The sequence below is a fragment of the Sebastes fasciatus genome, chromosome 11 (genome assembly GCF_043250625.1).
Source record: "Sebastes fasciatus isolate fSebFas1 chromosome 11, fSebFas1.pri, whole genome shotgun sequence".
In the NCBI taxonomy this organism is placed as follows: Eukaryota; Metazoa; Chordata; class Actinopteri; order Perciformes; family Sebastidae; genus Sebastes; species Sebastes fasciatus.
This window is the reverse complement of record NC_133805.1, coordinates 35,662,815-35,734,903: the sequence shown is the minus strand read 5'-3', so window position 1 is coordinate 35,734,903 and position 72,089 is coordinate 35,662,815. Positions and strand designations below refer to the sequence as shown.

At 46.2% G+C, this 72,089-nt stretch overlaps 1 protein-coding gene across 1 annotated transcript; it reads left to right on the top strand.

The window, feature by feature from the left end:
- The first annotated feature begins 35,104 nt into the window (after positions 1-35,104).
- On the top strand, positions 35,105-57,001 carry cnpy1 (canopy FGF signaling regulator 1). Its single transcript, XM_074652362.1, has 6 exons — positions 35,105-35,414; positions 38,146-38,248; positions 40,118-40,233; positions 55,781-55,993; positions 56,212-56,308; positions 56,825-57,001. The coding sequence occupies exons 1-6, from the start codon at positions 35,337-35,339 to the stop codon at positions 56,863-56,865; spliced, it is 648 nt and encodes a 215-aa protein (XP_074508463.1). The 5' UTR covers positions 35,105-35,336; the 3' UTR covers positions 56,866-57,001.
- Positions 57,002-72,089: the final 15,088 nt, after the last annotated feature.

The window sequence follows — 72,089 nt, the reverse complement described above, 5'->3', positions numbered from 1 at the left end:
CCAGTCTGAGGGACTGCATTGAGGCCAGTCTGAGGGACTGCATTGAGGCCAGTTTAAGGGACTGCATTGAGGCCAGTCTGAGGGACTGTACTGAGGCCTGTCTGAGGGACCGCATTGAGGCCATTCTGAGGGACTGCATTGAGGCCAGTCTGAGGGACGGCATTGAGACCAGTCTGAGGGACTGCATTGAGGCCAGTTTGAGGGGCCACATTGAGGCCAGTTTGAGGGACCGCATTGAGGCCAGTCTGAGGGACTGCATTGAGACCAGTCTGAGGGACTGCATTGAGGCCAGTTTAAGGGACTGCATTGACGCCAGTCTGAGAGACTGCATTGAGGCCAGTTTGAGGGACCGCATTGAGGCCAGTCTGAGGGACTGCATTGAGGCCAGTTTGAGGGACTGCATTGAGGCCAGTCTGAGGGACTGTACTGAGGTCAGTCTGAGGGACCGCATTGAGTCTAGTCTGAGCGACTGCATTGAGGCCAGTCTGAGGGACCGCATTTAGTCCAGTCTGAGGGACTGTCCTGAGGCCAGTCTGAGGGACTGCATTGAGGCCATTTTGAGGGACTGCATTGAGGCCTGTCTGAGGGACCGCATTGAGACCAGTCTGAGGGACTGCATTGAGGCCAGTCTGAGGGACTGCATTGAGCACAGTTTGAGGTACCGCATTGAGGCCAGTCTGAGGGACTGCATTGAGACCAGTCTGAGGGACTGTATTGAGACTAGTCTGAGGGACTGCATTGAGGCCAGTTTATGGGACTGCATTGAGGCCAGTCTGAGGGACTGCATTGAGACCAGTCTGAGGGACTGTATTGAGACTAGTCTGAGGGACTGCATTGAGGCCAGTTTATGGGACTGCATTGAGGCCAGTCTGAGAGACTGTACTGAGGTCAGTCTGAGGGACCGCATTGAGGCCAGTCTGATGGACTGCATTGAGGCCAGTCTGAGAGACTGTACTGAGGTCAGTCTGAGGGACTGTCCTGAGGCCAGTCTGAGGGACTGCATTGAGGCCATTTTGAGGGACTGCATTGAGGCCTGTCTGAGGGACCGCATTGAGACCAGTCTGAGGGACTGTACTGAGGTCAGTCTGAGGGACCGCATTGAGTCTAGTCTGAGGGACTGCATTGAGGCCAGTCTGAGGGACTGCATTTAGTCCAGTCTGAGGGACTGTCCTGAGGCCGGTTTGATGGACTGCATTGAGGCTAGTCTGAGAGACGGCATTGAGGCCAGTTTGAGGGACTGTACTGAGGCCAGTCTGAGGGACTGTACTGAGGCCAGTCTGAGGGACTGCATTGAGGCCTGTCTGAGGGACCGCATTGAGGCCATTCTGAGTGACCGCATTGAGGCCAGTCTGAGGGACTGTACTGAGGCCAGTCTGAAGGACTACATTGAGGCCTGTCTGAGGGACCGCATTGAGGCCAGTCTGAGGGACTGCATTGACGCCAGTCTGAGAGACTGCATTGAGGCCAGTTTGAGGGACCGCATTGAGGCCAGTCTGAGGGACTGCATTGAGGCCAGTCTGAGGGACTGTACTGAGGCCAGTCTGAGGGACTGCATTGAGGCCAGTCTGAAGGACTGTACTGAGGCCAGTCTGAGGGACCGCATCGAGGCCAGTCTGAGGGACTGCATTGAGGCCAGTCTGAGGGACTGCATTGAGGCCAGTTTAAGGGACTGCATTGAGGCCAGTCTGAGGGACTGTATGAGGCCAGTCTGAGGGACTGCTTTGAGGCCTGTCTGAGGGACCGCATTGAGGCCATTCTGAGGGACTGCATTGAGGCCAGTCTGAGGGACGGCATTGAGACCAGTCTGAGGGACTGCATTGAGGCCAGTTTGAGGGGCCGCATTGAGGCCAGTTTGAGGGACCGCATTGAGGCCAGTCTGAGGGACTGCATTGAGATCAGTCTGAGGGACTGCATTGAGGCCAGTTTAAAGGACTGCATTGAGGCCAGTCAGAGGGACTGCATTGAGGCCAGTCTGAGGGACTGCATTGAGGCCAGTTTGAGGGACTGCATTGAGGCCAGTCTGAGGGACTGTACTGAGGCCAGTCTGAGGGACTGTCCTTAGGTCAGTCTGAGGGACCGCATTGAGGCCAGTCTGATGGACCGCATTGAGTCCAGTCTGAGGGACTGCATTGAGTCCAGTCTGAGGGACTGTCCTGAGGCCAGTCTGAGGGACTGCATTGAGGCTAGTCTGAGAGACCGCATTGAGGCCAGTTTGAGGGACTGTACTGAGGCCAGTCTGAGGCACTGTACTGAGGCCAGTCTGAGGGACTGTACTGAGGCCAGTCTGAGGGACTGCATTGAGGCCTGTCTGAGGGACCGCATTGAGGCCATTCTGAGGGACTGCACTGAGGCCAGTCTGAGGGACTGCATTGAGGCCAGTCTGAGGGACTGCATTGAGGCCAGTTTGAGAGACCGCATTGAGGCCAGTCTGAGGGACTGCATTGAGGCCAGTGTGAGGGACTGCATTGAGGCCAGTCTGAGAGACCGCATTGAGGCCAGTTTGAGGGACTGTACTGAGGCCAGTCTGAGGGACTGTACTGAGGCCAGTCTGAGGGACTGCTTTGAGGCCTGTCTGAGGGACCGCATTGAGGCCATTCTGAGGGACTGCATTGAGGCCAGTCTGAGGGACTGCATTGAGGCCAGTCTGAGAGACCGCATTGAGGCCAGTTTGAGGGACTGTACTGAGGCCAGTATGAGGGACTGTACTGAGGCTAGTCTGAGGGACTGCTTTGAGGCCTGTCTGAGGGACCGCATTGAGGCCATTCTGAGGGACTGCATTGAGGCCAGTCTGAGGGACTGCATTGAGGCCAGTCTGAGGGACCGCATTTAGTCCAGTCTGAGGGACTGTCCTGAGGCCAGTCTGAGGGACTGCTTTGAGGCCTGTCTGAGGGACCGCATTGAGGCCATTCGGAGGGACTGCATTGAGGCCAGTCTGAGGGACTGCATTGAGGCCAGTCTGAGGGACTGCATTGAAGCCAGTTTGAGGGACCGCATTGAGGCCAGTCTGAGGGACTGCATTGAGGCCAGTTTGAGGGACCGCATTGAGGCCAGTCTGAGGGACTGCATTGAGGCCAGTCTGAGGGACTGCATTGAGGCCAGTTTGAGGGACTGCATTGAGGCCAGTCTGAGGGACTGTACTGAGGCCAGTCTGAGGGACTGTCCTGAGGTCAGTCTGAGGGACCGCATTGAGTCTAGTCTGAGGGATTGCATTGAGGCCAGTCTGAGGGACCGCATTTAGTCCAGTCTGAGGGACTGTCCTGAGGCCAGTCTGAGGGACTGCATTGAGGCCAGTCTGAGGGACTGCATCGAGGCCAGTCTGAGGGACTGCATTGAGGCCAGTCTGAGGGACTGCATTGAGGCCAGTTTAAGGGACTGCATTGAGGCCAGTCTGAGGGACTGTACTAAGGCCAGTCTGAGGGACTGCTTTGAGGCCTGTCTGAGGGACCGCATTGAGGCCATTCTGAGGGACTGTCCTGAGGCCAGTCTGAGGGACTGCATTGACGCCAGTCTGAGAGACTGCATTGAGGCCAGTTTGAGGGACCGCATTGAGGCCAGTCTGAGGGACTGCATTGAGGCCAGTCTGAGGGACTGTACTGAGGCCAGTCTGAGGGACTGCATTGAGGCCAGTTTGAGGGACTGTACTGAGGCCAGTCTGAAGGACTGTACTGAGGCCAGTCTGAGGGACCGCATTGAGGCCAGTCTGAGGGACTGCATTGAGGCCAGTCTGAGGGACTGCATTGAGGCCAGTTTAAGGGACTGCATTGAGGCCAGTCTAAGGGACTGTACTGAGGCCAGTCTGAGGGACTGCTTTGAGGCCTGTCTGAGGGACCGCATTGAGGCCATTCTGAGGGACTACATTGAGGCCAGTCTGAGGGACGGCATTGAGACCAGTCTGAGGGACTGCATTGAGGCCAGTTTGAGGGGCCGCATTGAGGCCAGTTTGAGGGACCGCATTGAGGCCAGTCTGAGGGACAGCATTGAGACCAGTCTGAGGGACTGCATTGAGGCCAGTTTAAGGGACTGCATTGAGGCCAGTCAGAGGGACTGCATTGAGGCCAGTCTGAGGGACTGCATTGAGGCCAGTTTGAGGGACTGCATTGAGGCCAGTCTGAGGGACTGTACTGAGGCCAGTCTGAGGGACTGTCCTGAGGTCAGTCTGAGGGACCGCATTGAGTCTAGTCTGAGGGATTGCATTGAGGCCAGTCTGAGGGACCGCATTTAGTCCAGTCTGAGGGACTGTCCTGAGGCCAGTCTGAGGGACTGCATTGAGGCCAGTCTGAGGGACTGCATTGAGGCCTGTCTGAGGGACCGCATTGAGACCAGTCTGAGGGACTGCATTGAGGCCAGTCTGAGGGACTGCATTGAGCACAGTTTGAGGTACCGCATTGAGGCCAGTCTGAGGGACTGCATTGAGACCAGTCTGAGGGACTGTATTGAGACTAGTCTGAGGGACTGCATTGAGGCCAGTTTATGGGACTGCATTGAGGCCAGTCTGAGGGACTGCATTGAGACCAGTCTGAGGGACTGTATTGAGACTAGTCTGAGGGACTGCATTGAGGCCAGTTTATGGGACTGCATTGAGGCCAGTCTGAGAGACTGTACTGAGGTCAGTCTGAGGGACCGCATTGAGGCCAGTCTGATGGACTGCATTGAGGCCAGTCTGAGAGACTGTACTGAGGTCAGTCTGAGGGACTGTCCTGAGGCCAGTCTGAGGGACTGCATTGAGGCCATTTTGAGGGACTGCATTGAGGCCTGTCTGAGGGACCGCATTGAGACCAGTCTGAGGGACTGTACTGAGGTCAGTCTGAGGGACCGCATTGAGTCTAGTCTGAGGGACTGCATTGAGGCCAGTCTGAGGGACTGCATTTAGTCCAGTCTGAGGGACTGTCCTGAGGCCGGTTTGATGGACTGCATTGAGGCTAGTCTGAGAGACGGCATTGAGGCCAGTTTGAGGGACTGTACTGAGGCCAGTCTGAGGGACTGTACTGAGGCCAGTCTGAGGGACTGCATTGAGGCCTGTCTGAGGGACCGCATTGAGGCCATTCTGAGTGACCGCATTGAGGCCAGTCTGAGGGACTGTACTGAGGCCAGTCTGAAGGACTACATTGAGGCCTGTCTGAGGGACCGCATTGAGGCCAGTCTGAGGGACTGCATTGACGCCAGTCTGAGAGACTGCATTGAGGCCAGTTTGAGGGACCGCATTGAGGCCAGTCTGAGGGACTGCATTGAGGCCAGTCTGAGGGACTGTACTGAGGCCAGTCTGAGGGACTGCATTGAGGCCAGTCTGAAGGACTGTACTGAGGCCAGTCTGAGGGACCGCATCGAGGCCAGTCTGAGGGACTGCATTGAGGCCAGTCTGAGGGACTGCATTGAGGCCAGTTTAAGGGACTGCATTGAGGCCAGTCTGAGGGACTGTATGAGGCCAGTCTGAGGGACTGCTTTGAGGCCTGTCTGAGGGACCGCATTGAGGCCATTCTGAGGGACTGCATTGAGGCCAGTCTGAGGGACGGCATTGAGACCAGTCTGAGGGACTGCATTGAGGCCAGTTTGAGGGGCCGCATTGAGGCCAGTTTGAGGGACCGCATTGAGGCCAGTCTGAGGGACTGCATTGAGACCAGTCTGAGGGACTGCATTGAGGCCAGTTTAAGGGACTGCATTGAGGCCAGTCAGAGGGACTGCATTGAGGCCAGTCTGAGGGACTGCATTGAGGCCAGTTTGAGGGACTGCATTGAGGCCAGTCTGAGGGACTGTACTGAGGCCAGTCTGAGGGACTGTCCTTAGGTCAGTCTGAGGGACCGCATTGAGGCCAGTCTGATGGACCGCATTGAGTCCAGTCTGAGGGACTGCATTGAGTCCAGTCTGAGGGACTGTCCTGAGGCCAGTCTGAGGGACTGCATTGAGGCTAGTCTGAGAGACCGCATTGAGGCCAGTTTGAGGGACTGTACTGAGGCCAGTCTGAGGCACTGTACTGAGGCCAGTCTGAGGGACTGTACTGAGGCCAGTCTGAGGGACTGCATTGAGGCCTGTCTGAGGGACCGCATTGAGGCCATTCTGAGGGACTGCACTGAGGCCAGTCTGAGGGACTGCATTGAGGCCAGTCTGAGGGACTGCATTGAGGCCAGTTTGAGAGACCGCATTGAGGCCAGTCTGAGGGACTGCATTGAGGCCAGTGTGAGGGACTGCATTGAGGCCAGTCTGAGAGACCGCATTGAGGCCAGTTTGAGGGACTGTACTGAGGCCAGTCTGAGGGACTGTACTGAGGCCAGTCTGAGGGACTGCTTTGAGGCCTGTCTGAGGGACCGCATTGAGGCCATTCTGAGGGACTGCATTGAGGCCAGTCTGAGGGACTGCATTGAGGCCAGTCTGAGAGACCGCATTGAGGCCAGTTTGAGGGACTGTACTGAGGCCAGTATGAGGGACTGTACTGAGGCTAGTCTGAGGGACTGCTTTGAGGCCTGTCTGAGGGACCGCATTGAGGCCATTCTGAGGGACTGCATTGAGGCCAGTCTGAGGGACTGCATTGAGGCCAGTCTGAGGGACCGCATTTAGTCCAGTCTGAGGGACTGTCCTGAGGCCAGTCTGAGGGACTGCTTTGAGGCCTGTCTGAGGGACCGCATTGAGGCCATTCGGAGGGACTGCATTGAGGCCAGTCTGAGGGACTGCATTGAGGCCAGTCTGAGGGACTGCATTGAAGCCAGTTTGAGGGACCGCATTGAGGCCAGTCTGAGGGACTGCATTGAGGCCAGTTTGAGGGACCGCATTGAGGCCAGTCTGAGGGACTGCATTGAGGCCAGTCTGAGGGACTGCATTGAGGCCAGTTTGAGGGACTGCATTGAGGCCAGTCTGAGGGACTGTACTGAGGCCAGTCTGAGGGACTGTCCTGAGGTCAGTCTGAGGGACCGCATTGAGTCTAGTCTGAGGGATTGCATTGAGGCCAGTCTGAGGGACCGCATTTAGTCCAGTCTGAGGGACTGTCCTGAGGCCAGTCTGAGGGACTGCATTGAGGCCAGTCTGAGGGACTGCATCGAGGCCAGTCTGAGGGACTGCATTGAGGCCAGTCTGAGGGACTGCATTGAGGCCAGTTTAAGGGACTGCATTGAGGCCAGTCTGAGGGACTGTACTAAGGCCAGTCTGAGGGACTGCTTTGAGGCCTGTCTGAGGGACCGCATTGAGGCCATTCTGAGGGACTGTCCTGAGGCCAGTCTGAGGGACTGCATTGACGCCAGTCTGAGAGACTGCATTGAGGCCAGTTTGAGGGACCGCATTGAGGCCAGTCTGAGGGACTGCATTGAGGCCAGTCTGAGGGACTGTACTGAGGCCAGTCTGAGGGACTGCATTGAGGCCAGTTTGAGGGACTGTACTGAGGCCAGTCTGAAGGACTGTACTGAGGCCAGTCTGAGGGACCGCATTGAGGCCAGTCTGAGGGACTGCATTGAGGCCAGTCTGAGGGACTGCATTGAGGCCAGTTTAAGGGACTGCATTGAGGCCAGTCTAAGGGACTGTACTGAGGCCAGTCTGAGGGACTGCTTTGAGGCCTGTCTGAGGGACCGCATTGAGGCCATTCTGAGGGACTACATTGAGGCCAGTCTGAGGGACGGCATTGAGACCAGTCTGAGGGACTGCATTGAGGCCAGTTTGAGGGGCCGCATTGAGGCCAGTTTGAGGGACCGCATTGAGGCCAGTCTGAGGGACAGCATTGAGACCAGTCTGAGGGACTGCATTGAGGCCAGTTTAAGGGACTGCATTGAGGCCAGTCAGAGGGACTGCATTGAGGCCAGTCTGAGGGACTGCATTGAGGCCAGTTTGAGGGACTGCATTGAGGCCAGTCTGAGGGACTGTACTGAGGCCAGTCTGAGGGACTGTCCTGAGGTCTGTCTGAGGGACCGCATTGAGTCTAGTCTGAGGGATTGCATTGAGGCCAGTCTGAGGGACCGCATTTAGTCCAGTCTGAGGGACTGTCCTGAGGCCAGTCTGAGGGACTGCATTGAGGCCAGTCTGAGGGACCGCATTTAGTCCAGTCTGAGGGACTGTCCTGAGGCCAGTCTGAGGTACTGCATTGAGGCCAGTCTGAGGGACCGCATCGAGGCCAGTCTGAGGGACTGCATTGAGGCCAGTCTGAGGGACTGCATTGAGGCCAGTTTGAGGGACTGCATTGAGGCCAGTCTGAGGGACTGTACTGAGGCCAGTCTGAGGGACTGTCCTGAGGTCAGTCTGAGGGACCGCATTGAGTCTAGTCTGAGGGATTGCATTGAGGCCAGTCTGAGGGACCGCATTTAGTCCAGTCTGAGGGACTGTCCTGAGGCCAGTCTGAGGGACTGCATTGAGGCCAGTCTGAGGGACTGCATCGAGGCCAGTCTGAGGGACTGCATTGAGGCCAGTCTGAGGGACTGCATTGAGGCCAGTTTAAGGGACTGCATTGAGGCCAGTCTGAGGGACTGTACTGAGGCCAGTCTGAGGGACTGCTTTGAGGCCTGTCTGAGGGACCGCATTGAGGCCATTCTGAGGGACTGTCCTGAGGCCAGTCTGAGGGACTGCATTGACGCCAGTCTGAGAGACTGCATTGAGGCCAGTTTGAGGGACCGCATTGAGGCCAGTCTGAGGGACTGCATTGAGGCCAGTCTGAGGGACTGTACTGAGGCCAGTCTGAGGGACTGCATTGAGGCCAGTTTGAGGGACTGTACTGAGGCCAGTCTGAAGGACTGTACTGAGGCCAGTCTGAGGGACCGCATTGAGGCCAGTCTGAGGGACTGCATTGAGGCCAGTCTGAGGGACTGCATTGAGGCCAGTTTAAGGGACTGCATTGAGGCCAGTCTAAGGGACTGTACTGAGGCCAGTCTGAGGGACTGCTTTGAGGCCTGTCTGAGGGACCGCATTGAGGCCATTCTGAGGGACTACATTGAGGCCAGTCTGAGGGACGGCATTGAGACCAGTCTGAGGGACTGCATTGAGGCCAGTTTGAGGGGCCGCATTGAGGCCAGTTTGAGGGACCGCATTGAGGCCAGTCTGAGGGACAGCATTGAGACCAGTCTGAGGGACTGCATTGAGGCCAGTTTAAGGGACTGCATTGAGGCCAGTCAGAGGGACTGCATTGAGGCCAGTCTGAGGGACTGCATTGAGGCCAGTTTGAGGGACTGCATTGAGGCCAGTCTGAGGGACTGTACTGAGGCCAGTCTGAGGGACTGTCCTGAGGTCAGTCTGAGGGACCGCATTGAGTCTAGTCTGAGGGATTGCATTGAGGCCAGTCTGAGGGACCGCATTTAGTCCAGTCTGAGGGACTGTCCTGAGGCCAGTCTGAGGGACTGCATTGAGGCCAGTCTGAGGGACCGCATTTAGTCCAGTCTGAGGGACTGTCCTGAGGCCAGTCTGAGGTACTGCATTGAGGCCAGTCTGAGGGACCGCATCGAGGCCAGTCTGAGGGACTGCATTGAGGCCAGTCTGAGGGACTGCATTGAGGCCAGTTTAAGGGACTGCATTGAGGCCAGTCTGAGGGACTGTACTGAGGCCAGTCTGAGGGACTGCTTTGAGGCCTGTCTGAGGGACTGCATTGAGGCCATTCTGAGGGACTGCATTGAGGCCAGTCTGAGGGACGGCATTGAGACCAGTCTGAGGGACTGCATTGAGGCCAGTTTGAGGGGCCGCATTGAGGCCAGTTTGAGGGACCGCATTGAGGCCAGTCTGAGGGACTGCATTGAGACCAGTCTGAGGGACTGCATTGAGGCCAGTTTAAGGGACTGCATTGAGGCCAGTCAGAGGGACTGTACTGAGGTCAGTCTGAGGGACCGCATTGAGTCTAGTCTGAGGGACTGCATTGAGGCCAGTCTGAGGGACCGCATTTAGTCCAGTCTGAGGGACTGTCCTGAGGCCAGTCTGAGGGACTGCATTGACGCCAGTCTGAGAGACTGCATTGAGGCCAGTTTGAGGGACCGCATTGAGGCCAGTCTGAGGGACTGCATTGAGGCCAGTCTGAGGGACTGTACTGAGGCCAGTCTGAGGGACTGCATTAGGGCCAGTTTGAGGGACTGTACTGAGGCCAGTCTGAAGGACTGCATTGAGGCCAGTTTGAGGGACTGCATTGAGGCCAGTCTGAGGGACTGTACTGAGGCCAGTCTGAGGGACTGTCCTTAGGTCAGTCTGAGGGACCGCATTGAGTCTAGTCTGAGGGATTGCATTGAGGCCAGTCTGAGGTACCGCATTTAGTCCAGTCTGAGGGACTGTCCTGAGGCCAGTCTGAGGGACTGCATTGAGGCCAGTTTGAGGGACCGCATTGAGGCCAGTCTGAGGGACTGCATTGAGGCCAGTCTGAGGGACTGCATTGAGGCCAGTCTGAGGGACTGCATTGAGACCAGTCTGAGGGACTGTATTGAGACTAGTCTGAGGGACTGCATTGAGGCCAGTTTAAGGGACTGCATTGAGGCCAGTCTGAGGGACTGTACTGAGGTCAGTCTGAGGGACTGCATTGAGGCCAATCTGAGGGACTGCATTGAGGCCAGTCTGAGAGACTGTACTGAGGTCAGTCTGAGGGACCGCATTGAGTCCAGTCTGAGGGACTGCATTGAGTCCAGTCTGAGGGACTGTCCTGAGGCCAGTCTGAGGGACTGCATTGAGGCTAGTCTGAGAGACCGCATTGAGGCCAGTTTGAGGGACTGTACTGAGGCCAGTCTGAGGGACTGTACTGTGGCCAGTCTGAGGGACTGTACTGAGGCCAGTCTGAGGGACTGCATTAAGGCCTGTCTGAGGGACCGCATTGAGGCCATTCTGAGGGACTGCACTGAGGCCAGTCTGAGGGACTGCATTGAGGCCAGTCTGAGGGACTGCATTGAGGCCAGTTTGAGAGACCGCATTGAGGCCAGTCTGAGGGACTGCATTGATGCCAGTCTGAGGGACTGCATTGAGGCCAGTCTGAGAGACCGCATTGAGGCCAGTTTGAGGGACTGTACTGAGGCCAGTCTGAGGGACTGTACTGAGGCCAGTCTGACTGACTGCTTTGAGGCCTGTCTGAGGGACCGCATTGAGGCCATTCTGAGGGACTGCATTGAGGCCAGTCTGAGGGACTGCATTGAGGCCAGTCTGAGAGACCGCATTGAGGCCAGTTTGAGGGACTGTACTGAGGCCAGTATGAGGGACTGTACTGAGGCCAGTCTGAGGGACTGCTTTGAGGCCTGTCTGAGGGACCGCATTGAGGCCATTCTGAGGGACTGCATTGAGGCCAGTCTGAGGGACTGCATTGAGGCCAGTCTGAGGGACCGCATTTAGTCCAGTCTGAGGGACTGTCCTGAGGCCAGTCTGAGGGACTGCTTTGAGGCCTGTCTGAGGGACCACATTGAGGCCATTCGGAGGGACTGCATTGAGGCCAGTCTGAGGGACTGCATTGAGGCCAGTCTGATGGACTGCATTGAAGCCAGTTTGAGGGACCGCATTGAGGCCAGTCTGAGGGACTGCATTGAGGCCAGTTTGAGGGACCGCATTGAGGCCAGTCTGAGGGACTGCATTGAGGCCAGTCTGAGGGACTGCATTGAGGCCAGTTTGAGGGACTGCATTGAGGCCAGTCTGAGGGACTGTACTGAGGCCAGACTGAGGGACTGTCCTGAGGTCAGTCTGAGGGACCGCATTGAGTCTAGTCTGAGGGATTGCATTGAGGCCAGTCTGAGGGACCGCATTTAGTCCAGTCTGAGGGACTGTCCTGAGGCCAGTCTGAGGGACTGCATTGAGGCCAGTCTGAGGGACCGCATCGAGGCCAGTCTGAGGGACTGCATTGAGGCCAGTCTGAGGGACTGCATTGAGGCCAGTTTAAGGGACTGCATTGAGGCCAGTCTGAGGGACTGTACTGAGGCCTGTCTGAGGGACCGCATTGAGGCCATTCTGAGGGACTGCATTGAGGCCAGTCTGAGGGACGGCATTGAGACCAGTCTGAGGGACTGCATTGAGGCCAGTTTGAGGGGCCACATTGAGGCCAGTTTGAGGGACCGCATTGAGGCCAGTCTGAGGGACTGCATTGAGACCAGTCTGAGGGACTGCATTGAGGCCAGTTTAAGGGACTGCATTGACGCCAGTCTGAGAGACTGCATTGAGGCCAGTTTGAGGGACCGCATTGAGGCCAGTCTGAGGGACTGTACTGAGGTCAGTCTGAGGGACCGCATTGAGTCTAGTCTGAGCGACTGCATTGAGGCCAGTCTGAGGGACCGCATTTAGTCCAGTCTGAGGGACTGTCCTGAGGCCAGTCTGAGGGACTGCATTGAGGCCATTTTGAGGGACTGCATTGAGGCCTGTCTGAGGGACCGCATTGAGACCAGTCTGAGGGACTGCATTGAGGCCAGTCTGAGGGACTGCATTGAGCACAGTTTGAGGTACCGCATTGAGGCCAGTCTGAGGGACTGCATTGAGACCAGTCTGAGGGACTGTATTGAGACTAGTCTGAGGGACTGCATTGAGGCCAGTTTATGGGACTGCATTGAGGCCAGTCTGAGGGACTGCATTGAGACCAGTCTGAGGGACTGTATTGAGACTAGTCTGAGGGACTGCATTGAGGCCAGTTTATGGGACTGCATTGAGGCCAGTCTGAGAGACTGTACTGAGGTCAGTCTGAGGGACCGCATTGAGGCCAGTCTGATGGACTGCATTGAGGCCAGTCTGAGAGACTGTACTGAGGTCAGTCTGAGGGACTGTCCTGAGGCCAGTCTGAGGGACTGCATTGAGGCCATTTTGAGGGACTGCATTGAGGCCTGTCTGAGGGACCGCATTGAGACCAGTCTGAGGGACTGTACTGAGGTCAGTCTGAGGGACCGCATTGAGTCTAGTCTGAGGGACTGCATTGAGGCCAGTCTGAGGGACTGCATTTAGTCCAGTCTGAGGGACTGTCCTGAGGCCGGTTTGATGGACTGCATTGAGGCTAGTCTGAGAGACGGCATTGAGGCCAGTTTGAGGGACTGTACTGAGGCCAGTCTGAGGGACTGTACTGAGGCCAGTCTGAGGGACTGCATTGAGGCCTGTCTGAGGGACCGCATTGAGGCCATTCTGAGTGACCGCATTGAGGCCAGTCTGAGGGACTGTACTGAGGCCAGTCTGAAGGACTACATTGAGGCCTGTCTGAGGGACCGCATTGAGGCCAGTCTGAGGGACTGCATTGACGCCAGTCTGAGAGACTGCATTGAGGCCAGTTTGAGGGACCGCATTGAGGCCAGTCTGAGGGACTGCATTGAGGCCAGTCTGAGGGACTGTACTGAGGCCAGTCTGAGGGACTGCATTGAGGCCAGTCTGAAGGACTGTACTGAGGCCAGTCTGAGGGACCGCATTGAGGCCAGTTTAAGGGACTGCATTGAGGCCAGTCTGAGGGACTGTATGAGGCCAGTCTGAGGGACTGCTTTGAGGCCTGTCTGAGGGACCGCATTGAGGCCATTCTGAGGGACTGCATTGAGGCCAGTCTGAGGGACGGCATTGAGACCAGTCTGAGGGACTGCATTGAGGCCAGTTTGAGGGGCCGCATTGAGGCCAGTTTGAGGGACCGCATTGAGGCCAGTCTGAGGGACTGCATTGAGACCAGTCTGAGGGACTGCATTGAGGCCAGTTTAAGGGACTGCATTGAGGCCAGTCAGAGGGACTGCATTGAGGCCAGTCTGAGGGACTGCATTGAGGCCAGTTTGAGGGACTGCATTGAGGCCAGTCTGAGGGACTGTACTGAGGCCAGTCTGAGGGACTGTCCTTAGGTCAGTCTGAGGGACCGCATTGAGTCTAGTCTGAGGGATTGCATTGAGGCCAGTCTGAGGGACCGCATTTAGTCCAGTCTGAGGGACTGTCCTGAGGCCAGTCTGAGGGACTGCATTGAGGCCAGTCTGAGGGACCGCATCGAGGCCAGTCTGAGGGACTGCATTGAGGCCAGTCTGAGGGACTGCATTGAGGCCAATTTAAGGGACTGCATTGAGGCCAGTCTGAGGGACTGTACTGAGGCCTGTCTGAGGGACCGCATTGAGGCCATTCTGAGGGACTGCATTGAGGCCAGTCTGAGGGACGGCATTGAGACCAGTCTGAGGGACTGCATTGAGGCCAGTTTGAGGGGCCACATTGAGGCCAGTTTGAGGGACCGCATTGAGGCCAGTCTGAGGGACTGCATTGAGACCAGTCTGAGGGACTGCATTGAGGCCAGTTTAAGGGACTGCATTGACGCCAGTCTGAGAGACTGCATTGAGGCCAGTTTGAGGGACCGCATTGAGGCCAGTCTGAGGGACTGCATTGAGGCCAGTTTGAGGGACTGCATTGAGGCCAGTCTGAGGGACTGTACTGAGGTCAGTCTGAGGGACCGCATTGAGTCTAGTCTGAGCGACTGCATTGAGGCCAGTCTGAGGGACCGCATTTAGTCCAGTCTGAGGGACTGTCCTGAGGCCAGTCTGAGGGACTGCATTGAGGCCATTTTGAGGGACTGCATTGAGGCCTGTCTGAGGGACCGCATTGAGACCAGTCTGAGGGACTGCATTGAGGCCAGTCTGAGGGACTGCATTGAGCACAGTTTGAGGTACCGCATTGAGGCCAGTCTGAGGGACTGCATTGAGACCAGTCTGAGGGACTGTATTGAGACTAGTCTGAGGGACTGCATTGAGGCCAGTTTATGGGACTGCATTGAGGCCAGTCTGAGGGACTGCATTGAGACCAGTCTGAGGGACTGTATTGAGACTAGTCTGAGGGACTGCATTGAGGCCAGTTTATGGGACTGCATTGAGGCCAGTCTGAGAGACTGTACTGAGGTCAGTCTGAGGGACCGCATTGAGGCCAGTCTGATGGACTGCATTGAGGCCAGTCTGAGAGACTGTACTGAGGTCAGTCTGAGGGACTGTCCTGAGGCCAGTCTGAGGGACTGCATTGAGGCCATTTTGAGGGACTGCATTGAGGCCTGTCTGAGGGACCGCATTGAGACCAGTCTGAGGGACTGTACTGAGGTCAGTCTGAGGGACCGCATTGAGTCTAGTCTGAGGGACTGCATTGAGGCCAGTCTGAGGGACTGCATTTAGTCCAGTCTGAGGGACTGTCCTGAGGCCAGTTTGATGGACTGCATTGAGGCTAGTCTGAGAGACTGCATTGAGGCCAGTTTGAGGGACTGTACTGAGGCCAGTCTGAGGGACTGTACTGAGGCCAGTCTGAGGGACTGCATTGAGGCCTGTCTGAGGGACCGCATTGAGGCCATTCTGAGTGACCGCATTGAGGCCAGTCTGAGGGACTGTACTGAGGCCAGTCTGAAGGACTACATTGAGGCCTGTCTGAGGGACCGCATTGAGGCCAGTCTGAGGGACTGTACTGAGTCCAGTCTGAGGGACTGGCTATATTCACCAGAGTCATAACAAGTTCTAGTGAGCAAGACACACCAAATTGCTCCTGAAGGCATCATAGCCATCGGTGTGTGAATGAGCATTTAGATCAGATCCTGATGGGCAAAGTTGGCACCTTAGCAGCCTCAGCCATCAGTGTATGAATGTACGTGTGAATGGGTGAATGCTGACATGTAGTGGAAAGAGCTTTGAGTGGTCAGAAGACTAGGAAAGCGCTATATAAATGCAAGTCCATTTACCATAGTGAGGAACAGGAAATCTAGGAGGGTGGAGGAGATTAACTTCTTTAGAATAAAAGTCTTGTTAGAGAGAGACCTCACATTTAAGAAGGCCAGCTTACACATAGTAGCTGGAGATGGGACAGTGGTGCATTTAATGTAATGAAGATTGTTCTTGTGAACCTGTGGAAGCCCTAACTATGACAGGGAGATGAACTGGTCAAGGAGTTAATGCCATGAGAGGACAGTAGGGGGGCTAGCACTGGAAATGGTGTCCTGAGATGACACCAGAGAAGGAGAAGGGGTGTGTGGGGGGGGTCAAGTGTAAACAGTCAGTCACATATATACGTCTGTCCCAGTGTGATTGGGTGTTAAGAAGAGACAGATGATCCAGGAAAAGGTTCAGTGATTGCCATGTGTTTTTTTTTTATTATTGTAGTATTGTTGAGCCTGGAAGTTCAGCCCTAACCTTGGACATGGTAATTATACCTGGGCCTACAGACCTTTCACCCATATTTCGCAGTCTCTATCAGCAGTTTGCTCAGTTGTCATGGAGATGGCTCAGTTTGAGTCATCAACTGAGTGGATGGACCTTGAGTTGAGATTATTTTGTCAAATTAAGTAACCTATTGTTTGTTCACATTTAGGGCAAATAGGCTCTTCAATGGAAACTTTTTCAACCTTGTAGTAGATATTCGGAATCAGGGAAAAACGGGGAACCATTGGCAGAACTGTGTGGTTATCTGTCAATAATACACACCGTCTGGCCAATCAGAATGCAGTACTCACCACAGCTGTGATTTCATTATACTGTGTCTTTGTCTTCTGATTTTGTCTGTTGTGTCCTCTCTGTCTCTTTCTAACAGACACACACACACGCACACGTGCACGCATGCACGCACGCTCACACACACACACACACACACACACACACACACACACACACACACACACACACGCACGCACGCACGCACGCACGCACACACACACACACACACACACACACACACACAGATGTACTGTATGGTATAGCAGTTATCATGAAAAGATTAGCAGAAGCGTCGTGCACCTGCAGGACTGAAAGCAAATTGATGACCGTGACAGGATACTGTCCTCAGGCCATATGCAGCACACTGCATCCTACACACACACACACACACACACACACACACACACACACACACACACACACACACACAGGCCTCAGTGAAAGATTCTGGTGTTGAGATGAAGGAGTGTGTCGGATTATTGCGACAGGCAGTGAATGAAGATGTTGGGCTGTTCAGCCATGGTACAGCTCCTCCTGCTGGCAGCAACACACACTAGGCACACTCAGCAGACTGCAGTGCTCTGACTGGATAGTGTGTGTAGTATATGCAGGCAGAACGTGGAGAATGTGTGGTATGTACAGGGACTGCATGTATCTTTAAATTGACCTACAGAGGGGAGAATTTATCTTTGAGCTAGAAATGATTATAGTGTCAGTAGCACTGATGGAGAGACTGACATGACATGGTCTGGTCCCATGCCAGTAAGTGATGCTACTGACACTGACTGAGCAACAGGTCTCCCCTTAAAATACCTGTCTACACACTTTACTTCAGCTCTGGGAATCTCTGTTTATTTCAGTTCTGTACCACAGTCAAATGTCATTTGTTTTCATTGTATTATATAAGTTGCTATGTTCTCTCAGATAGTAAGTATCATGACATTATGTATGAATATATTTTCAAGACGTAAGTATTATAAAACAAAGAAACCAACACTGTAGAGTAACTGGTGGTGGTCATGGCACTGGGTCACTTCTTTTTGTCCATGCAGACTGTTTGATTCTAAAACTTCTGGCACCACCCGATACAATGGCCCTGAATAGTCTACACAGAACTCTCTCTGTCATTTGGTACAAAACTGTTCTTTAAGGGGTAATCTAGTGACATCACTGTGACATCATCAGGGTTATTTTCTACACAAGACATTAGACAATTGTAGTAGTAGTACTCATTATGTGCTCCTTTAATAAAACACGTATTCTCGCACTAAGTGCAGCACAGATAAGCAGCATAGAAAATGATTATATAGCCTGTTTCAAATCAAGTTCACAGATGATTAAATAAATTCCATGCCAAAGCATTGTTAATAAGTTAACATAGAAAAAAGTGAACTATTAATTTTTTTATAATGATATATATATATACGAGTACTTCCATGCAACTCCACTGATGCACTACACAGTAGAAGTCATCAACATCCAGTAGGATAAAGGTCTGTGGTAATATTTTCTCTATGGAAAATAATACATATCTTTATTGAACTTGTTTATAGGTGGATGTTACTTTGACATGGCATGGCGACTCTGGATCCTGACCAATCAGAGCTTGCAGTCTTTTGTGACCTGCTGTGTGACGTACAGAGTTGAGAGGTATCAGAGACCAAATTCACAGTTCCACCTGACAACACCAACGACTACTGTTTCTGTGTGTAATCAGACTTTTCTGGATGGAAGTGAAGCTGGAAGCGTTCATGAACACTGGGCGGTGAAGTTGACATTCATTTGCTATAATGCTGCTGACCTGAGGGTGAGGGGTCACATGGTTACAGGTTTACTGAATTGAAATCAAACATAAATTCTTGTTGTCTACTCAAGAGATCAAGATTCAAGATCCCTTTATTTGTCATTTTTATGCTCCACATAAAAACGAAATTGTGTTTCACACAGCCACCACTCAATTGGTGAAAACTATAAAGTAATTAGCTGATAATTACTTTAGCTAATTAGAGTTAGTGGAGCCGATAGTAGCAACAAATCGTGCAAATTATGATACAAGCATGATATTTGGCTTGGTTGTTCCCAAGGGCTTATTGATCAAGTATGCCAAATTGGCCGTTCAAAAATCCAATGGCGGCTATTTTTCAAGATGGCTGCCAAAGGTGTGCAGTTGATTTGAATGATTCTGGTGCAGATTCCTGTGTTTTAAAGCCCGCTGGGGTGGATTTTGATGATTTTATAGCCCTCTGACTTACACTTCTTCTTATTTACATAGAGGTGACCTCGGATAGTAAACTATTGGATGATTCAATCTAAGGAGCCAAATCTGACTGTCAATCTCACAGTTAAATTGTTGCACTGGAAACAAAGGATCATTCCATTCTGGCTACATGGGGGTGCTGAATGTCTGATTAATTAGTTAATTAAAATTTGAAAATAACTTATGTGCTTTATTCTCAATCTCCTTATTGTGCGTGAATAAATCACCGTGTGGACTAAGTTGCACCATTCAAATTTACCGGACCATCGGAGCAGCATCCTAGCGATGGCCTCTGTTACAACCCAGCTCGCTAGGGTAAACATCACCATAAAACCACATTTTCTTGGTAAATTAAAGTTATTTTATTTACAAGGACGTAGATTTTTTTTTTAACAACAAAATGAGGTGAGCCCCGCCTTCGCCCAATTTCAGCTGGGATCGGCTCCAGCCCCCCCGCGACCCCGAATGGGATAAGCGGTTATGGATAATGAATGAATGAATTAAAATGAGGTGAGGCAGACAAAAGGAAAAGGGGCTTGCGGGTGCTATTAAAGATCAAAGAAAGAAATAAAACAAAAAGAGGACCTAAAAAACACAGTCCAACAGCAGCCCTGCACACTAGTGACTGTAGACAAAAACACTCCCACGGTGTTGCAATCAGTTATTAAAAACAACTAACCTTGCCCACTTTCCCAATCTACTAATCAAGTAGTGATTTGGCCTCTTTGGGATTGGAGGACCGGGCCGTGTGCAGCTCCAATCCGTAACCTCCAGCTCATAGAAGGGCGGCGTCTCGGCGGTTGACATAAACACACCACCAGAGCAAATTAGACAAATGAAGAGGTTTCCAGGGTGCCTGGGTTAGCTCAGTTGGTAGAGCGGGCGTCCATGTATCAAGGCTTGGTCCTGACCGCGACGGCCCGGGTTCGAATCCGGCCTGTGGCCCTTTCCGCATCCACTCTCTCTCTCCCCCCTTTCCAAGACTCTATCCACTGTCCTCTCAATAAAAATGGAAAATGCCCCCAAAAAAATAACTTTAAAAAAAAAAAAGAAGAGGTTTCCAGCGGCGGCCGTAACGGCCTCAGAAAGTCTAAATGTCAACAACATAAGGCTACTGTTTCAAAATCAAAGAATACATTTATTAATCAGAGCATCCACTTAACGTAACACTAGCAGAACATTAAATATATTTGGAATTTATGAATGATTCTCTGTCAAATCAGCAGGGGAGGCGTGTAGAAACAGCTGTTTGCGGCTTGCAGCTCTCTCTCTCCTGTTGACTGTCCCTTCACTTCCCACTTGTACATTTACAGGGTGGTAAAAGGATCAACATTGGACCCAGAATGTCAGACTGGCCATGGACACAAGCTCTACTAGTGAATCAAGGAACACCAACTGGACAAGTGTTGCTTATATGTCAGCAGGATAAGAAGGAAGATCTAAGTTTCCCCTGGCCAATCCTACCAAAAGAGGAGATGACGGGTATGTGAACTTGGGAAGGACTATTCCTCTGTTTCACTCATTCCATGCACTACCAGTCAAGCTAGACCTGTGCCTTGTTTTATCTCAAGTATTCCTCTATCCCACAGCAGGATATCAAGAGAGTTGCAGGCTCCTGTTCAACAACACAAAGTTACACAGAGCTGAAAAAAGATGAACCCCAGCAGTTTCTGGAGATGAAGGCGGTAGAAGCAGGATCACACTAGACAATAAAATGTTTCCTATGCGAGACTAAAGGAGGTGATCTTAGAGAAGCAATGACAATGAAAGTGAATAAGTGAATTCAGTCTGCTTTCAGGGCCTGCCACTCCACCGAAACTGTGCTTACTAAAGTCGTAAATGATCTGCTCCTAAACATGGATTCAGATTCCACCTCGATACTTTTACTACTGGATCTCAGTGTAGCTTTTCACACTATCGATCATCGTATGCTCTTTGACCGATTAGAGAACATATTTGGCGTCTCTGGGCTGGCTCTAGCATGGTTACAATTGTATCTATCTGAAAGAACACAGCGTGTCTCTTTAATAATACGACATCAACATTCTCTGAGGGGAAATTTTGGCATACCTCAGGGCTCTGTTCTTGGCCCTCTGCTCTTCTCCCTATACATCGCACCTCTTGGCCACATTATACGTAATCATGGGGTTAACTTCCACTGTTACGCTGATAACACACAGCTGTATGTGTCTATAAAGGCGGAGGATCGATCCCAAATTATTAAATTAGAGGCCTGCCTGTCTGCGGTAATGGAAAACTATCTGCCAAACTGAGTGGTGGAGATGTCATAGCACAAGAACCTGCCTGCTTGTGGCTCTGCATAACCGAGCCTTCAAATGGGTCTACCTGTACCATCACTAGTAGCTTTTACCTCACTGAAGTAAGTGACCAGTTCAGAGAAGGCAATTTCTTCCAGTGCTCCTGTGCTTTCTCTTGCTCTTGGACGTTCAGGCAGTCTTGTTTTCGATTATGCAGAGCAACTTATTCACTTTCAATGTCTTCTCTTAGCTCACCTCCTTTAGTCTGACATAGAAAACACAAACTAGTGTTTTTGTCTCCCTTTCATCTTTCATGGGATCCTGCTTCTACCGCCCTCATCTCCAGTAGCTGCTGGGGTTCATCTTTTTTCAGCTCTGTGTAACTTTGTGTTGTTGAACAAGAGCTAACCAAATGGCCAAACGGGCAGATTTGATCAAGAAGTCCTGGACAACAACCGAGCCAAATTTCATGCTTGTATCATAATTTGTACGATTCCTCTCAAATATTGAAATATGTTGAAAAGTGCTCTGTTCTTCTATTGGTTAATATCATGGAACACGTCATTGAACTGGAGGGAACAGAAAAAAATCTTCTTTTTGTCGGGATGTTGTGAAGCACCCCAGTTGATGTGTGTGTTGTGTATCACTATGAGTCACTAAAGCCAGCAACTGTAACCCCCAACACTTGTTTTCATTCCTAACACCCAGTATCTGCCAGGTTAAGCCAATATCGGGCTGATGTTGTGTAGTCTGTGTTAGAAGTACTGTTTAAAGTCCTGATAGCAACACCACCCATAGGTTACACATGATATCTTTTGGCAATTATTCATATTTTTGTATTTTACAATGTTCTGTCCAAAATATTGGAAGACATGTGTCTGACTGCCTTCAGGCTTTTGGTCTTCGCCTGATGTAGATGCTGTGGAGGCAGCAGTTAAACACTAAATCTAACAGCATGTAAACATGGAGCGAGTGAACCAGGACAAGATTGATGAAAAACACACTCATCAGAGCTCTGTAGCATCTTGCCCTCAGTGGTGCTTTGTGCTGTAATCCATTATATTACATTGCAGTCAGGAGAAGCAAACCAACTCAATATCACTGGGGCAGATTTAAAATGTCATGTTGTAGACTTTGACAACAGGAACAGTGCCAAGTCATCTAGTGTGTAATCCCATATACCAACATGGAAGAGGTGAGCTGAGGATGGGGTTAATTGGTATTTTGTGGATAGTAAACACTTGCAGCATCACTGAGGACACACTGTAAACAGAAGAATAAGCGCTTGTTAAAACCAACAACTCCATGTATAAACAACAACTAACAATGGGTGCCTGTGATAAGACCAAGGTGGAATAGTTTCCTGCAGGATTCAAGCATTTCATAAACGATTGCAACTGTCACTTGGTTAAAAGGAAATGGTGTGCCAGGAGAAGATTTAATAGTTGAACAGAATTACAGAACCTACAGACCGCTGCTCTCTACAGGCAAACGTCTACCGTAAACTCTATTGATTCCCTGATGATTCCCTGAAACTGACGTACAAAGCAGATGCATGGTATAGATTAGTAAGTAATGGCCTGTGAACAACACACAATGCTTTAGGTAGACATGGAACATTTGTGATCTGACAGTAGATATATTTTAGGTGACTCTCTTTAAGCTCCTGGGCCATTATTTTCCCATTTGGGTATGGGTACCCACATACAAGAGGTCCAAGTACCAAATTGCTATGGAGTTAAATGTCCAGAAAGGCTGGATTAAGTAAGCAATATTATTAAGTAAATAATTCAAAAACCACAATCACAAACAGCAGTGATGCGAGACTATTTTCAAACATAGTGGATGGGCAGATTTGTAAATTTGATGGGTAAAAATTGAGGGAATTGAAACCTGAATATTTTTTCATTTATCAGAATCCCATCATTAATATCATATATGATATATAATTTATATACATTATAGTAGATTATCAGAGTAGTAGTGTAGTGTAGTGTTCAATCATGTTAGCATTCTTCTTTGCTGGTACAGGTGTGTTTTAATTGTGCAGTGCCAGAAGCAAGGAGGCCCTAAGGCTATGGACGTTTTGGAGGCCCTTCCCTCCCTTCCACCCCCTGCCAATGGACAGCGACAAATATTAAGTGCCCTCATAATCAGTAAATCAAATATGAAAGACAATACATCAACAATAAGTCAAGACAAAGCTAGGTCCAAGTAGGCCTGTGTGCACAGCGGCAAGATAAGTCTTTTCAATAAAGAACCCCCCGAACATCACAAGCTAAGGACCGGTGTATAATTTGGGGTGGGGTTTGGGGGTCCTCCTCCAATTTGAAGGTTTTTGACCTAAAACTATGGAATTTTCTGGGACCATTATAATTACTATAGATAACGCCCAAAAAGCTTAAAAACTAAATTTGCTATAGTTAAATAATAATGTTATTATGTACACATATCACAGCCTTTGAATATTGAATTCTTCTGGCAATGTTTGCAATGTAAAATCATATTCTGTAAATCAAATGAGCAGATTCAGAAAACTTTTAAATAATGTTTCATTAATTCTATTTATTCTAGCCGATAGCATAGACCCTGGGTTCCCAGCTCCAGACCCCCAGACCCCCAGACCTCCAGACCCCCAGGCCCCCAGACCCCCAGACCCCCAGACCTCCAGACCCCCAGGCCCCCAGACCCCCTACCTGCTCCAGTTTCCTCTGCTCCAGCACACCTGAACCAGCTGATGCTCAGCCCTGATCTGACAGAAAGGGCTGCTGAGTGGCATCTGGTGTGTTGAGAACATAATGTGATGAGTATGTTCTGAACTACTATTGTTGTTATTGATTTATTTTCTGCTCGGGGCCGATAAACTGATGACGATGACAGTGGTGCGTACGGCAGATGTGCTACCGCATGTTATTGATTCACAGTGTATAGAAAATGAATATTTAGCCTGTTAACACAGCGACAGTCTTATTGTTCTTATTCGCTAACAGCCTTTTTTACTTGGCACTCAGTTAGTGTGATGAGCATGGTTTTAGCAGTACTCATTATCGTGCATTAGTAAACAACCAGATCCACCATGACATTCTAACAGAAAGGCTGCTCCATGATTCGCTCTCATCGTCGATATTAGGTACTGATTTAGCAGGAAGTGAACACATCGATACATTACAGCACCCTCGTTCTCAACCCCCTCCCCATGCCGTGCATCGGCTCGTCCAGACGTTTAATGGCAGGCAAAACCCTGATATTAAATTTTTTAAGCCCCTGGTACTCCATTGCCGATGGGGGCGCAATCATTTTAACAGGAAGGAAACACTATTTGATGAGGGAACAGACTTAAACATAACACCTGCTTTGTTGATAGACTTTTCGAGCTCTTCAATTTCTCTCTCATTAATTTCAGCATGTCTCTTTTCTTTTTTATCTTCTTTCACTATCCTGTCCATATCTTCCAACCACGTATCCACCCTTAGCCCACCCAAAATTCACAACAAAATATAAAACATTTTAACAATTTGTTCAGCTCAGCCATAGTCATACTCAGTCATAATCAAGGACCGGACCTACACAGCCGTGTAATAATATGTAGTATGCAACTGGACATATCACAGTGTTCGGGCTAGTGCAAGCCGCCTTTATGTCACTGATGAAAAAGGGGAGGAGGGCCCAGGACAAGGCATTGTGGCACCCCTCAGGGAATGGGCCATGGCTCAGTGAGGTACCCACAAACCTCAACCCGTGGTCCCTTCTTTACTGATAATGTACCAAACATCTAAGAGCGGCATCATTCATTTCAAGTGCTTTTATTTTAGAAAGAAGAATTCTATTGTCAACTCTGAACTGCTTTTTGCAGATCTAGTCTGACCTGTTTATCAACTCTGATTCAGATATAAAAAGAAAAATGTTTTATTGGAACAAGATTTCCTAAAACCAGAACATAAAGGACATTGTGTTTGCCAGTGTACCAAATTTAACCTCATACAGCTCTCCAACACTTAATGGTAGATAGAAACCCTGGAGTATGTGAAGTAAAAAGCTGGCACTGGATCAAACCTGACAGGCAATCTTTAACGCTGTGAATCCTAAATTACAGCCCTGCTACTGAACGTCAAGGTTAATTCCCTCACCCAGTGTAATGAAATGATTCCACATGACATCTCCAATTGGTGCCTTTGGAAGCCTGCCCACCAGAAGAGCTCCCTGATATATACAGTAGGCTTTAAAATAGACATGAAATGGAAATGAAATTGCAAAGGCAACATTCACCAGGAAAATGACTGTTTTTGTTGTAAAAATCCCTGCAGCTGTGTTCTTTTATTATTAATTATTATTATGGTGATTGAAAAATAGACAATTCACAAAAAAGTACAAAATAGCTCCTTTATATGTCTCAAAATAATATATTACATATTATATTTTTCTCCAAAAAATGTAAAGGCACTTACAGTATTTGGATGCTGAGACTCAGTAAATCTGGTCACAAGCCAGCTGTCATGTTTATGTGGCAACCAATCTGCTATTTCCATGCTCCCCCTCTCTCCATGCTCCACCAGTTTAAGTGCCCCCCCTACCAATAACCATCCCCCCCCAAAACCATCCAAATAACCTCCCTCCTTCTGACACCCCTCTCCCCTCAGCCCCCTCCCTTCCATCACCCTGTGTCTTTTGTGTTCAATGCCACCAGGCAGATAATGTCACAGGCAGCTTGCTTCACTGGCTCTGTACCTGAATGTCGTTAGACTGAGATCAAATCAATTTACACATGTGTCTCTTATTCTACAACACACAATTTCTACAATTTCATTTAGCAGACACTTTTGTCCAAAGGAGTTCAGGTAGGAGGGAGGGAGTGTAGACCTGGATGAGGAGTTCAGGTAGGAAGGAGGGAGTGTAGACCTGGATGAGGGAGTCCAGGTAGGAGGGAGGGAGTGTAGACCTGGATGAGGAGTCCAGGTAGGAGGGAGGGAGTGTAGACCTGGATGAGGGAGTCCAGGTTGGAAGGAGGGAGTGTAGACCTGGATGAGGGAGTTCAGGAAGGAGGGAGTGTAGACCTGGATGAGGGAGTCCGGGTAGGAGGGAGGGAGTGTAGACCTGGATGAGGGAGTTCAGGTAGGAGGGAGGGAGCGTAGACTTTGATGAGGGAGTCCGGGTAGGAGGGAGGGAGTGTAGACCTGGATGAGGGAGTTCAGGTAGGAGGGAGGGATTGTAGACTTTGATGAGGGAGTTCAGGTAGGAGGGAGAGAGTGTAGACCTGGATGAGGGAGTTCAGGTAGGAGGGAGGGAGTGTAGACCTGGATGAGGGAGTTCAGGTAGGAGGGAGGGAGTGTAGACTTTGATGAGGGAGTTCGGGTAGGAGGGTCGGGAGTGTAGACCTGGATGAGGGAGTTCAGGTAGGAGGGAGGGATTGTAGACTTTGATGAGGGAGTTCAGGTAGGAGGGAGAGAGTGTAGACTTTGATGAGGGAGTTCAGGTAGGAGGGAGGGAGTGTAGACCTAGATGAGGGAGTTCAGGTAGGAGGGAGGGAGTGTAGACCTGGATGAGGGAGTTCAGGTAGGAGGGAGGGAGTGTAGACCTGGATGAGGGAGTTCAGGTAGGAGGGAGGGCGTGTAGACCTAGATGAGGGAGTTCAGGTAGGAGGGAGGGAGTGTAGACCTAGATGAGAGAGTTCAGGTAGGAGGGAGGGAGTGTAGACTTTGATGAGGGAGTTCAGGTAGGAGGGAGGGACTGTAGACTTTGATGAGGGAGTTCAGGTAGGAGGGAGGGAGTGTAGACCTAGATGAGAGAGTTCAGGTAGGAGGGAGGGAGTGTAGACCTAGATGAGGGAGTTCAGGTAGGAGGGAGGGAGTGTAGACTTTGATGAGGGAGTTCAGGTAGGAGGGAGGGAGTGTAGACCTAGATGAGGGAGTTCAGGTAGGAGGGAGGGAGTGTAGACCTGGATGAGGGAGTTCAGGTAGGAGGGAGGGAGTGTAGACCTGGATGAGGGAGTTCAGGTAGGAGGGAGGGCGTGTAGACCTAGATGAGGGAGTTCAGGTAGGAGGGAGGGAGTGTAGACCTAGATGAGAGAGTTCAGGTAGGAGGGAGGGAGTGTAGACTTTGATGAGGGAGTTCAGGTAGGAGGGAGGGACTGTAGACTTTGATGAGGGAGTTCAGGTAGGAGGGAGGGAGTGTAGACCTAGATGAGAGAGTTCAGGTAGGAGGGAGGGAGTGTAGACCTAGATGAGGGAGTTCAGGTAGGAGGGAGGGAGTGTAGACTTTGATGAGGGAGTTCAGGTAGGAGGGAGGGAGTGTAGACCTAGATGAGGGAGTTCAGGTAGGAGGGAGGGAGTGTAGACCTGGATGAGGGAGTTCAGGTAGACGGGAGCCGTTTTTGTTGCTGTTTTGTAAGCGAGCAACAGGGTTTCGAATTTAATGTGAGCGGCAACTGGGAGCCAGTGGATGGAAATGAACAGCGGAGTGACGTGTGCTGTTTTGGGTTGGTTGAAGACCAGTCGCGCTGCTGCGTTCTGGATCATCTGCAGAGGTTTGAATGTGCATGCAGGGAGGCCTGCCAGCAGGGTTGCAGTAGTCAATGCATGATATTACAAGAGCCTGTACCAGGAGCTGTGTTGCATGCTCTGACAGTTAGGGTCTGATCTTCCTGATGTTGTACAGGGTAAATCGACATGACTGAGCAATTGAGACCACATGAACCTTAAAGGTTAGCTGGTCATCAATCATGACACCCAGATTCCAAGTAGACTTTGCGGGTTTGAGTTTGGTTGGTCCAAGCTGGATATTGATCTGTGGTTGTATAGATGGGCTGGCTGGAATGACAAGGAGCTCAGTCTTAGATAGGTTGAGCTGAAGATGGCGTTCCTTCATCCATTTAGAGATAAATCAGCAAGGCATGACGTAATCTGTACCAAGTCTGTAGTGTCGTCTGGCGAGAATGATAGGAAGAGTTGGGTATCATCCGCATAGCAGTGGTATGAGAAACCATGGGAGCGAATGGTTGCACCAAGTGAGGTGGTATATATTGAGGACAGTAGGGGACCAAGCACTGACCCTTGAGGCACCCCTGTGGATAAGCAGTCCGGTTTGGACACTTCTCACTTCCAAGATCCTCTAAAAGATTTCCCTGAGAGGTAGAACATGAACCAGTGGAGGGCAGATTCTGAGATACCAAGCTCAGAGAGTGTGGAGAGGAGGATTTGGTGGTTCACTGTGTCAAAGGCAGCTGACAGATCTAGCAGCAATAAGGCTGAGGACTGACCAGCAGCTCTCGCCAAACAGAGATTCTGTTTATCGACAGTAGTGCAGAGTCGGTAGAGTGGCCACGCTTAAATCCAGATTGATTTGGGTCGAATAGATTGTTCTTGGACAAGAATTCCGAGACTTGATTAAAGCCTGTGCACTCAAGTAATTTTGACAGGAAGGATAAAAGTGAAACCGGTCTGTAGTTTTCAACCTCGGTTGGGCTGAGGGGGTGGGGGGGGGTTGAGCAGTGAGGTGACCCAAGCTTTTTTGCAGTGGGGAACACACCCGTTGACAGCAAGGAGTTGATGTAAGTGACAGCAGGGTTAAGTGTAGGGGAAATGGTCTGTAGGAGGTCTGATGGTCCAGCGGACTGGTAGTGGGCCGAGAGTCCAGCAGAAGCTTGGAGACTTCGTCCTCAGTCAGAGGGGAGAATAAGAGAGGTGCTTTTAGCTGGTGGATGCAGGCTGACTTGGTCAGGCTCAGAGAACTGATTGCTGATGGCCAAAACCTTCTCGGTAAAGTATGAGGCGAACATGTCTGGAGTGAGCAGAGTAGAGGTTGGAGGAGGAGGTGGATAGAGGAGTGAATTAAATCCAGAAAACATTTTCCGAGCATCTGTGGCACCACAGATCTTGTTTTGATAAAAAGCGGTCTTAGTAGTTTTTAAACAGGAGGAGAAAGATTCAAGTAGTTGCTGATAATCATTGAGTTCTGTGGATTCTCTGGATTTACGCCATTTTCTCTCTGATGCTCTGAGCCCTGCTCTTTGCTCTCTGATGACCTCAGTGAGCCATGGACTGAGGGAGGGCGTTACGAGCAGGTTTGGACACTAGAGGACAGAGTTTGTTTAGAGAGGAGGCTAGTGAGGAGCAGAGTGTGTCTGTAGCCTCATTTACAGCGAGTGTGGTGAAGTCCTTGTGAGGAGGCATGGTAGCCAAGACCTCATTAGACATCTGGGTTGGTGAGAGGGACCGGATGTTACGGTGTTAAGAGACCGTTTGTGAAGGAGTTTGTGGGAGTTCAGGTAAGGAGATGGTGAATTGAATAAAGAAGTGATCTGACAGATGTAGGGGGGTAACAGTCAGATTTGCTGTGGAGCAGTTCCGAGTCAGAATCAGATCCAGTTTATTGCCTGCTTTGTGGGTGGGAGGGTGGGGACCTGTTAATGAGACATAATAGGAAGTCAGTTGCCTGAATTTTGTCAGTGTGGATGTTCATGTCTCCCATGACATGATTCTCTCTGATTTGGCCTTCCATCCATGCTAAGCTGGTGCTTTTCACCTCTGTGTGCTACTTGAAAACACTCTCCAGGTTGGATTCATTAGAAAATGTCAGAAACAGTGTGGAGAAAACTGGGAAGTGTGGAAAACGGAGCATTTAGAAAACACGGTTGAATGTGTCTGCACATCACGTGTTGAGGTCGGGGTGGTGGATAAGCATATCACTTGTCTACCTCTCAGCTCTGCCTCTGAGCTCTACCTGAGAGCTCTACCTCTGAGCTCTACCTCTCAGCTCTGCCTCTGAGCTCTACCTCTGAGCTCTACCTGAGAGCTCTACCGCTGAGCTCTACCTCTCAGCTCTGCCTCTGAGCTCTACCTCTGAGCTCTACCTGAGAGCTCTACCTCTGAGCTCTACCTCTCAGCTCTGCCTTTGAGCTCTACCTCTGAGCCACAGCAATAATAATAGAGCCATAACTGCCCTGTTTCAAAGAGATGTTGATATGTCATCATGGCATATTGGAATTGATTTGTAAATGATATATAGACTATTGGAAGAAGGTCTGGATGCTTCCTCATAAATACATAATAGTGAATAAGGATAAGGAAGTGTCTCAAAATAATTCAAAAACCCCAAAGAAGACAATATGTTCTTATAATAAATTTGATATGTTTAATAATCATAAAAAAATGTAATCAAATCCATATTCATAAATATATATGTAACAATAAAAATACCTTATTTTGTTGTTTTCCTGAAGGATGTTGAGCAAGATGTGAAACCACTTTCTAATTCGACTAACAAAAAGGCTTCAAGACACTTAATATCTGTGTGTTTTATAATATTTTTGTCTAGTGTGATAAACCCCTGGCTCTTTTGTTATTGTTCTATTTGGCGTAACTATTGGAATCAGTATGCTTCTGGTTGAGCCAGATGTCTGGACTTCCCTGTATGCATCCATGTGAAAGTAACAGGCTGTAAACTCCACACACTGGTGCATTTTTCAGTCTTCTGTCCTACAGTACACAGCTGTCTACAACAGCCATGTAACAGCTCACACTTCAAGTTCATAATTGACCCTAATCTTAAAGTGAGTAGATTTATTAGGTTTATTTGATCTAACTATGAATGCCATAGACTCTTTATCTGTAAGTTCATTTCTGTTTCAGAAAACCAAACTAAGTCCTGAGTGCCGTCCTCTTGACTGGTGGTGATTAAAGAATCATCTCAACACTGTTGGTCTATTCCAGCTGTCAGATTGATCCAGTGATTACTCTGAAACACACCGATGTGGAGCTGATGCTTCATTATAATATCCCTGCCCGTATCAGGAATAGCCTACACAACATTAACATCTGCCACCAGACCAAATCAGTGTCCTTTCTTCAACCACAAAACATCAAACAACGAGAAACAATTATCTTGTCATGCAGGCACCTTGTTATCCACCAGTGAGGAGGTCAATGCTCCTTTCAGTAAGGTAGAGTTGATCTATGTGTAGATTGAGAAGCTTTGAATTAGCTGTCACTGATAGCTGTCACAGCAGATCACTGACACACGGAGCACACTCTGCTGTCAAGGTCACGTTGTAACAGCGCTGGTTGTCCAGATGATACTAACAATAGTTATGGATTCATAAGCAGCTTACAACACGAGATATTTCTGTCTATCTCCTCTCTGTGTTTAATTTGGCATTAAGATGGTACTACACAACATGATCACCAAATGATACTGGATCTTCCTCTTGGGAACACAGTTGTGTCTGTTACATTGTGTAGTATGTGGAAATGTTGGTGTCAGGTCCTGATCACAAATGCAGAGTGCATTTTATCAGGGTGACTTTTTGTAATTTTTCTCAATGAGAGTGACATGTTCTGGGCGCTGCTTTTGCATTGCTGTGCACCTCGCGGTTTTACAGGAGTGCCCTGAACGCATCGAGTTGAAAACAATTCAATTCAGAGCGGAAAAGCACCCAATGTCATCAGCATTTTTTCTCATTGTGGTCACTTTTACTGGATAGCTGGAGCAATATGATGCGTATGTACCATGAACTGAACAGGAAAAACAGCAGGAGGCTAATTAATGCGGTACTTGAGATTTTAGGTTGGTTAAACTGTACAATTAACTATTAGGTAGCGTACAGTTCATGCTTTGTGTTAAGCACTCATTAGCTGGTTGCCTAGCAACCAAAGCAAACCTGTCTGATCAGGCAGCAAAAAGGCCAGAGGATCAACCCTATCAATAGAGTTGATCCCCCGGGGAGTAGGACTGTGACCAGTAAAAGGACGCAGACAAGCTGGGTGGACAATGGACACACACATGGTTCTGCACATTTTCCACACACGTGTGTGTACACATGGTCATACATGAAGGTCTGTATGAAACCTTGTGTGGCCTGTTGCCGTGGTCACGAGCAGATAAAAAAATTGATGTCAAGTGGACCTTTGGACCCTCTGACAGGTGGAGTGACCAGCGGGCGCAATCCAGTGAAACTGTCGCGGTCGTGCTCGTCTCACGCACACACCAGAGTTGAATTGGCTTGAACTTTTTTCTACGCGTCACAACGCGCAGTGCGAATCAACGGACGAGAGACTGATCCTTGACGTCTGTGAGTTCCCTGAAACATAGAAGTGTTTTGGGGACATAAACAGGAGGGCTTTCACAGTCCTGAAACAGGAAATAAACAGCGGCCTCCTGTCTGATGTCTTGTTGACCCATCCTTCCACACTGACCTCCTCTGTCACCTGACCTCTTCCTTTGCTCCCTATGGAGGAGTCACAATCACCATGATGGTGCTGTCGTTCTTCTTGGGAGGACAGTTAATCGTATTGTTACACCATCAGCTGCAAACGTTGTTAAATCATATTAATGGGACATTATCAAGAGGCCTGCACAGGTGGAATGACCGTGAGTTACAGTGATAGAAAATAAGTCTTTGCTCCAGTAAGTCAGACAGGCAGAGCTGGACTACACTGAGGTGGGCCCACTGGCTGTCTGCACTCAGTGTGTGGAACTAATCTCAGTAGTACATGTCAGCGTATGTGTGTACTGTATCTATCTATCCTCTGGCATTTGTGTTTATCCAAAGAGGAAACATAGCCAGAGGGCAGTGGGAGAACTGAGGCTGAACAAGTTGTCAGTACAAACTTTGTTCTGCAGCCAGATCCACTCCCTGCAGGAGATAATGAAGCCAGTCCCATCCAAAGCTTCTGCCTCCCCTCTTATCAGCCTCCTTCCATCCTCTGGGACGAGGGCATCCAAACACATCCCATAGATATGCTGAGAAGCAGACTCCCTCTCAATCCATCGACAGACTCATTGATTTCGGTGTCACCAGGACACAGCTACCTCTGCATTTCTGTGTTTGTTGTTTTGGGCTTTTCAAGACTTAAAACACTTTACATGACCAAGCCCAGTGAGACTGAATTATTCCTCACTCATTTTTATGTACATATTTCTTTACATGTGGTAAATGAAGTAATTTAGCTGTGGGTCAGGACTTTTAAGAGGTATAGAATTTCAGGAGCCCATCCAACTCAAAGTAGTGTGATTTATCTATTTAGAAGATAGCTGCATAGTTAAAAATAGACATCTGTTAAAATGCAGTTACGTGTAGCTCTGTTTTTACACAAAGATGCCAAAGAATCATCCTCTTGGAACACAGGAATGCACTGCTGTAGCCTACACAGCGTAGCATAAGGGCCAATAGAAACAAACTGAACAGAGTTTATGTCCTAATCTACAACGGAATATCAGGGCCACACTGAGGAAAAAAAATAATCTGAAATTTCAAGTATAAAGTCATAATATTACAAGAAAAAAGTCGTAATATTACAAGACTAAAGTCGTAATATAACGAGAAAAAGTCATAATATTATGAGAAAAAAAATAATAATATTACGAGAAAAAAGTCAGAATATTACGAGAATAAAGTCATAATATTACAAGAATAAAGTCATAATATTATTAGAAAAAGTCGTAGTATTATGAGAATAAAGTCATAATATTATAAAGTAGCAATTGTACGTGTTATTTTAGAGGGCAAATAGTGTGAAAATGAGGAACGTGGAGCATCTTGTGAAGTTCTACTTTAGTTTAGGTTTCACAAATAACCAAATTCTTCATCTTTTGGCACATCAGCACCACATCATCATCAGTATCAGGACCTTGAAAAGATTGTGAAAGAAACTGAGTTTATTCTGAAGAAAGAACCACACGGACCTGATGGAGGAACCGACTCTTTGTGGAGGAGGAAATGACTGGCAGTGGTCGACTGCAAGGCTATCGCATTCAAAGGGGGTTTGTAGTTTCTCAAGAAACAATAAGATTGGTAATCAAGATTTTGGATCCAGAAGGAGTGGAACTCCAGCGAGCACGACGTCTCCGCCGTCGACAGTACTACAGCAGAGTCCCCCATGCGTTATGGCATGTGGATTCATATGATAAACTAAAGCCGTATGGCAATTAATGGCTGCATTGACGGATAATCTCTCATCACTTCCTCACAGCAGTTGCTTCCGAATTGTTAGGGATTTGAATGCAATCATGAAGTCACCGGTAACTCATCTGATATCAAAGTCTCAACAAACAATGTTACATAGGCTGTCTTTTCCATTTCATATCAGTACAGGTATATTTTTAAATACACGGCATTCTTAGTGTGATGGACGGTGGTTCTGTTGACTGCAACTACTTTAATATTTATCGTCACACAGGATGAACTGGACAAGGTTGTGAGAACATGGAATACACACCAGATAAGATGAAGGCAAGCCCATGGGCTGCACTTAGGATGCCTCATTCTCATGTTCTCTATGCCACACCTCTATGGAGCAGCAGAGGGGGCAACAGGAGGTTGCTGTTTGCACCCCAAAAGGTGCAACTCAGGGCCCCAGCAAACCTTGGGTCTGCCATGGCAACTATGAAGGCTACTTTGGTCGTTCAAAACGTTAACTATTGACGATACACCACCGAAAACTCAAAAGCACACTTATGCAAAACTGCTAAATGTTGTGTACTGCACAAAATAACCCTGAGTGCTTTTACCCAGCTTGGATTTGTCAGACTTTTAACACCACTGCACGTCATCATCATCATCGTCATCATCATCATCATCATCATCATCATTGTCATCATCATCATCGCCTTCATCATGCTGTACTGAGGACATTTTCATCTACCCGTGTTATGAAAACCTTGATGTTATAGATGACATTCAATTAGTAGCAGGGAAACCAGGTCAGATCCCCCTGTGAAGACACCACCTGGCTCCCTGTCTAACACACACACACACACACACATACGCACACTCACGTACACACACACACACACACACACACACACACACACACACACACACACGTGTTGCTTGATTAACCTCGATGTAGAGGTGAGCTTTAATGTTAGGAAGTAGATCCATCACAGTTGACAACCATCACAAATAGTAATAGCCTACTTTATTTCAGCGTAAAATGAATTAAATGAATTTATCAGACCAGACTGTAGACTAACTCCTATATTACATTTAGTTAACATATCAGAGAGAAGTTGTGTTTGTTGTATTGTATAAAGTTTTATTAATAATCTATTTTCTGATTTCATTATTCAACAACACACGTAGCTGTCTGATTGGTCTGTGCTCTGTGAGTCTGGAACATGATTGGCTGACAAGGAGGCGGGCTGACTGAACGTGGCTCCACAGCAGCCCGGCACGTTTACTGCGTCACCTGCGTGACGTCAGGTGGAAGTAGGTGGAGTGAGAGAGGAAGTGAAGGGACTGTGCCTTCAAGATTAAAGCACACAGCGTCTTGTATGTAGGCCTATATGACAAGATAGTGGAGGATGCACAGTTTTTACTTACTGTGACGTACCTCTGAGCCGACATATTAAGTGCCTTCTCAATCCCCATGTATTACTCACATTTTGCAAATTGTTATTCAATAAAGATTTTACTTTGAAAGTTACGACCGGAAAGTTCAAACTTGTAATGTAGTATGAATGAAAGCAGTCAGTAACCTGTGCTGAGATACCAAACATGTCCAGCTCAGTAGAGAGAAGTAGGCCTAGTTCATGACAGCTCATCACAACACCGCTGTCACCGGAGTCCGCTGCTCGCTGCCCGCTGCCTGGAGCTTCTCTCCCCGCCAGGTAAGATCAGCTGTCCCGCAGCCCCAGTATGTACAACACGGACCACGGCACCAAACCCCGCTGCGAAATCTAGGAATTCAATGTGCTCTTGCGTACTGGCCGACAATCGTTGCGGTAAAAACGTAATGAAATGTGCTTTACGATTTGACTTAAGTCAGCTTTCAGTTCGGCATGCACCCAATACACCAAGCAGCACGGGTTAGAATAGAGTTTAATCTATTTCATTCCTTTTCTCACTTGATCTGAATGTGAGCGTCAACACTTCATTTCCTGCATTCTGGTGCATGTGTATGCACTATTTTATGGTGTAAATGTCTTTATTTATGTAAAGGAAAACAAGAACGTCAGTATGAAACATAATGGGATGTAATGCAGTAAAGATCTCAGGCATTCTGTGTTGCTTTCAACTATGTATTCTCCTGTAGATCAACTTCTCTTATTTAATTCATTCAACACATGTCAACATGATTTACTCTTCCCTCCCCTTTTGTGTCTTTTGTTTGGAGAGCTAACCTCTTTAAATGGGCATGTACCACCTACAGCATGCACCTCAATGATGCATTCATTAATCTGAATTCATTTATAAAGCCCTGGACATTAATAGCTCATATGTGTTTCAAGATTTCTGCTCATGTTCATAACTTTCTGCACATTCAAAACATATTGCTCATATCTGTGTTCTATGAGATGTCCAGAATAAAGTCATAATATTTTGAGAAAAAAAGTTGTAATATTACAAGAATAAAGTCGTGATTTGATGAGGATAAAGTCAAAATATTTCAAGAAAAAATCTATCTGGCTAGTCTGCTGTACATGACCTTTACTCAGGCCGTCTGACAGATAACTGGAGGCTCCAGTAGCCTCGGGACTGTCAGGGGGACAGATGCAACTGTTCTTCATATTGCACATCCAGAAACCTTCGCCTGACTTGTTTTAGTTTTTTACCTCGGTAGTTGGTACTATAGTCTTATTAGACTCAAACAGTGTCATTGCAGCCTGTGTGTTGGGCTGAGCAGGTCATAAATACAGTGTGTCAGCCTGCTGCTGGAGCCTAACTAAAGGCCCATGTTACTGCTGTTATTAGCCTACCACAGGTTTATGTTTGGCAGACATTCAAATATATATGAAATTTCAGGGATTTTTTAAATACATATATTGTCCAGAGCGATTTACAGTAGGGGCATTCAACCTGCATTGGAACAAGAGGTGGATGAGCCACTTCAATTATCTGATTTTCCCACCGGACCTAAAACATACCAAACTGTGACCCCAAAACTCTGGCAGCTACATATTGAATGATTTTATTCATGGTTCAATCATCATGATTGTGTCCTCCTTTTACTCCAGCCAACCACTGCCTACGCCTGGGATGTCACCATACCAGAAATTTAGTAGATAAAAAAACAAAAGTAAAACAACAAATCTCATGTATTTCAACATGGACTCCATCTGCGTTTTGGTCATCACCATCTTAGTTTTTGGCTGTTGCCATCATGGATGTAGTAAGAGAACTGGACACAGCGTTGGAGGCGGGGCCCCGTTCATTCCTATGAAAGTGTCTCAGTGGCGCATGAAGCCTAAATAGCTCGACTTCTGACTGGAAAAGTACTCAGATCTTCCCGCAATCTTCCTCATCCATTGGGCCCGTGGAGCAGGCGCAGTAGCGTCCGCTCGGTCACATGGCTCGGTCACGGGGTCACAACCATCATGCTGTCATCACGGCTTGCTAACTCCGCCTCCCAGCCCTCGCTCCAGTCTCGGTCTGGGTGTCATTTACATGAACGGAGGAATGGAAATACTGTAACTCTGGATTCAGCTGTTGGTGCGTTTTATAACTTTTAGGACCTGATGATTTAAATAAGGACTATTTGAGTGTTCACACTGGGGAGTTGATTTACAGACGTCTCTTTCCCAATGTAAGTCTATGGGGAAAAGTCTTTTAGGGCCCAATGGCATCAGCTGACGGACACGGAAGTTGTACCACCGTTTGGCCATTATGAAAGTTGGGATCGACGACCGGCGCTCTTCCTGGGGGCTTGGTTGCCATCTTGTTTTTTTGCAACCAGAAATGACACTAGAGGGTGGAGGCTAAGTACAATGGAATGCTGAATAAGACATTTTTAGGCGACCAAAAAGGTTCTAATTAACTTTGATGGAGTGAAAACACACTGTGAAAGAGTTAAAGTTGTAAGACGAAAACACGAACAACTCCCAGACAGGATAACGCCGTGGTAGCGACCTGTCAATCACAAGGTAGCCCCGCCCTAAAGCATCCTCTGCTTTATGGTCTATTTAGATAGATAGATAGATAGATAGTAACTTTATTGATCCCGAGGGAAATTCCAGACAGACTCTAAATGGGAACATAATTTACTAATTGAACATCATGCTGTATTGAAGAAGACTTGAAACTAGAGATTGAGACCATAAACTCATGTTTACAATGTTTACTGAGGTGATAAATCAAGAGAGAAGTAGGCTCATTTTCTCATAGACTTCTATACAATCAGCGGAGTCGCCCCCTGCTGGCTGGTAGAAAGAATGAAAGTGTAAGGCTCTTCAGCATTGGTAAGTGGTAAATGGATTTTCCTTTCTAGTCTTCTGACCACTCAAAGACTTTCTCATTGAAACACTTTGACACTAAAAGACATCATAATGTGATCTATTAGACTGTCACAATGTACTATTGTCTAATCAGACCGTCGGTATAACTGTCTGCCTGTCCTGTTAGGTTATCAATATGGCCTCATGGATTATTCAGATGACTGTGATGGTGCTATCTGTCTTCATCAACAGCAGCCAGGGGAAGAGGGACAAGGCGCTCTACTGTTCTGGTAAGTTACCACTGCTCTAACTGAATCATTATATTAGGTGAAATATTGCAGATGCTGCTGTTCTAATGTGGCAGTGACCCGGATAGTCAGTGGTATTGTCTATAGTATGTGTGTGTGTGTTATTATTATTATTATTATTATTATTATTATTATTATTATTATTATGGATTGATAAATAGAATTAGGGCCTAAAGTTATATTTACAACCACGAAAAACAAGCAAGGCTGAATCGAAGTGATGTGTTCTGTCTCTCTCTCTCTCTGTCTCAAATTAATCACACATTTTGTATCTGTTCTAAATGTACCTTAAAGGGAGATTTGTCAAGTATTTAATACTCTTATCAACATGGGAGTGGGCAAATATGCTGCTTTATGCAAATGTATGTATATATTCATTATTGTAAATCAATTAACAACACAAAACAATGTCAGACATTGTCCAGAAACCCTCACAGGTACTGCATTTAACATAAAACAATATGCTCCAATCATAACATGGCAAACTGCAGCCCAACAGGCAACAACAGCTGTCAGTGTGTCAGTGTGCTGACTTGACTATGACTTGCCCCAAACTGCATGTGATTATCATAAAGTGGGCATGTCTGTAAAGGGGAGACTCGTGGGTACCCATAGAACCCATTTACATTCACTGATCTGGAGGTCAGAGGTCAAGGGACCCCTTTGGAAATGGACATGACAGTTTTTCCTCGCGAAAATTGTGCTTAACTTTGGAGTGTTATTTAACCCCCTTCGCGACAAGCTAGTGTGACAAGCCAATGGATTCCTGAGGTTTTCTAGTTTCATATGATACCAGTATCTTCACTCTAGATTTAAAACTGATCCGCCACAACCTAAAAATCACTAATTTGCGTTAACACGTTATTCTCTGGTTAACTTTGACAGCACTAGCATACAAGTTACTGTGTAACTTTTTGTGTTCACTAGAACCTGACCAATACACCAGCCAATATTCACTTATCACAGATGTATTATATCAGTGTATATGTTGGCCGATAAGTAACAATAAATGGTGGTGTAACATCCACCAGAGAGAACCGACAAGTTGATTTTTACACTGTAAAATGTCCCACTCCCTACATGTCTTGGTTACAGTCCAAAAAGTGTTTCAACAGTTAAAAAAAATGCTTATGGTCGCCTGGTTAGCTCAGTTGGTAGAGCGGGCACCCATGTAACAGGCCTCAGTCCTGACCGCGGTGGCCCGGGTTCGAATCCGGCCTGTGGCCCTTTCCGCAACCACTTTCTCTATCTCCCCCCTTTCCAAGACTCTATCCACTGTCCTGTCAATAAAATGCTTAAAAAATGCCCCCAAAAAATAACTTTAAAAAAAAAAATGCTTATGATATGTGTTTATATTGTGAAATGAATATTGGCCTATATATTGTTATATTATTATTGATCATGGTTTTAACTCAAATATTGATATTGGTCTCTTGGCCGTAAAAATCCAAAATCAGTCGGGTTCACCAAACATTTTTTCCCAGGTAAGGCTGATAAAGCTTTAGTGTGATTGTCTGAACTGTGCACAATAACAATGTTGACTAAAAATTCCCAAATTAAAGCCAGATCATAAAAAGACAGATTTTTGTATTTGATGCTAATTGATTTGATTAACTTTTGTAACTTTGTGATCAATATTGTCAGAAACTCCAAGTGTAGTGTACAGACTCCTTGCAGTTCATCAGATGTCAGGAGAGTTTAATATCAGTGACATGCTCACAGCTGGACATGTAGTTCTCTTTAGTTACCAAGAATGACCTTTTAAATAATTCTCCATTTAATGAATACATTTCTGACAATGAGTTGCAGCTTGTCTTGTTGCCATCACTGAGGTTTACCTGTGTTTCCCAGCATGCAAGGCAATTGCGGATGAACTGAAGTACTCCATCAGTCTGGTGGACCCGAAGAAAACCATCAAAGTCGGCGGCTTTAGACTAAACCCTGATGGAACCATGAAAGACAAAAAGGTACAGTACACCGATGTGTAGGTAAAGATGCTACTCTTCGTCTCCTACAGCTCTTTGTTGGATGTAGTGGCTGAAGCACTGTCTGCTTACTGGTTGACAGTAAACTCAAGCCCTGTCCCACTTGGCTAGCTTTTGTTCCACATTAACTCCGATGAGTCTAAAATGCTCCCCCACATCAACAGGAGCCAATACAGGGGCCCCCGAGGACAAAACGCATACAGGAGTGAAGATAAAATCATACTGTAGAGAAAGCGCTCTACATATCCATTAGGGATGGGACGGTTCAGGTAAGAAATCCGAACCGTTCGGTTCAATAGTCACGGTTCGGGTCGTGTATGAATTGTTCGGTTCATTTGAAATAAGTTATGAGGCCGATTGTGTATTTTTTCATGTAGAGTTAGACTTCTGTTTATTGTCACATAGAAATCAAGGCCTATTGAAGGATGCTGGGACACGGGTGGACATGGGTCTAGAGGTGTGGGGAATGACACATAGGCAGTGTAACTGAAGCTGCGGTAGTGCGTTGTTATTGGCTCAATTTCGGCGAGTGCAGACCAGATTTTACTGCTCATGTGTTGTACCCCAAAGATATGACGCGTGACCCAGCCTCCTTCTCAGTTGGCACAGAAGAAGTGCAGAGTGCTGTCACTCAGATAAGAAATGGTGAGTAGACACGATAAAGTCCAGTTAGAGGATCCAGCAGCGTCGTTTCTCTCTGCTGTATGAGAGCATTACAGATTTAGTGTTACCATGAAAATGATGGAAAAGAAGTGGTGGATAAAACGGTGACTGTGTGAGCCCTGTGCAACACATGTGGTTTATGCTAGCGGCAACACTCCGGTGTGTCCGTCGTTAGCGTAAGGAGGAGAGAGTCGGGTTGGAAAGAGCAGCGGTGCATTCTCCCTGCAGCATTTAAACAGCCTCTACATTCAGACTCAGACTCAGACTCAGACTCAGACTCAGACTCAGACTCAGACAGGGCAAAAAACATAACTACAGCATCGGGGAGGTTTATAGTGAACGATATGCAGCCTTATGCAGTCGTGGAGGACGCTGGATTTCAGCATATGATTAACGTTACGTTACTTGAGCCGCGCTATAATATTCCCTCTCGCCGACACTTCAGCAACACAGTAATTCCAGCAGCACAATCCCTGTAATGTGTTTTATAGTAATTAATTATTTTTAAATAACACAGTGGTACAGAAATCCAACCGTATTCCTCCAAATACTGCACTTTGTGAGTGGAAAAACTAATCTTTCAATTAAGAGCTGATAATCAGGGAATAGAGACATATGTTATACTGTTCTTTTTCTTTTTAGTATAGTTCTGGTTGAGCTTATGCTTCAATTGATGTTGATGGCCTTAGTCTATAATTACATCATATTTATATGAAAATAACAAAACTGCATTTTTTGTTTGCACTAATGACTGTAGAAGACCTATTCTTTCAGTTAAGATTTGACAATGAAGAAGTGTTGATGTTCCTTATGGAAGCCATACTTTTGTTACCGAGACGACAGCGCTTCTCGCTGCAAGTTACTCGCTGCAGAGCCCCGCTGCGCTGAGGCAGGAAAAAACAACACTAGGATCAGATCTAAATCATGTTCATGGAGAGACCTTCGTCTGGTCAGCTAACATTACTGCCAAGCAGGTGAAATATAGAGTGATAGTCTGTTTTAGCTGACGTGTGTAGCCTCACTGTGTTGAGCGATGCTCGTTCAGATATATTTAGAGCGAGCAAGCTCGACGCTGACTTTCGTTGATTTCACGGCCACAGGTGTCGCTGTTAACAATCATTTCTGAAAGTTACAAATAGTCCCTTTAAGATACAGTTACTGTGTGTGTGTGTGTGTGTGTGTGTGTGTGTGTGTGTGTGTGTGTGTGTGTGTGTGTCAGCTCTGATTGGCTAATGTGAATCAGCTGTCTAGCAGCAATCAAACGTTGCCGAGGTGATGGCCACACTGCTAAGCACCCTCAATGAGACAGTTTATAATAGGAGTTAACCAGGGACATACTGTACATGTCATAAAAGTGTCTCTCAGACAAAAAATGTGAGTCCAATCGGCAAAATAATGTCATCGTCAGAGAGAAGCAGCTCAAAAATGGGATCATGGGAGCAGGTTAGAAAAGTGCCATTGTCAACTTTCTTTCAGACATTTCCCGTCTGATTCAACATTGCTCTCTCTGGAGCGGCTTGTTGGACTTACTCTCACTTTTGGGACCCTAGAGACGAATGTGTAAGTCCGACTGATTCCATAGCTACATGACTGCGACCGGCACAAAATTTCCTACAATTTGATGAAAAAATTATCTATGAAGAGTGAAAATTGTGGGCTAGGGAGCAATTTGTTCGGAACATTTTCAAAAGATTTCAAAGCTTTCCCGCACTCTAACGATGATGTCACACACTCTAGCCCTTAACGACCCACGCAATACACACCCATTATAAAATCTGAAATGGTCTGAAAATTTCCATCCATCCATCCATCCATCTGCAACCGCTTATCCCGTTAGGGGTCGCGGGGGGGCTGGAGCCGATCCCAGCCGACATTGGGCGAAGGCAGGGTACACCCTGGACAGGTCGCCAGTCCATCGCAGGGCTGACACATAGAGACAGACAACCATTCACGCTCACATTCACACCTACGGGCAATTTTAGAGTCCACAATTAACCTAACCTGCATGTCTTTGGACTGTGGGAGGAAACCTGAGTACCCGGAGAAAACCCACGCTCACACGGGGAGAACATGCAAACTCCACACAGAAGGGTCCCAAGCCGGATTCGAACCTGCAACCCTCTAGCTGTGAGGCGCCAGTGCTAACCACTGCACCACCGTGCCCAGGTCTGAAAATTTCATAAAACGTAAACTGCGATAAATGAAAAACTGTAAAAGTTATCAAAAAGCTGAATCATAGCTGAATAGTTCAAAGACTTGTAACCCATTTAAAGTTTAAATGAAGTCTGTAGCTGAAAGTATGCGGAAGCAGTAGCATTTCAAAGTGGAGTAGGTTTAAGAGGATTTGAAAATTTTCTCCATTGAGTTACGTTGTAATACAAATTTGGAAAAAGCTTAATATTTTTTAAAATTATAAATAGTTGAAACAAGCCAAGTCATAGCACTAATGTCCTTAAAGAGCTGAATATTTTGATAGTTGAACGGTTTCTGTAGCTGAAAGTATGCAGGACTAGTTAAAGGCCAAAAAACGTACGGAAGAAATAATTGATTGAAGAAGTTGAATAAACCTTAGAAGAACAATACTGGGAATGCTGAATCAGCATTCCCACAATAATCACCCTTACCTACTTAGCATAATAACTATAGCTAATTCCTCTGCTATCATTATCACCCATCAAATGACTTCAAATGTGTAGAATTCTCGATTCTGATTGGCTGGAGAGTGTCCCTACAGTGCAGTCCCATTAAGCCTGTGAAAAGCGTCGTATGATGATGACCTTTGTCAAGTCTGACAAACGATGATGTCATAGCAATGTCACCTGGGTTATCTCAGCTCGTAACGTGTTAGAAACTTTAGGTGTGGAGTTTGAAAGTTGTAGGTGTTTAACATACCGGGAAGGTCTGATGAAAGATGCGTAGTTGCATTATGGGAAATGTCAGTTCTTGTGAGTTCCCAACATTATGGAAGAGCAATACTAAATCACTGTAAGAGGCATTTGATCAGTAGTGAAAGGAGACATTTTCTGCGTGCGTGCGTGCGTGTGTGTGTGTCACACACACAGTGAGACTATGGATCCAGGTTATTGTTCCTGGTCTAATGAGGTCACATCCCATTGGAACCTGGACATCCTCTATTGCCCAGAGACCAGGCTATCATGAGGTGTCCAGCTCTGCCATTGATTTCCTGGGCTTTAATCACTGATAGCTGCACTCACTGGTGTGTGAAAGTTAGACAAGAGGGCTGGACGAAAGGGCCAAATGATCTATATTTGAATTCTTTAGATTATATATCTCTATATATGAATGGGTTTACAAAATGATTTTTCAAGAGTTATCAATAAACAGTGAAATGTGCCAAAGTTGGGTGAGCGTTCTATGGAGGTTCAGTGTTCATGTTAAATGATCATTAGGCTCTGCAGTGAGTGACAGGAGACACCATTCTCTACCTCTGACCTAACGTTACTGTGAATCCTCCTCTCACTGAAGCAAAGAGCCGATACTCTGCACCGCGACCCGGCGTCATATCTCCATCCTATCAGCAGCAGTGGTCCAGTTAGTTGTCCAACCACCATCACTGTATATCTGGTTCCACTAGGTTTACTATGAGCCACACCAATGATCAGTCAGTTAACATGAGCTCCACCTCTACCAGCTGCAACATTAAAGTGATGAACACATTAATGCATCAATAATTATAATACAATGATATCATTAATTATTCTGAAATGGGTCATTCTGCATGGTAGAGTAGGCTACTTTTACTTTTGGTACTTTAAGTATACTTTGATGCCAATACATTTGTACTTTTACTTAAAGCTTCGCTAGGCAGCATATTTTTGGCATCATTTGGCAAAAATCCCATAATAACCTTTCAGTATATTGTAATTCAAGTGTTCTGAGAGAAAACTAGACGTCTGCTCCTCCTCATGGCTCTGTTTTCAGGCTTTAGAACATCTAGCCCGTGATGGGAGACTTTATCCCTGGCAGAGGTCGCTGAGGTAGTCAAAAAGCTCCTCAGTGGCACGGCGCCCGGGGTGGATGAGATTCACCCTGAGATGCTGAAGGCTCTGGACATTGTTGGGCTGTCTTGGCTGACATGCTTCTTCAGTGTCCCGTGAAGCTCGGGGACATTTTTAAAAAGGGGGACTGGAGGGTGTCCTCCAATTACCGGGCTATCACACTACTCAGCCTCCCCAGGAAAGTTTCTTCCAGGGTACTGGAAAGGAGGCTCCGACTGATTGTCGAACCTCAGATCCAGAAGGAACAATGCAGATTTCGTCCTGGCCGTGGAATAGTGGACCAGCTCTTTACCCTCACAGGGCTGTTGGAGGGCTCGGAGTAGAGACACTGCTCCTTCGTGTCGAAAGGGGCCAGCTGAGGTGGTTGGGGCATCTGATCAGGATCCTCCTGGACGCCTCCCCTTGGAGGTTTTCCGGGCATGTCCAACTGGTAAGAGGCCCCGGGGAAGACCCAGAACACGCTGGAGAGATTACATATCTGGCCTGGGAACGCCTCGGGGTCCCCCAAGAAGAGCTGGAAAACGTTAGCCTGCTTCACCCGTGAACCAGCCCAGGATAAGTAGAAGTAAATGGATGGATGAAATATAATATCTTAGGTCATAATACTTGGGTTGTGGGTTCAAGTGTAAATGACACCAACAAAAAGCCAGGACTCCATGCTGCATAAAGAGGCTTTATTTATCTCATAAGACAAAAGTATCTGACACATTTGAACACCAGCCCTTGTGGTGGTTGGAGCTATTTTTAGTCTCCATGATGGATGCTGCATTCATGTCATCCAAATCTAAGTGTCCTTCATGGTGCTAGTAATGCAGCTTATCTGTGTCATTCTTGGCTTCTCATTAAGCAGTTGTCTAAAAGTGGATTAATTTAGATATGAATGCTAATTACTCTTCTTATGCCCCTCGTGGGTTCTGCTTAGATTTCATTTAATTTGCCCCCTAGCTGTGTCTGTGTGTGTGTTTGACTGTGTGTGTTTGAGTGCTGTAAACTCAAACAGCCAAAGATTATGCTAACATGCTCACAAAATGATGCGTATGTAACATATTATAAAGGACTAGAGATGCTCATTTTGAAAAATGTTCTTAACCGATAATCGACCCTCGTTAACAGATTATTAACCATTAACGGACAAGATATTGTGCCTCGTACCAGCTGCAGGAGCACAACAGATATTGGTTGACGGCAGTCCCCAGTTCACCGTCCGGGAGCGTTAACTTAGCAGCTATGGTGCTGCGTGTAGTGTCGTGGACATGCAGCCACTTTCCCAGTAAAAGTCTCCACCACACATTTAGTTTAGTTTAGCAGGTTGTCTGCTGTGTGTCTGCCCGGCGTAACTTTAGTGAGTTTCCAACAGACCGTGTGTTTGTGTTGGCGGTGAGTGTGAGGTTGTTGGTGGCGTTCTAGCTGTGAACGTAGGTGTAGCAGTGTGTGTACAGTTTATTTGTCGGTGAATAAATACTACGAAATTACAACTCCTCCACTCCGCTCAAGCGAGCTGGAGACCGGAGCCAACTTCCTGTATCCTGCAACTCCGGCTCCGCCTCTTAAGGTGGGTTGTTAAGGTGGACCAGCTTTTCTCCTTAAAGTGACGAGCCGCTCCTCTGAGCCGCTCAGCTTTTGAGTTAATTGTTAACATTTCTTTTAACCGTTTTAACCGATAGCGTTAATCGGTTAAAATGCTTAATGGCGGTTAACAGTTAAACGGTTAATTATGGACATCCCTATAAAGGACACTTTGAAACTGCTCTAAAGAGCAAATCCACATGTCAGAACACAGCTCATGGTAATGCACCTTGTATTGATCCCACATTTTATTATTTGGTGCGAGACCACACAAAGACATCACACCACATACAGCAACAGCTATTACTGTATATACTGAACACAGGAAATGTTTCAGGCATGTAAGACATGAGTCATAAACAACATGATATGTTCTTTGTGGAGCTGTGATTTTACACCGACCCTCAACAGCCTACAAGGAGAAGAAGCAGAGCTGATTTTATCAGAGTAAGATGTTTCAACAAAAAGTACTCCAATCAATTAATACTGCACTTCCATCAAATTTGGTGACTCACTGAAGAAACAGTTTTGTGTCAGTTTAAAAGGTCAAAATTGAAACAGCAAAGCTTTTCTCAGACTTGTCAGAAGACAGACAACAGTCTTATCTAGGGTTGAGTCAACTGACCATTAGTGGAGCACCCCTTTCAGCAACAGAACCATATACGTTTCATTTAGGGGTGTCTCAGTAATCGCGGTATTAAAAACATGAAAATAGTAATATCATGTAAATAATACAGCCACGATATATCGTGTTTAACAACAACAATGTCATTTAGCTCTTGGTTTAGCTATTTCTCTTTTGTGTTCTCCTGCACGCAGTAAATAAAGCTTGTCGCAGACGTGACATGCACATGCGCCACAAACAGACTATAAAGTAAACGCACCACAAGCCAGCGCACGTCTCGTCTTCATGATTCTGTCAAAATGACGACGAATGAAGAGGAGATACTTTATCGCTATGCTAAAAACGTAAACTCTGCATTGTGGGAATTCTTCGGGTTTTTATATTTATACTGACCTGTGGTACTGTAGTACCTCTCCTGTATGGACCTCGCTGTACTTCTAATGACTGTAGTACCTCTCCTGTATGGACCTTGCTGTACATCTAATGACTCTAGTACCTCTCCTGTATGGACCTTGCTGTATTTCTAATGACTGTTGTACCTCTCCTGTATGGACCTTGCTGTACATCTAATGACTCTAGTACCTCTCCTGTATGGACCTTGCTGTACTTCTAATGACTGTAGTACCTCTCCTGTATGGACCTTGCTGTACATCTAATGACTGTAGTACCTCTCCTGTATGGACCTTGCTGTACTTCTAATGACTGTAGTACCTCTCCTGTATGGACCTCGCTGTACTTCTAATGACTGTAGTACCTCTCCTGTATGGACCTCGCTGTACTTCTAATGACTGTAGTACCTCTCCTGTATGGACCTTGCTGTACTTCTAATGACTGTAGTACCTCTCCTGTATGGACCTTGCTGTACATCTAATGACTCTAGTACCTCTCCTGTATGGACCTTGCTGTACTTCTAATGACTGTAGTACCTCTCCTGTATGGACCTTGCTGTACATCTAATGACTCTAGTACTTCTCCTGTATGGACCTTGCTGTACATCTAATGATTGTAGTACTTCTCCTGTATGGACCTTGCTGTACATCTAATGACTCTAGTACTTCTCCTGTATGGACCTTGCTGTACTTCTAATGACTGTAGTACCTCTCCTGTATGGACCTTGCTGTACATCTAATGACTCTAGTACTTCTCCTGTATGGACCTTGCTGTACTTCTAATAGAAACTGAAGTGACTAATGTAACAGTACTGGAACCAAATGTACAAGAACAAACATTGATTCATGTAAGCCTTCCTACAGACCCCATGTTAATATTATTATGTAATACTAGAATTGTTGTGCAACTTGGCAACTGAACCCTTACTCCATGATTTTTACTTTCTTTCTTTATATTTGGTCTTAAAAATGTGTTCTCTGACTTTCTGATGGACAGATACTCTGGTTTACTTATCCAACAGTGGAGAATGTTTCTTTGAACGTATCACTACAACCAGGGTCTGAAATTAGTACCCGGAAAATGTGGGTAAATTGTCGGCATTGGCGGGTGAAATCATCAGGACACCCGCCACTTTGGCAGGCAGGGAATACAATAGAGAACAGTAGTTGTCCGCTTTGTTGGCATCTCATGCTTCCGTGACTATCGATTCCTCTTATTGATGCTTTCCCACAGTTACGCTGCACAATGACGCATACTTACGCTGGATCATGTTTCAGTTTGTTTGGGACCAGAGACTAGGCAGAGAGAAAAAAAAAGCGCTCAACAGCATGGCACTACTAAACCTGAGGGGACGCTCCCTATCTTTCCCTGATAACGCTGCATTCTGAACAACAAACCCGTGTTGAAATCAGCAGGAGGAGAGTTAGTAACGTTAGCTGTTAGCAGCCGTTAGCAGCACAGTCCTGACTGAGCTACTAACGTTAATGGAGGTGCATTTCAGTTATTATTATGAGACGTTCAAAGTTGGCTCAGGAAAAAGGACTATTGAGTGAAGGTTAATTACAATGTTATCATGATGTGTACAAATGTAATCTTGTAAAATGTAGTTTTTGGCGAGAAACTTGAATAAATCCAGTTTGAAGGAGATGTTTTCACATCAATATAAAATAGATAAGGGAAGTATGACCCTTTTAACTTCATAACAACTCTCCAAGATTTTTTTTTAATCAAAGCAAATATTTAAATAATCATAATCATTTGAATTGTCTGTTTTTATGCAAATAACCACTATAGATGACAGTAACAAAGTACAGTACTGTGTGCACTACCCTCCCTCCACGGTGTAATTCAAACACTGTAATTTAACATGCATATAATGTTTTAATGTTTGATGTTTTTTATGTAAAATATATCGAACACTGAATGACATCAGATCTAAAATGTTATTCTTTCACTTACAAAAAACACAGAAAATATGCCACAGAGACAAGAAGTGAAAACAGTTCATTTCAGACCCTAACTACAACCCAGACCAGTGTTTCTGGGTTGTTATCGTGCTGTAGCCACCAGGCCAGGATAGTGTGGTTCCTCCAGAGATGAGCTCCTCCTCTGCCCTTAGCTGACACTAACCTCCACCTGTTGCATTGTTTGGTCAATCAAATGTTACTGAGCCAGAGAAGAAGCCAAACCTTGATCCCATGCCCTCCCGGCTCCCTCCTTTTCAGCAGCTTTTGACCTAGTGTGAATCGGAGAGGGAGGGATGTCACAGCTTAGATGCCATCAGTGAGGAGGATTTGCAGGTTTTAATTCTCTGCTCTTTGGCCTCCTCACAGTAGGACTTCCTGGGGGCATGGGGCTGCTCCGTGGCACAAAAGTTAAACCTGCCTGCTGCAACAATGACACATTTAAGGCCTCCAAAGACATTGAACTTAGTTGGAGCGATGAGCTGATCTCATGGTGACCGGTTGGAAGTCATGCATTGAGAATGAGAGGATGCACAATGACACGCTGACACAGTGACACATAGTATCATGATCCAGAAATGTGAGTTTAATGATTTCGTTTTTTAATCCAGAGAGGTTTTGTCTTTTCTCTCTGCTGGGTTCTTAAAGGAATAGTTCAAGAGAGAGATGACATGCAATAGGCCTCTGCAATAAACATCACAATGATTCTGCTGCCAGCATGCCCCATTTGTGTTTGTTAAATCCATAAACAGAAATGTAAAAAAGTTTGTGGTTTTAAGGGGAGTTATGTCCTGGAATTCTGTGAGGGATCATGTCACTGACTACATTTACATGCACAAAATATTCAGTTTTTTGCCCATTTTCCGAAAAAAATAATCCTCCTACTAAATGAATATTCCACTCATATTCCCGTTTACATGCAGCCGTTTATATTCTGATTGACATAAAACTCCCCCATGACGTAGGACCTACAGCTACGTCCTTTACATTTAAATTTCCCTCCTTTTCCAGTTCATAATTGCTCCTATGGTGAACCCTCGCTGTCACTGTACTACAAGTTTTGCTAAACTTAAAGGAAGTGTTCCAAACTGTCAGCTAGTTGGTTTGTGTACAACGTAAAGAGCTGGCCATAAACAGGCAAGAGGCTCCCATTTGTCCCAAAGCACTGTGTAAAGAGCTCATTTGGCCCTAAAGTACACTGTAGTCTCCAGCTGTAGTGTATCCCAGTATACTGTAGACTCCAGCTGTAGTGTATCCCAGTACACTGTAGTCTCCAGCTGTAGTGTACCCCAGTACACTGTAGACTCCAGCTGTAGTGTATCCCAGTACACTGTAGACTCCAGCTGTAGTTTATCCCAGTACACTGTAGACTCCAGCTGTAGTGTATCCCAGTACACTGTAGACTCCAGCTGTAGTTTATCCCAGTACACTGTAGACTCCAGCTGTAGTGTATCCCAGTACACTGTAGACTCCAGCTGTAGTTTATCCCAGTACACTGTAGACTCCAGCTGTAGTGTATCCCAGTACACTGTAGACTCCAGCTGTAGTGTATCCCAGTACACTGTAGACTCCAACTGTAGTATATCCCAGTACACTGTAGACTCCAGCTGTAGTGTATCCCAGTACACTGTAATCTCCAGCTGTAGTGTATCCCAGTACACTGTAGACTCCAGCTGTAGTGTATCCCAGTACACTGTAGACTCCAGCTGTAGTGTATCCCAGTACACTGTAGACTCCGGATGTAGTGTATCCCAGTACACTGTAGTCTCCAGCTGTAGTGTATCCCAGTACACTGTAGACTCCAGCTGTAGTGTATCCCAATACACTGTAGTCTCCAGCTGTAGTGTATCCCAGTACACTGTAGACTCCAGCTGTAGTGTATCCCAGTATACTGTAGACTCCAGCTGTAGTGTATCCCAGTACACTGTAGTCTCCAGCTGTAGTGTATCCCAGTATACTGTAGACTCCAGCTGTAGTGTATCCCAGTACACTGTAGTCTCCAGCTGTAGTGTATCCCAGTATACTGTAGACTCCAGCTGTAGTGTATCCCAGTACACTGTAGTCTCCAGCTGTAGTGTATCCCAGTACACTGTAGACTCCAGCTGTAGTGTATCCCAGTACACTGTAGTCTCCAGCTGTAGTGTATCCCAGTACACTGTAGACTCCAGCTGTAGTGTATCCCAGTATACTGTAGACTCCAGCTGTAGTGTATCCCAGTACACTGTAGACTCCAGCTGTAGTGTATCCCAGTACACTGTAGTCTCCAGCTGTAGTGTATCCCAGTACACTGTAGACTCCAGCTGTAGTGTATCCCAGTACACTGTAGACTCCAGCTGTAGTGTATCCCAGTATACTGTAGACTCCAGCTGTAGTGTATCCCAGTATACTGTAGTCTCCAGATGTAGTGTATCCCAGTATACTGTAGACTCCAGATGTAGTGGGTAGCCAAATACGGTCGGTGAGTTTTGATCTCTGCAGGCATGATGGTACCAAACCTGACAACCTCTCTGTGATGACGAGACGTCAGGGAGCTGCACACAGTCACTGTTCGTCCAGAGAGAGATTCTTTATTGCTGTTTGTGGATGGATCAAACAGGATGAACTACATACAGCATGTTAATCAGTGAGCCTTAGAGGTCTAGTAGGTCTATTTTTGAACTTGTACAGAGGATCATTACTGTTCCTCAAGATCCCAACGGCCCTGAGAAATATTCCAGCACTTAACTCCTCCTAAAACTACTACTACAATTATTGATTTCCCTTTGACAGAGCCAGGCTAGCAGTTTCCCCCTGCTTCAAGTCTTCATGCTAAGCTAAGCTAAGCTAACCACGCCCTGACTCTGGATCATATTGATCTTCTCATTGAACTCATGGGAAAAAAGAAGCTTACTCCCCAAAATGTTGCCCTATTGCTTTTAAGAATTGTCCCTGGCATCACCTGTTCTCCATCCTCTTCCTAATGACATTAACCAGCTCTAGGCTATGATTTAATGCTATTCTACGGATGCATATTATTTACATACAGAATTGCCAGCTAATTGCAAATTGCTTCAATATTTCTCTCTTGTCATAATGAAGTGATATTATTATCATCAAACCTTTATCATGGACTTTGTTATTCACTAATCCATGCTTTAAATGGCATAATGGTCAAAATGACATTTCAGCTTCTCCTTCCACTCGCTGCTTTCATGACAATATCATTATTATTATTAATTTATGGGTCTTCATTGGCCCATAACACCAGAACAATGAAATTGAAAGGCCCCTGTCCACAGTGGTGCAATAATGGCTCCCTATCCAATGGGAATTGAATGGAGGATAGCATCCCTGAGAAGCCTATTCTCTGGCCCAACCGGTCTCTTCCCCCCACCACCACCTCCGCCCCCCAACCCCATTCTTCAAACAACACTGTGACTGACAGCTCCCTTTCACAAGACTCCGACTGGCAAGGAAGGGGTTTAATTCCAAACCATTTTGTAGCATGGCATGATAAAGACTCCGACCCGAGCACGGGCTGAGATGGACCGACGTGGTTTTATTGTCGGGCAGTGGGAGGTGTCCTTTTTTTAATGGGGTTTAGTTTGAGTTTACATTTCAAACTTCATATCATCAGATACATATATATGATGAGAAAAGACACCTCTGAGCAGTGATGTGATGTCCCACTGTTCCTATATAGTCTGATCGTCATATGATTTGATCTGCTTATTAAGCAAAAGGAGGACTCTACATTTACTTGGCAGCTTTAGTACTAGCTGTCTTATTATAGAAATGATGCATTGTTATAGATGGAAACACTATAAACACTAAGTAGTCTCTATGTGAATGATACTTACATAATGATGCATCAATAATAAAATATCATCATATATCATAATATAAATCTTTGAAAAGGTTAATTTTCCTTTTGATACTTAATATCTACATTTTGCTGATTAACACTTTTTTGTATTTATTCCTTTGTAATAGAGTATTTTTCACAGGAGTAAACATACAAGACATGGAAGACCCAGTCAACAATGAACATTCACAAGAGGTTCTTAGTTATACTTAGTTATTTTTATTTGTATATATATCTATACACTTATTTTGATATAACAAATTATAAACTACCAAATCAAACTAGTGCTCTCTCTTCCATTTTATTTGCCTAATCTTCCAAATCTGGCGCTTTAGCTAATTTCCAAAAATAAATTTGGAGGCTGTAATCATACTCACCATGAGAACTGAAAATGCATATTTTTATATATTTGAGATCTGACCTTTTAATAAAAATAAATCAGTCAAAGGGATAGCTGAACCAAACCATCCCAGAATAGAAGGAACCCAATGAAAAGCATTGTTGGGTAGTTTAAGTAGAACATCGGATGTCAAGTACAACCTATTGAAAGTTCTGTCTTGACCGTAGAAATTATAGTTTGACAAAATAAACTCAATTCATGAAAAATAATATGAATAAAAAAGTGAGACCTGAATAATGGTTGCTAAGCCATCTCCATGACTAATGAGCAAACTCCATCTGCTGATGAAGACCATAAGATGTGGTTGAAAGCTTAAATCAAAGTGAGTGAGCAGACCTTGAGTAAAGATGATCCATGGCTTGTATAGTTGTCCTGTTCCAGCCGCTCAGATGTGCTCATTTCATGCTTCTCTTACTTTTTAACGATAAGACATTTTACACATTTTGAGACCAAATGACTGCTTGATTGATCGTGACAGTCACGTGCACATCAGTAGATAATGAAAACAATTGGCCCCATCTATATCTGTCCCACAAATATGCCAGACTAGACATGATCACTAATCTCACTCACTCAGTGGATGACATGGTGCCACTGGTGTCAAAGTCATCACAAGCAGATTTTGATTGATAGGTGAACCTCATCGTCATTGGCCTGCGTGACCTACATCCGTCGGTGCTCGCCCTCCGACCTTTGGCCCCGTGCTGTAACATATTCTGTTCACCGGCTAACTTCCTTCCTCCTCAGCACAACAGTGTTGTCAAGCTCAAGGGATCTTCTGCTGAATGAATCAGAAGTCAAAGAGGTGGGGAGGGCCTTAAAGACGGAGGGATCAGTGATTGGTGCGACTCACTGTCACTATGAAGGAGGAAAAAATAGGGAACGCAAAGGAAGGAAAACAGATGGCGGAGAGGCCCTTTGTCACTTTGTGACATCTTGTAGTGTAGTGTAGTGTAGTGTAGTGTAGTGTTCTGAAAAGAGACAAAAGAGGGACAGGGAATAATATATCGACACTGTTACAAAATCCAGTTCATCTGCAAGATGCCCTCCAACCCTCCCCTCTTCCTCTCTGTGCAGTACCCCATAACCCCCCCCCCCACACACACACACACACACACACACACACACACACACACACACACACACACCCCCCCGCCACCTTTTGACCAAAGAAGACAAGGAAGATTTCCTCCTTTGATCATGGAGGATGGGGGGGATGAATGGGCCAAAGAGAAGCAGCTGAAGCTGCTGAAGCAGTGCAGCAGTGCTGCACTTGGCTTCTGTTGAGGCTTCTCCCATCTCCTCCACCGACCCGACCCTTCCTAGGAAACCACCCCCTCCCTTTGGCTTTTTCCAGCCTGCTTGGAGGTGTAAAAAGCACATTTCTCCCCCCCCCCCCCCCCCCCCCCCCCCCAACACACACCCCTTTCACCCTTTTCACCGCCTGTCCTCGCCCCCTCATCCCCCAGGCGTCACCCCTGTCACCCAATCTCCTTCTGGGGATGGTGGGAGGAGGGTGCTGCACCTGTCTTGACCCGTCTAGACACCACCGCCTCACTGTTTTGTCCTCAAAGGGGGGACAGGAAGAGGACGGTGGAGTTCGGATGGAGAGGTGGGGAGGGTATGTGTGCAGGTTAAAAGTCAGAGTTGGAGGGTGAGGTTTGTTAGTGACGACGGAGAATCACAGCGGAAACAAGAGGTCACCCTGCTGACCCCCACAGAGCCCTGTGGTGTAACACAGCTGACACCGGGGCGACCCACACTGACGACTGTCACCGTCAGACGGGTTCAGAGAGACTTTTTGTTTTCCTCACGATAAGCTAACCGATTGTCTTATTTGGTTGCCATGGCAGTGACACAGTTGCCATCTCAGATTTGGAAATGTATTTTTTAACCATATTTCCAGCTTGGTTTACCCAGTTTTCAGAGGCATGTGTTGAGTTAGTGTAGGAAACATTGGGAAGATGAGAGGAATGTCATGTGACCAGACCAGAACCCACCAAACAGCTCAACATCTGCTCTCCATGTTCTCCTCCTCTCTCTCGGTTGTGTGGCCAGGTACCTCTCGCTCGCTCAGAGACTCACCTCAGCGAGCTCCTGGAGGGGGTGTGCAACAGCATGAGCGACTACGCCGTCCACGTGGACCCCGACACCCAGCACAAACGGTACAGGAGGTTTGCTCCCAGGAGCAGTGGGGCCACCGGGGACTTCCCAGACTTTAAAAATTTCCAGTTCGATGGACCAGAGGCATCAAACGTCCTGAAATTCGCAGTAAGTGCAAAAGTATATGTATATATATATATATATATATATGTGTGTATATATATATATATATATATATATATATATATATATATATATATATATGTGTGTATATATATATATATATATATATATATATATATATATATATATATATATGTATGTGCGTGCGTCGCCGAGCCACCTCCAGGCCAAGTCTTTCTACAGCGCCTTTGTTTTTCTCTCAGTGTGAAAGCATCGTGGAGGAGCTGGAGGATGATATCATCTCTCTGTTCAGCCAGGACGTAGAGCATGTGCACGAGGAGTTATGCAACAGAATCTCAGGTACACAGATTTACATCCATCCTCCCCTCACACAGGATATCCATATCGCTCCTCAAATCAAGTGGAATCCGTTCTTTTAGAGTTAAGCTGGAGAAATTCACTGAATCCAAAGATAGTGTCTGGTAATATCAGCAACATTGATAAAGTAGCTCACATGCTCCTGGTTCATCTTTGCTTGTTTCTGCATTTCAAAATATTTTCATCTAGTTGAATGCAATTCCTTTTGTTCCGACAGATGATTTATAGTACACTATGTACTCATCGCTGGTGAATTTCTTATATTGCATATTTGTCCCTGTTGAGTTTGGCTTCCACAGCCTTACAGTAGTACCAGCTGAGATGAGACAGACATACAAACTGCTTAGAAGGGGAGGACAACACTGTCCCCGTCATGATGAACTCCTTAAACAGCAGATTCAATCTTTATATTTGAACACAACAGTGCAACTTAATACAAACGTTTCATTAATGTCATTAACTTCAACAGTATTTTGGCCTTTCTGTTTCTCATTCCAGACTACTGCAGAGACAGCAGCCACACCAACGAGGAGTTATAGTGTTGTTTTACACTTTTAGTGGACGAAGGTGGGACCAGCTTTGTTTCAGAGATCACAAACAGAGGCCTTTAACAAAATCACTTACTGACAAACAATTGACACTTTTTAAATAAATAAAAGACCAAATCTTGAGAAACCCTATTGTGCACATTATTTTTTGTCTGTGGTTTGAAATGCTCCTGGAGTCCGTCCAGAGGTCTGTGTTGTGAGCGGCTGCTTCTCTTGGTCTGTCTAACCACAATCACACCTCCAAGCTGGGCTCACTGATGAAGCCATGGCTGTGTTTCTACTGTGTTGACGTGCTTTTAGTCAGTGGGAATCGATTGCTTTGAGCTGCAAGAAAAATAGAAATTTGAGATAGCATTCGACATAGTGCTGCAACAATTAGCCCACTAATCCATTTCTCAAGCTAAAGTGTGAAACATCTTCTGGTTCCAGCTTCTCTAAATGTTTGACAGAACAAGACATTAGTGACGGGCATGTCTCTCTATTTTATGATGTGAAATCTATTGATGATCATTATTTGCTGCCCTGATTCTACACCATAATTACACACGTTTGTTTAGTTCACATTCATTAGTGTTATTTCAGTTTGTATAAATATAGTGATATTGTCCTTGCTCATGGAAGGTCAGAGCATCATTTTTGGATCCAAAGTGATAAGATGTACTGTATGTAACTCTCTAAATGGTCCAGATGAGGAACATACGGGGACAAACATGCAGAAACCCAAAAGCTGTAGTGTGTGGAGGACAAGCTGCAGCTGGATGTAAAGGCACAGGTTTCAAATAGTCAAGTGTCTTCTCATACAAACTAGCCGGTATACAGGCCGAAGCAAGCGTTGAAGACTCCGTCGTCTGATTGGGCCAGATATAGCAGCAGCTGGTCGGTGATTGGCCAGAACACTCTGCATTGATATGCTAAAGGATGCACGTCCACAGGGAAAGCATGTTTAGTTGCAGAGACGGGATCATACTGAAGCTCCTCTCAATATATTCAGATATCACTCCAGAGTTTAACAGCTTGATGTAGCACTGAAAACATGAGGTCAAGGCTGATGGAAACATGTTCATGTACAATCATGAGGTACAACCTCCATCACCACTGAGCAGCCAAACTTACTCTACGGCTGCTGTGACTGAGAAATCGAGAAGACCCCAATATAGAATTATATATTTATATATACAGCGGGTAAAATAAGTATTGAACACGTCACCATTTTTCTCAGTAAATATATTTCCAAAGGTGCTATTGGCATGACATTTTCACCAGATGTTGGTAACAACCCAAGTAATCTATACACACAAAGAAACCAAAACAAATAAGTTCAGAAATTAAGTTATGTGTAATAATGTGAACTGACACAGGGAAAAAGTGAGGTGCAAAAAGGCATGGAAAGCCAAGACAACAGCTGAAATCTATCAGTAATTAGAAAGCAATCCGGCCCCTTGTCAGTGCAAATTAATATCAGCTGGTTCAGTCCCAACTGATGGCCTATAAAAAGGTGTCTCATTTCCAAGGTGTCACACAAGAAACATCTCATGATGGGTAAAAGCAAAGAGCTCTCTCAAGGCCTTCGCAACCTTATTGTTGCAAAACATACTGATGACATTGGCTACAGACGCATTTCTAAACTTCTGAATGTTCCAGTAAGCACTGTTGGGGCCATAATCCAGAAGTGGAAAGAACATCATTTCACCATAAACTGGCCATGACCAGGTGCTCCTCGCAAGATTTCTGACAGAGGAGTGAAAAGAATTATCAGAAGAGTTGTCCAAGAGCCAAGGACCACTTGTGGAGAGCTTCAGAAAGACCTGGAATTAGCAGGTACAATTGTTTCAAAGAAATCAATAAGTAATGCACTCAACCGCCATGGCCTGTATGCACGCTCACCACGCAAGACTCCATTGCTGAAGAAAAAGCATGTTGAAGCTCGTTTAAAGTTTGCTGCACAACATTTGGACAAGCCTATGAAACACTGGGAGAATATAGTCTGGTCAGATGAGAGCAAGATTGAACTGTTTGGATGCCATAATACACACCATGTTTGGAGGACAAATGGCACTGCACATCACCCTAAAAACACCATACCAACAGTGAAGTTTGGAGGTGGGAACATCATGATGTGGGGCTGCTTTTCAGCATACGGTACTGGCAAACTTCACAGAATTGAAGGAAGGATGAATGTAAAAATGTACCGAGACATTCTTGATAAAGATCTGCTGCCATCTACCAGGATGATGAAGATGAAATGAGGGTGGACATTTCAGCAAGACAATGATCCCAAACACACAGCCAAGGAAACTCTCAATTGGTTTCAGAGAAAGAAAATAAAGCTGCTAGAATGGCCCAGCCAATCACCTGACTTGAATCCAATTGAAAATCTATGGAAAGAACTGAAGATCAGAGTTCATAGAAGAGGCCCACGGAACCTTCAAGATTTGAAGACTGTTTGTGTGAAAGAATGGGCCAAAATCACACCTGAGCAATGCATACGACTAGTTTCTCCATACAGGAGGCGTCTTGAAGCTGTCATTATCAACAAAGGCTTTTGTACAAAGTATTAAATAAATATCAGTAAGCGTGTTCAATATTTTTTCCCTGTGTCATTTCACATTATTACACATAACTTAATTTCTGAACGTATTTGTTTTGGTTTCTTTGTATGTATGGATTACTTGGGTTGTTACCAACATCTGATGAACATTTCATGTCAATAGCACCTTTGGAAATATATTTACTGAGAAAAATGGTGACGTGTTCAATACTTATTTTACCCTCTGTATATATATATATATATATATATTTATATATATATCACACAATCACACAACACACCTCCATGCCATGTGGGTACAACCCCATAATACAAGTACAGACACTTCTGCAAACATGCTCAACTGCTTCAGGTGCAACATTTACTTTACTTTATTTTACTTTACTTTACTTTACTTTACTTTACCTTACCATACCATACCATACCATACCATACCATACTTTGCTTTACTTTACTTTACTTTACTTTACTTTACCTTACCTTACCTTACCATACTTTGCTTTACTTTACTTTACTTTGCCTTACCTTACTTTATCTTACTTTACTTTACTTTACTTTGCTTTACTTTACCTTACCTTGCTTTGCTTTGCTTTACTTTACTTTACTTTACTTTACCATACCTTGCTTTGCTTTGCTTTGCTTTACTTTACATTACTTTACTTTACTTAACCTTACTTTACTTTACCTTACTTTACTTTACTTTACTTTACTTTACTTTACTTTACCTTACCTTACCATACCTTGCTTTGCTTTACTTTACTTTACTTTACTTTACTTTGCTTTACTTTACCATACCTTGCTTTGCTTTACTTTACTTTACTTTGCTTTACTTTACTTTACTTTACTTTACTTTACTTTACCATACCTTGCTTTGCTTTACTTTACTTTACTTTACTTTACCATACCTTGCTTTGCTTTACTTTACCATACCTTACTTTACTTTACTTTACTTTACTTTACCTTACCTTACCATACCTTGCTTTACTTTACTTTACTTTACTTTACTTTACCTTACCTTACCATACCATACCATACCATACCATACCATACTTTACTTTACTTTACTTTACCTTACTTTACTTTACTTTACTTTACTTTACTTTACTTTACTTTACTTTACCTTACTTTACTTTACCTTACCTTACCATACCTTGCTTTGCTTTGCTTTACTTTACTTTACTTTACTTTACCTTACTTTACTTTACCTTACCATACCTTGCTTTGCTTTGCTTTGCTTTGCTTTACTTTACTTTACTTTACTTTACTTTACTTTACTTTACCTTACTTTACTTTACTTTACTTTACTTTAACTTACTTTACTTTACTTTACTTTACTGTATCTTACTTTACTTTACTTTACTTTACTTTACTTTACTGTATCTTACTTTACTTTACTGTATCTTACTTTACTTTACTTTACTTTACTTTACTTTACTTTACCTTACTTTACTTTACCTTACCTTACCATACCTTGCTTTGCTTTGCTTTACTTTACTTTACTTTACTTTACCTTACTTTACTTTACCTTAACTTACCATACCTTGCTTTGCTTTGCTTTGCTTTGCTTTACTTTACTTTACTTTACTTTACTTTACCTTACTTTACTTTACTTTACTTTACTTTACTTTACTTTACTTTACTTTACTTTACTGTATCTTACTTTACTTTACTTTACTTTACTTTACTTTACTGTATCTTACTTTACTTTACTGTATCTTACTTTACTTTACTTTACTTTACTTTACTTTACTTTACCTTATTTTACTTTACCTTACTTTACTTGACCTTACTTTACTTGACCTTACTTTACTTTACTTTACTTTACTTTATTGTCCATCTTGGTGGAAATGTGTCTTTGTCTTCTTTAGTACATACAAGATAAACACAAACAGTCAGCAAAACCAAACAGTCAATGGTCAGGAAGCAGCAGCAGGTGGGAATATGTTAGAAACTCTAGGAGACTGAATAAGAAGAAGACATTTCTAGAAGACCAAAATGTTACAAATAACTTGATGATGAACTGAAAACAACTCCCAGGATGAGTGTTGTATATTGATATATTAATGCTGATATCAACCATTTCAATAAATGTTCACTAAAAATACAACAATTCTACATCTAACAGAAACGCTGTATCCACCATGACCAGAAGATCTACCTGAGATCACTCCATCTCCCCTTCACTCCATCCATCTCTCCCTCACTCCATCCACCTCTCCCTCACTCCATCCATCTCTCCCTCACTCCATCCACCTCTCCCTCACTCCATCCACCTCTCCCTCACTACATCCATCTCCCCCTCACTCCATCCATCTCTCCCTCACTCCATCCACCTCTCCCTCACTCCATCCATCTCCCCTTCACTCCATCCACCTCTCCCTCACTCCATCCATCTCTCCCTCACTCCATCCACCTCTCCCTCACTCCATCCACCTCTCCCTCACTCCATCCATCTCCCCTCACTCCATCCACCTCTCCCTCACTCCATCCATCTCTCCCTCACTCCATCCATCTCTCCCTCACTCCATCCATCTCTCCCTCACTCCATCCATCTCCCCCTCACTCCATACATCTCTCCCTCACTCCATACATCTCTCCCTCACTCCATCCATCTCTCCCTCACTCCATCCATCTCTCCCTCACTCCATACCTCACTCCATCCCTCACTCCATCCCTCACTCCATCCATCTCTCCATCCATCTCTCCCTCACTCCATCCATCTCCCCCTCACTCCATCCATCTCTCCATCCATCTCTCCATCCATCTCTCACTCACTCCATCCATCTCTCCCTCACTCCATCCATCTCCCCCTCACTCCATCCATCTCTCACTCCATCCATCTCTCCCTCAATCCATCCATCTCTCACTCACTCATCCATCTCTCCCTCACTCATCCATCTCCCCCTCACTCCATCCATCTCCCCCTCACTCATCCATCTCTCCCTCACTCCATCCATCTCTCACTCACTCCATCCATCTCCCCCTCACTCCATCCATCTCTCACTCACTCATCCATCTCTCCCTCACTCCATCCATCTCCCCCTCACTCCATACATCTCTCCCTCACTCCATCCACCTCTCCCTCACTCCATCCACCTCTCCCTCACTCCATCCATCTCTCCCTCACTCCATCCATCTCCCCCTCACTCCATCCATCTCTCCATCACTCCATCCATCTCTCCCTCACTCCATCCATCTCTCCATCACTCCATCCATCTCTCCCTCACTCCTTCCATCTCTCCCTCACTCCATACCTCACTCCATCCCTCACTCCATCCATCTCTCCATCCATCTCTCCCTCACTCCATCCATCTCCCCCTCACTCCATCCATCTCTCACTCCATCCATCTCTCCCTCAATCCATCCATCTCTCACTCACTCATCCATCTCTCCCTCACTCATCCATCTCCCCCTCACTCCATCCATCTCCCCCTCACTCATCCATCTCTCCCTCACTCCATCCATCTCTCACTCACTCCATCCATCTCCCCCTCACTCCATCCATCTCTCACTCACTCATCCATCTCTCCCTCACTCCATCCATCTCCCCCTCACTCCATACATCTCTCCATCACTCCATCCATCTCTCCCTCACTCCATCCATCTCCCCCTCACTCCATCCATCTCTCACTCAGTCCATCCATCTCTCCCTCATTCCATCCATCTCTCCCTCACTCCATCCATCTCTCCATCACTCCATCCATCTCTCCATCACTCCATCCATCTCTCCCTCACTCCATCCACCTCTCCCTCACTCCATCCACCTCTCCCTCACTCCATCCATCTCTCCCTCACTCCATCCATCTCCCCCTCACTCCATCCATCTCTCCATCACTCCATCCATCTCTCCCTCACTCCATCCATCTCTCCATCACTCCATCCATCTCTCCCTCACTCCTTCCATCTCTCCCTCACTCCATACCTCACTCCATCCCTCACTCCATCCATCTCTCCATCCATCTCTCCCTCACTCCATCCATCTCCCCCTCACTCCATCCATCTCTAACTCACTCATCCATCTCTCCCTCACTCCATCCATCTCCCCCTCACTCCATCCATCTCCCCCTCACTCCATCCATCTCTCACTCCATCCATCTCTCCCTCACTCCATCCATCTCTCACTCACTCATCCATCTCTCCCTCACTCATCCATCTCCCCCCTCACTCCATCCATCTCCCCTCACTCCATCCATCTCTCCATCCATCTCTCACTCACTCCATCCATCTCTCCCCCACTCCATCCATCTCTCACTCACTCCATCCATCTCTCCCCCACTCCATCCATCTCTCACTCACTCCATCCAACTCTCACTCACTCCATCCATCTCTCCCTCACTCCATACATCTCTCCCTCACTCCATCCATCTCTCCCTCACTCCATCCATCTCCCCCTCACTCCATCCATCTCTCCCTCACTCCATCCATCTCTCCCTCACTCCATCCATCTCTCCCTCACTCCATCCATCTCTCACTCACTCCATCCATCTCTCCCCCACTCCATCCATCTCCCCCTCACTCCATCCATCTCCCCCTCACTCCATCCATCTCCCCCTCACTCCATCCATCTCTCACTCCATCCATCTCTCCCTCACTCCATCCATCTCTCACTCACTCATCCATCTCTCCCTCACTCATCCATCTCCCCCCTCACTCCATCCATCTCCCCTCACTCCATCCATCTCTCCATCCATCTCTCACTCACTCCATCCATCTCTCCCCCACTCCATCCATCTCTCACTCACTCCATCCATCTCCCCCTCACTCCATCCATCTCCCCCTCACTACATCCATCTCTCCCTCACTCCATCCATCTCTCCCTCACTCCATCCATCTCTCCCTCACTCATCCATCTCCCCCTCACTCCATCCATCTCTCACTCACTCCATCCATCTCCCCCTCACTCCATCCATCTCCCCCTCACTCCATCCATCTCTCCCTCACTCCATCCATCTCTCCCTCACTCCATCCATCTCTCCCTCACTCATCCATCTCTCCCTCACTCCATCCACCTCTCCCTCACTCCATCCATCTCTCCCTCACTCATCCATCTCCCCCTCACTCCATCCATCTCTCCCTCACTCATCCATCTCTCCCTCACTCCATCCATCTCCCCCTCACTCATCCATCTCTCCCTCACTCCATCCATCTCCCCCTCACTCCATCCATCTCTCCCTCACTCATCCATCTCCCCCTCACTCCATCCATCTCCCCCTCACTCCATCCATCTCCCCCTCACTCCATCCATCTCTCCCTCACTCATCCATCTCTCCCTCACTCCATCCATCTCTCACTCACTCCATCCATCTCTCCCCCACTCCATCCATCTCCCCCTCACTCCATCCATCTCTCCCTCACTCATCCATCTCCCCCTCACTCCATCCATCTCCCCCTCACTCCATCCATCTCTCCCTCACTCCATCCATCTCTCCCTCACTCCATCCATCTCTCACTCACTCATCCATCTCTCCCTCACTCATCCATCTCCCCCCTCACTCCATCCATCTCCCCTCACTCCATCCATCTCTCCATCCATCTCTCACTCACTCCATCCATCTCTCCCCCACTCCATCCATCTCTCACTCACTCCATCCATCTCCCCCTCACTCCATCCATGTCCCCCTCACTCCATCCATCTCTCCCTCACTCCATCCATCTCTCCCTCACTCCATCCATCTCTCCCTCACTCATCCATCTCCCCCTCACTCCATCCATCTCCCCCTCACTCCATCCATCTCTCCCTCACTCCATCCATCTCCCCCTCACTCATCCATCTCTCCCTCACTCCATCCATCTCTCCCTCACTCATCCATCTCCCCCTCACTCCATCCATCTCTCCCTCACTCATCCATCTCTCCCTCACTCCATCCATCTCCCCCTCACTCATCCATCTCTCCCTCACTCCATCCATCTCCCCCTCACTCCATCCATCTCTCCCTCACTCATCCATCTCCCCCTCACTCCATCCATCTCCCCCTCACTCCATCCATCTCCCCTCACTCCATCCATCTCTCCCTCACTCATCCATCTCTCCCTCACTCCATCCATCTCTCACTCACTCCATCCATCTCTCCCCCACTCCATCCATTTCCCCCTCACTCCATCCATCTCTCCCTCACTCATCCATCTCCCCCTCACTCCATCCATCTCCCCCTCACTCCATCCATCTCTCCCTCACTCCATCCATCTCTCCCTCACTCCATCCATCTCTCCCTCACTCATCCATCTCCCCCTCACTCCATCCATCTCTCCCTCACTCCATCCATCTCTCCCTCACTCATCCATCTCTCCCTCACTCCATCCATCTCCCCCTCACTCATCCATCTCTCCCTCACTCCATCCATCTCCCCCTCACTCCATCCATCTCTCCCTCACTCATCCATCTCCCCCTCACTCCATCCATCTCTCCCTCACTCCATCCATCTCCCCCTCACTCCATCCATCTCTCCCTCACTCATCCATCTCTCCCTCACTCCATCCATCTCCCCCTCACTCCATCCATCTCTCACTCACTCCATCCATCTCCCCCTCACTCCATCCATCTCTCACTCACTCCATCCATCTCTCCCCCAGTCCATCCATCTCTCACTCACTCCATCCATCTCTCCCTCACTCCAGAGTGAAGCTAGCATCTTTTCTGGCCTCCCTCCCAACACACCTTTCTAGAATTTGATAATTTTTATGCTAACAATGTGGATCAGTTGACAAGAGTTCTAGTAATTTAACAGTTTTTCCAGAAGAATTAAAGGGATCTGGAAAAATCACAAGCTTTTGCTGTAGTGCTGTGGTCATTGTATAATTGTGTAAATGACACGGACCTTTACTCAAGAAGATACACACATTTAGATAAATGAATAGGTTTAAAAAAAGTTACAAAAATCCCAGGTACATTCAGGTATAGGTTTCGGTGCCAACGTGTTTGGTCTCCTGCAATTTGTAGTTTCAGGCGTTGCTGTTCAGAGGTGCAAAATATAGGAGAAAGGAATGTAATATGTATTTTTATGAATATAAAGTGTGCCCTTTATATGTCACAGCACAGGTAGTACTGGAAACATTATTTATGTTTAGGTCTTGGAGATTTAATTGCCACTAAGCCACACCAACTACTAACAGACCACAACACAGCCTTAATACCTTGATTACCAACAATAACAAAAAGATGCAGGCTTTACCTGAAGCCCTTATGAGCTTGGTCTGCTTGCTGCAGTCACTCCATGCACCCCCGTCTCATCCAGTCATTGGGCACGATCGGACCATCCCAATCCTCTTCTTGTGTTAACAACCGCGTACTAAACACAGCAACGGTTTCAGTTCATTTACAAACAGAACCTAAACCAAAGTACTATTCTGAGTGGCAAACTGCTCAGAATTCCAATGTTCTTTGGTGTAAATGGCAAATAAAACTCTTGAATCTTGAATCATTCATTGTCCATCCCGGGTTCAACAACACTAGCGCTCTCAGCAGCGCATCACTCTCTTCTCTTCTTCCTCTCCTCTTGCTCAAAGGCGTCTGCCCTGATTATCACTGCTGACTGACCACTACAGGAATCTGTGTCTGAAATGTAACAGGTGAGAGAATCAGGTGTAAAATGGGCGTAACGGTACACAAACACACAGACATGCATTATAATGTCACTTTACTGGAGCTCTCCTCTCAGCAACACAACACAAGACAGAATACGAGGTTACAAAATAATAATACAATAATAGAGGTTGCTGCTCTTGTTTTTTTTTTTACATAACTTTACCTTTGTGTTTCACATAGTTGCCTCCTGCTTATTGTTCCAGTGGGATATGATAGAAGCAGCTACATATTGAATAGACAGTGACTGTCTTCCAATGACTGTGGAAGACTGTTAATTAGATTATATAGACGGATATTTCAAGATCAACAGCAGAAAACAGTGTCTTGTGCTCTTCATTACTTTCCAGACATACAGCACACATAAAAAACATCCCGACATCAGGTCTTCTTTAGCTGTACTGTATGCAAATGAGATCCATTGTATGTGGGCTCATTTATATATGTGGTCTTAGTAAACTCCCTGCTATATTTAAAGATTGCTAGAAGATCTCTAGTACTACCATCATATTGAACCATGGCACACCTCATGATGTTCACTGTCAAAGTTGTAAGAGTGTGGCGGTCAGGGTGGTGAGTGGTCGCATGGCGCGCCTGACATTCATGCAGGAGGCCAGAATTCATGACCCGTCACTGACCTGCATCAGCAAACTCCACAACAGCATGTGTATCCAGGTGTTGGGGGTACTGCATATGTGAAGAGTTACCTAAAGCTGTTTGTGTCTCTAGAAGGAGCTGTGTGATAAAGTGTCGACTCAGCGTTGGTTGAAAATGAAAAAGAAATCTTGGGGTGTGGAGTGAAGTGAACTTATCAGACCTCAGAGTGTATGCTATAAATCACTACCAGTAAGGGTCTAAGGGGGTCACTAGAGGGAATGTTGTTGTAATTCCACAAGAAGCATTCATGTATAGATAATAATGCTGTAAATATTTCAAAACATATAAGCAAACTGTGATTCTGAGCTATGTGCCATTGTAAACCTGGAGTGTGCCAGTTCTGCATCTTACAAAGCACTGCACCCGCTTCTTTCATTAGTTAACACAACATCAACCTCAGATCAGATGCTGCAAAATTTGGCACCTAAGAAATCCGGCATGACCATGACTGCAGAGCACTATTTGTCTACCTCCACCTTCACGTTTCCACCTTGCCGTCCCTTCTGTCTGTTTGTTGTCTGTCCACCAGCAGCAGGAAGTCTGTGCCTCCTCCCTCCCTGCCTGCCGGTTTGGTTTCCTCTCTGCCCGGGGATCCAAGTCACAGCAGGACTCATACGAGCTCATTGTGTAGCTGCCTGTTTGAAAATGTCAAGAAGCTGCAGCTTCCACCCCTGACAGATCAAGGGTTACCAAGGTGCTGACTGGCACCAGGGTGACAGACAACCCTCACACCCGTTAAATGCTCATTTCACACAACCCATTGGTTAACAATTGGACTTTTACTTATACCAAGTAGAACCACTCTGAGGGCTGAAATACTCCTATTGGTAAATATTATAAAGCTTGCTATTAGCTGAACTCTAACAGAGTCTAGCGATAGTTAAAGGGGAATCCCAGTGTCATACAACCTGGGTCTAATGCTCGTAGTTTTATCCATCATTCCTGTGCTATTCCTGGCTGACATCTGGGAACACAGAGGCATGACAAAAAAAAGAAAACATCCCTCACAGTTTACAGAGCTACTGTACTGTAGTTGTGTGCACACAACTTACCTTTAGATGATTGGACTAAAGTGTTGGGGTGTCTGATCATCTGACTTCTCATGTTAATTGCCTCCTTTGACTTATTTTTAGTGATGTCATTGTGTCCCCAGATACCTGCAATTACTTTGGTGAGCTCAACAATACGATCATAGCTGATGGACTGAGGAGGAATGATGGACAATACTATCAAACTCATGTTATTATCCCTAAACTACAGTACGCGTAGTCACACCTCATTTTGGGAAATGATTAGTGTCTATCCTGCTGACCTTCCAACATTGTGAAAGCTAAAAAGTCATTTGTTGTTCTACCTACATGTATATTTAGACACTCCTTAATATTTACATTTTGACTTGAGATCTTTGATTTGCTCTTCTACTTTGCTTTTGTTCTGCCCACTGAGAGTACCTCCACACTTGAACACTTGGCTGATGTTTTCAACACTACTAACTACATATTTGAAAGCTGTATTCTGAGTGGATACATCTTCACATGCTCGCTGTGGGTTTTAATGTGGATGGGATAACTGCACTATCAGGAAATTATGACAACATAGTTTTCTAAATTAGCCAGTTTAGTGAGGACACTTAGAGATTCAGCTAACAGATCTGCAAAACCATGGACTATGTTTCTAGGATTCTCGCTTCCTATAGTATTTGTGAATGGCAACTACGGTATGGTTAAAGGGAAAATTCACCGATTTACAACCTTATCTCTGTCTATCTGAGTTAGGGATATAGTGTGAAGAATGTCTCCAGTTCTTGCCGATGTTGCTGCGGTGCAGCTGCAAAATCTGTTCTTCCTGCACCCAGTGACATCAAAGTGATGTTGTTGGAGGCGAGGGAGAACCCACTAGCTGTGGGGAGTTTTACAGTGTACATGAGGCCACTGGAGGCTGCAGCTGCAGCGGGGACGGTATGGATGCCCTGTATGTGGATAACTCTGTGAGTTAAGGATTTCTTTTGACCAAACCAGCGCTGCTGATTGTTGGAACCGTGGAAAGACTAAGGTTTGGTGACTTTTATTTTGTTTCTGTCCAGTTTGAATTAAGTTTGTTTCACGATGAGTTAACAAGGCAGTTATGCCTGTCTTAGTTCGGTGTAAGACAGAACCTTGAAATCAGAATGTGTACGTTTGTAAATTTCTTTTATTATCTTTCTGTTATTATGAAATTTCCTTTATTGACATTTTGTGAGTTTATTTTGTTCATCTATCAGATTAAAAGCAATGCATCCTGGTACATGTAGGCACATCCGGCATGGCTCCGCAGCCGGAGAGATCAGCTTTCTCGGCCAGTGCCATGGATGTATAAGGAGAACTGGATACAGTGTTGGAGGCGGGGCCCCATTCATTCCTATGAGAGTGTCTCAGTGGTGCATGAAGCCAAAATGGCTCGACCGCCGAGTGATTAAGTACCAGGATCATCCTGTGATCTTCCTAATCAGCAGTAGCGTTTCCTTTAACTCCGCCTCCCAGCCCTCGCTCCAGCAGCAGTGGACAACGGAAGTTGTAATTCCACCTTTTGGCCACTATGAAAATTTGCTTCAAAGCCCAACACTCTTGCTGGAGGCTTGGTCAATATAGCACTTACTGGAGAATTTATTTCTTCAGTGGACTACATTTGCCATCAGCACTGGTTGAATATCCACATAAAAGGTGATGAATCTTCAGTCTAGGTTTAGGGAGTGGTCGTGGTTACGGTGAAAAAACACGGTGAACGTTGATTGCAGATCTGTGATGGGATGTGAACCTGTCTCCTGCATGAAGGTGGACACGCCCGTCCACCACCCTGACCTCCACACCTGCTTTCTGCCTCATAAAGGACACACTATGCCCTGAGACATAAATAGTGAGGTACGCAGGTTGTTCCATACGGATGTAATTCCTACTATACTGGGCTGTCAGCTGATGAGGTTTTTCTGAGAGAAGCAGCTCTGTTTCTGAGAAATTCTTGAAGAAAGAAGTAATATTTAAAATTTTAATATTGATTATTGAGCAGAACACTATTTTTCAAGCATGATGGACAGGTTTATCATTATAGCCAATATACAGTATGCCACATCTAAGTCTCTCGGTTCCTTTAGGACATGCACTTACTGAGCTCCCAGATTATGACCGAGGTATGAGTATACTTGATAGTTCCGCAACTGTTGTTTTTCTGAGACTCAATATTCACTTGTTAAATAGAGAAACCTGGAGAGAGAATGTGATTTTGTATTCTTGTATCCTTCTACTCTATATAGCATAAAGTTTGGTCACTGAGCTGCAGCATTAACTTGTATTCTAACAAGATTAAAATATATTTGTCCTGGAGATTAGCATAGTTAAGTCTCCCTCTTTTGGGGCGGCTGCAGCAGGCTTTGATCAGTGTTGCGCGGCGAGGCCCAGGCTTGGCCTGGCCATCCGAGGCCCGGGTGTGAAATTGGTCTGATGTCATCCCCCATTCTCCACCTTCACCAGCTTTTAGCTGCCGTAATTATATTTCCGCCACAAAGCCCCCGTCCCCTTCATTCCATATTCCAAGTTTGACTAGGAAGCATTTAGAGAACTATGGCTAAATTACTCAGTGGGGGGAAGGGAGACTGGATGGGCCGTCTTTTGTCCAATGGAGACACAGGGGACATCAATACTTTGTGACATGTACTTTTCTTTTCTCTGCTCGTCTGCCCTTTGCCTCTGCCTGTTGGAGGGGTTAAGTTTATGACAAGGGGATGGACGAACTTTGGGTAAATAAGATGTTTTTTGATGTTTTGCCCCTTGCTACTCTGCTTATAGCCAGAAAACAACAGGACATGCTGAAATGTTTCCATAGATAGATTTAGCTGCATTTGACTAGTGCTTCAACAAGTAGACAGATTTTACTGTTACAGCTTTCTTTTGAGAAATGTATATTTAGAACTCCAGAATAAAAAAATGCATACATGTTGATCCAGTTGTCAGCGGTAACCCAGTGCTGGTGGGATAGAGCCGCAGTCATAGCACGGTATGTCTGATGAATGCTGTTGTTTCATTTTTCCAAACGATGCTGCAAAGCTTTGAGCATGGAATTCTAGAATGGGAGATGCACTAATCTCAATTCAAATGCTGATGAATACCATGCATGAGATGCAGTTGAAAGCCCTGAAAAAAATAGGAAGTGGACCTTGAGTTGAGATTATCGTTCTCTTATGAGTTGTAAAGACAAGTCAGGACATAACTTCACAGATATGCACAGATATAGTTTACAACAGAAAAAAGAGTTATTTTGGAGAGAACATCAAATATAGCGAGGAAACACTGACTGTACATTCATATTCATTCTGAACCTACAAGAGGTGTGAGGTGACAATTGAACAACTTTTTAACTGTGCATACTTCTGAATACTCTTAATACATTTTTTGAGAACCT

Excerpts from the sequence above, each read along its gene's own strand:
- cnpy1 (XM_074652362.1), top strand. The coding sequence starts at position 35,337 with ATGACAGCTCATCACAACACCGCTGTCACCGGAGTCCGCTGCTCGCTG. Across the intron at positions 35,415-38,145 it reads GGAGCTTCTCTCCCCGCCAG|GTTATCAATATGGCCTCATG; the intron begins GTAAGATCAGCT and ends CTGTCCTGTTAG. Across the intron at positions 56,309-56,824 it reads GTTATGCAACAGAATCTCAG|ACTACTGCAGAGACAGCAGC; the intron begins GTACACAGATTT and ends TTCTCATTCCAG.